Raw genomic sequence first — 72,089 nt, 5'->3', positions numbered from 1 at the left:
GCTACCAAAACGAAGGCGTGCGATGATCAACGGCCACCCTTCCATCCTATATGCAAATCCTAGCCGTCCAAGGTCGCCAAACAACACATGGTAACCTTTGGCCCAAAACCCTAGTTTTGGCCACGCCAAACCGCGCCAAGGCATGCCATGCCACATGTGCCAATGGCATGCCAACCACCTTTCCACGCCATACCATGCGGGCCTTCCCCATGCGGCTACAAAAATGGAGGCGTGTGACGATCAATGACCACCCTTCCACCCTGGATGCAAATCCCAGCCGTCCAAGGTCTCCAAACAACGCATGGCAACCTTTGGCCCAAAACCCTAGTTTTGGCCACGCCAAACCGCGCCAAGGTATGCCATGCCACATGTGCCAATGGAATGCCAACCACCTTGCCGCGCCATACCATGCCGGCCTTCCCTATGCGGCTACCAAAACGAAGACATGTAACAATCGACGACCACTTTTTCATCTAAGATGCAGATCTTAGACGTCCAAGGTTACCAGCTAACACATGGCACCTTTGGCCCTAGTTTGGTCGCGCCTAAACAAAGCCAAAACCCTAACTTTTGGCCGGGCCTAAACTGGGCCATATCAAATCCATACCGATCTTACTTTCATGCCACTGGCTACCAAACGAAAGGTTGCAATAATCAACAGCTACCTTCCTCTTAAGATGCAAAATCTCGACCGTTGAAGGTCACCACCGAGCCGGCAAGTCTCCCAAGCTCAACTTGTTAGACAACAACAACATGCTACATGTTTTCCACGAAAACACTCGAGACATCAACACATGTCACAAATTGGGGAATGCTCATTGGGTATTGGTTTGGCGGTTTACAGCGTGCGGCGTACACTACGCTCATTATAAGAAAGTGTCATAAGGATGAGGCGGTTAGTAAATACAGGAGTAATGGTGAAACGCTTTCTTTTATGGAACATCAATTCCAACCGTTACTGGTTACCACCTCCTCCCATTTACTCGCCCATTTTTCATTTCTTAATGAGACCAGAGTACGTTTCACTTCCACTTGCATAAATAGGCATTACCTATTTCCACCGAACGGCAAGTTCAGGTCAGGAGAATAGATTACTCAGAAAACATTTGCTAGCTTTCCATCTGTTAGCTTCCCACTTTCTGATACAAGTCGTGAAACAACTACTCTTCCAGAATCAACTATTCTGGTCTCAACACTTTCTTCGCTTCCCTCCCCAAAACCAACCCTTCTCCTTCACTTTGTGATCGAAGCAAGTCTGAAACGGCCATTTCTTGGTTTAGGCCGGATTTGTACAGATTGATCTCTCGATTCTAAAGTACTCCCTTGCATTATATTGTTTAGGGTTTAAATTCGTTCCTCACACACACCCGAAATTACCAAAATCAGCAGAAACCGTTTTGATCCTCAAACATTCGTCAAATTAATAATTTCTCTAAAATAATAAAATATTTTTGGTCCCAAGGCTATTTTTGATGGAAAATTTAATTAAATGGAAAGGCAATTAATTTAAGTTTTTCCTTATTTTCCAATCCCAAATTTCCTGTTTTTCATCCCCGTAAATTCTGCTGAATAATAATTAACATGATCTTGAAGATTTGAACTTCTCCAACATTATGATGACCATCACATTGGGTTTGTTCGCCGCTTCCGGTACCATTTTAATCGCCCTACCTACTTCTACGACTATTGATGAGTTTCCAAACTTGGGGAATAATGTATTTGCTCTGCAGCTAATAACGTTTCTAAATACCTGTTTGGTAATTATATCTTGGCTAAGTAGCCCTAATTTCGGTCAGCGTTTATGCAGAGATGTTGTACTACATGCAGTGCTTTCTATGATCAGCAGCGTCATAGTCTTAGTTATTATTGGATTCAAACGTTCTCAACAGCATCATCTTTGTACGACCTAAATTAATTCTTAGAGACCCTGAATACTACCTCTTGAAATTTTATTTACATCCATAAGCTAAAACCATCACAATAAATAAACACTAAAGAGCCCTAATTTCCAATTTACTTCTTCTTCTCCATCTCCATATCCACCCACCGATCACCACTGCTTCTACTCCATCTCAGTACATAAAATATTTCTATTTATAACTAGAGTACTAAGTATTATTCTTAATAAAAAAAATTGAACCTTGTTTATTAAATGGGTTTTTTAATTGAAATTAACGTAATCTTTTTAATGTTAGATTCATCTAAGGTTTCAAGATTTTTCCCTATATTTTTCATTAATGGAAACTTCCGTGGTTATTGATTAATCGGTGCTTGATTCGTCTTTGTATCAACGAATTAAAATATAAATGATAAAAAAAGGTCTACTATAAAAATATGTGAATAGAAGTCTGACCTTGAGTTTTCAATTAATGGTTTTTTCAACAGTTTTGTTTAACGAAAATGGAAGATAAATGGGGAAGAAGGTAAATGAAAATGATAATAATCATAGTCAAAATTAATTTGATTTTTATAGATGGTAAATAAGAAAAATAAGAATTGAAAATTAAATAAAGAAGTCATACTTTAGCTTGACAATTGTGAGTGATGTGAATATGTGTATGCCAAGTGAGTATTTACGTTTCAAAAAAAAAAAGGTGAGTTTTTACATTTTAATGGTCTTTTATGAAGTTAGGTTTATGATTTGGAAATGAGATGTTTCTACTTCAACTTGTGTAAAAAATATTTATTCTTTCTTCTTGTGTGTGAATAATGATACGATATTTTATTTCATTTAAAAGGTGATTACATAATTATTTACAAGAAAAAAAAGAACATTAAAATTCAAGAAAATCAAAATTAAAATACAAATAAAAGTACCAATTACTTGTAAACCAGGAAGAGAAAGAGAAAAATACCACAAAGATACTCAATTTTTGTATGAGAATTAGAGGGAAAAGATAGTATAACCCGGGATCAGATCCGACCATTTTGAACGTTTGTCTCTTCAATAAGAGATGCTCCAAAAAGAAAGGAGTGCTTAGCCCTTGATCTTGTATCTATGAACGAAAAACCCAAATGCCCTGAATACCTTTTTTTGAATGTGAACTCAAAGTAATGTCTTGTTGAATTGTCGATGTTCTTAAATCTATAAAAACAAATAATAAACCAACCAAAGGTAGAACGAATCACCATTAAAGTGAAGAAATAATCGTTTTATAAGCGAAGAAATAGTCATCATAAAAGAAAAATCGGTTGCACCAGAATTCAGTCTGGTACTTCAGCTATTCGTTTGTTGTAATTAATCCATCTCCTTGCACCAAAAATTGTAAAGGTAGGGTACTGCAATACATGACTGGATGGATTCAATCAGGTAGACAAGTTTTTAATCTTTTAGAGAATGCAAAACCTAAATCAAAGATGGAAACACCTCTGATTGAGGATGATGATGGTTTAAAAGACTTTGACCCCGACACGGACAATGATGAGCAAATTGATGCTGTCAAATGCTCGTTTCAAGATGAAAATTGGGATTTGAAGGTTGAATAGCTTTCAGTTTTCGTATCTTTAGGGTTTCTTGTTTGTGAAGGATCTTAGGTAGATTCTTGTTTGGGGCTTGTATTTGATGTTTCTCTTTGAGAGTGTGTTAAGTTGCTCCTTCGTGGGCATGCTGTGTTGTTTTTTTTTTTCTTTCTTCTTTCTTCTTTTTTGTAACTTTGGTGTCACTCTTGGTGAGAATTTTGTTTTTTAATTAAATCGGCCCTTTTCGCGTCAAAAAAAGTTTATAAATTGTTTGCCTGGTGAACACGATTTCATTATCAACTGGAACTAAAGGTCATCATTTATGAAAAACAGAACTCCGAACTCTATATAAAAATCATTCCTTCAACATTGTATACAATAATAAGTTCCATTTTGCAATCTTTGAACATATAGAGAATGTCTTGAAAACGAAAATAATATAGAATATTCACTTAAAATCTTTTACTACATCCGTTTCAGGAAAAGTGATATTTTTGTTTTTTCAATTTGCCTAAAAATATGTCAAATTTATCAAGTGAAAATGTCACTTTCTCTGAAAATTACATTACCAGGATAAGGCATCTTCAAAGACGATGTTAGATAGCCTTCCATTCTCAAAGATTTCTACAAACTTCATATCCTAGTCTTCATCAAGCTTAGCAAGAAACTCTGCAGCTTTGTTGTCGTCTGGGCCCTAGGGTATATGCTGGATGGACTAAAAAGTATTTCATACCACAAGGAAGAAGTAGTTTAAGATCATCGATAATAGATGAAATGAGACGATGAATATCTTCAATGTTTACCTTATCCTCAGGATGAAATAGCATCTTCAAATGCTTTCTAGGAGGACTCTCATATCTTAAGTAAGGATACCAAATACTCATAATAACATTGTAGAAATAAACAGAGTCGGGGACAAACAAATAAAAATCTAAGACCTGGTAATCAAGAGCAAGTTAGGCAGCTAGTGCCACGGCATTCAACGTGATATAAAGTTCGGAAACACTGTCCGATAGAGATCTAAAGCTAGCAGCGATTGGAACCATTTGGGAGTCCCGTAAAATAGCCCCATATCCTTCACCTTCGGAACCACAAACATAAATGCTTGACATCATCTCATGCTTCATACGGGACCTAATTTCATTATCATTATTAAGATCCCATAGTTTTTTATTCCTTAACCAATTTTGTTTTAATAATTCAGGTAGTTCAACAGGAGTAACATCATCGAAAATCTCCTGCATAATATATATATAGGAATAAGAAAAATAAGAGCATGCATAAATTTGGTGATCACACAACAAGCACTTTAGCATAATCTGCAAGAACCGAAGCTGCGTTTGTGTGAAATTGGAAATGAACTTGGAACAAGTTTTCACTAACTTCACATTCTGTATTCAATTGAACGATACATACATAACATATCAAGCAAAAACATCTTCTACAGAGGCTAAATATTAACATTGATAATGTCTTCAAAGAGAAAATGACATAGAATATTTTGTAAAAATTAAATTACATAACCTTAAATCAGGAAAAGGAATTTTCATAGAGGATGTCAGATAGTCTTTCGTTCTCAAAGATTTCTGCAAATTTCGTATCTCAGTCTTCGTCGAGCTTAGCAAGAAACTCTGCAGCTTTGTTGTCGTTTGGGGTAAATACTGGCTGAACTGTGAAGTTTTTAACACCTCGAAGATGAATTAGTCTGAGATCATGGATAATGGATGAAGTGAGACAATGAATATCTTCGACGTTTCATGGATAATGGACAATGGCACATTTATTCTATGATTGTTGGCGAATAAAAAGAATTTGGGACTATTTTGTCGAAGGATGCAACCTTAATTGGAATTACGATCGTAATATTTCCATGACCATAAAAACTTGGAGTCATGATTGGGGTGATGAAAGACTTGATCGTATATGGAACAACTTACCGGTTACAATATGATGGTGCATTTGGAAAGAAAGGAATTCTAGAACTTTCAATCACAAAAGGCGAAACTTGGAAAGTATAATTCGAGATATTAAGATTTAAGCTTACTTTTGGGCGGAGTCAAACACCAGCATGTTGGGTTTAACGGATAACATGGTGATAGCTTTATGGGATTCCTATTTTCATCGGCCGCTTTGATATGGATATGAGACGTTTGGTGTATGGTTTGTTTGTAAAATTCTTTTGGCTATTTATTTCTTTGTTCTCTTCTTTGGGTGATCGTTTCCAAACTCGATTTCCCTTTTTTGGGTCGGTTATTTTTATTGGGTTGAGGTACTCCCTTAAGTACCTCTTTTTCAATGAATTTTTTTCTTTTGACCGATTAAAAAAATAAATAAAAATATCGTTTCCCTTATCCTCATGACGCAGTAGTATCTCCAAATGTTCTATACTTCCTAAATCCTCGTCAAGCAGACTCTTATATCTTAAGTAAGGATTCCAAATACTTCTAACAAAATTGTAAAAATAATTAAAGGAAGGGACAAACAATATAAATTTCAAAACTTGATAATCAAGAGCGATTTTGGCAGCTAGTGCCACGACATTCAACCTAATATAAAATTCGGAAACACTGTCCGAATCTGGTAGAGATATAGAGTTAGCAGCAACTGGAACCAGTTGAAAATTCCGTAAAATATCCCCATATCCTTCACCGGCAAAACCATATACATGAATTTCTAAATACATCGTCTCATGCTTAACAAGGGACCTAATTTCATTATTATTCTTAAGATCCCGTACCTTTTGGGATCTCTCAATCCATTTTTGTTTTGATAGTTTAATTAGGTGGTACAACATAAGTATCATCATCAGTAAGCTCCGGCGTAACATATAATATAGGAATTAGAAAGAAAAAAAATGCACAAATTTGTTCTTTATTTCAAGATCCTCCTCGGTGTATCCATGCTTTGTTACTTTTCTGTTATCCGTGTCTAAAAACCCTATTTCAACTGCACCCGGATGATTAATAGGCAATAGATGATAAAAACAGAACCCAAATTAGGAAAAACACAAACAAAATTACAGGAACATGAGTAGTAAAAATTATCAAATAATCACTAGCTAGTATACAAAATATATGAGCACAGAAAGTGTTGGAAATATATATTTAAAACATAAATTTATTTCTCAATAAATATAAAGAAAGTTTTTAATAGCATTTAAGTTTCTTAAATACAAACTAATTTTGGTTATAAATGATTTTGACCATTTCATATTTTGCTTTATTAATAGTATTTAATACACCATAATAATTTCTCATTGAATGGCATTAAAAAAAAGTTTTGAGTACAAAATCAGAATTTGGTTGGAAGAAGAAAGGGAGTTTTTATCTTTTAAGAGTGAGTTTCTATTATGTATCTTGAGTTTAAAAATAAAAATGAAAATAGAAATGAAAAGATTTAGAGGAGTTGTTGAAGCCTTTTTTCTTATGGAGAGTTTTTCGTATATGTTTATTGAATTTAAAAGCAAAATGAATTATTGTGAGAAAGAAAAACAAGTGTGTGATCATCCTTGGTTTTTCTAAAGAGTTTCTGAGCAAGAATGAAGTGTAAAAGTTTCGCATCCTCTCATCGTGCAAGAGTGATTGTGTAAGAGATTGATCTCGGCTGTTTTATCCTGGGGACGACGCGACATTGAAGAAATGCTTGCACAATCTTGGGCAGAAACGCGAAACGTCTTAAAGAAAGCGACCTAGTCCGCAACTCCGCCATAACGTTATTTGTTTCATGTTTGATTTTATTTGTTGTACAGGCATAATTTGGCAATTTTTCCAACAATTTTAAGACGTTATATTCTGCCATGGATATCAAATGAAAAACAATTGCTCAAACACGATAAGTATCATTGTTTAATTTGTTTTATAGAATTATATGAATGATATAATTTTTATTTAACGATTTAGCATGATGCTTGGAATTAGGTTACTTGGTACCTAAAGTAAATTTATGACTGATGTTAATGGACTAGGAATTTCATGGTTAAATATTTTTCTTCATTAATATTTAGCATAGATAAAAAAAATAAACAAATGTTTTTAAGATGTTGTAGAGTTTTATTTTTATCTCCTAGAAGAAAATGAATTGGGTCTAGAAATTTTTACTAGATATATTAGACATCATGAGGATAATGCACGTTAAATTTTAGAATATTTGGATACCAAAAAGTATTTTTAAGATATTTTATAAAACCGCATAACGTTGCTGAAATTTTTGATGGGCAGAAATTTATCCCTAATTGAATTCGTATGTCCCAATCTTTGTATAACTATTTTGAATTTGTGGGCATGAAACTTTTAGATCGGGATTTTATTTTCAAAATCCATTTTGAAATTTCCCATTTATATTTTTGGTTTGAGAAATGTGGTGATTTTAAAATCGTTGTGTATGTCTATCCAAAATAAGGGATTTGACACTTGAGATTAGAGATTGGAGATATAAGAAATTACATTAAAAAATCATGTTTTGATTCTAGTACTTCATAGTCTAGTTTTTGTAATGTAAAAGAAGATCATTGTTAGAAATCAAACTAATGCACCGTATGTGTTTGATAATATGCTTAGTAGAAAGTTATAAATATATGTACGATTTTATAACTATATAACTTTGAATCTTCATTTGACACTCAAGAGAAACTTGGAGTACTATATTTTATTTGATTTTCAAGTAATTATGTAAATTCATACCTTACTTATTTTTAGTTACAAATGCTCACATCTAAATGATTGTGACAGGTGAAAATTCACTTACTTGAGCAAATTTTTATTTTGCAATGAAATAAAAATTGCGGGAGATTAATAGATGTGTGGATTAATGGGGTTGTTGATTTCTATGTTTGTGTTCAAAGAATGGACAATGATTTATAACCAATTGAGCTTTAACAACAATTGAGGTATGGTTTATGGACTATTTGTAGTTATTGTAGTGATCAAATAATGACATTCTAAATTGAATAAATTAATTGTTCAATCTTAGAAAAAATTTTAAGGAAACAATATATTGAGAATTATTGTGTATGACAATAAACATGTGACTCATATAAGTTTGGAACTTATGAGATAGAATTTGATATGAAACCAAAAACCGAAAGAATTAGAAACCTAGTCAAAACAAATGTGAATATCAACTCTCACTAAGAAATGAACATAATATTGATTATGAAATTATTTTCTATTCTTGCACGGCATTGCAAGGATATCAAATGTTATTAACAACGCTTTTCAAGCTTAGTTAATGTAATTGTGGATACGGTGAGAGGTTGGTATATATTGGTGTTTTACACCATGTTTGCTTTGATAGGTTATAGGTTCAAAAGTTGAATCGAATCGAATCTTTCGAAAGAAAGTGGTGTTGAGATACACTCACATCACTAGGATTTTCGGTATTGGTACGATCTCAAAGTTTACTTTGGGTAGAACAATCTTGTTAAAGATGTTCATACTTTTGAAATGAGCGAGAATCTAGTTTCCGCATATCTTGTTATAAACAAAATGGAGATTAAAATTTTGTTGAATTTGATCATTGCACTACTATAAATAATATGTTATGGATAAAATATTTGAATATAATATTACAATTTTATCATAACATGAATTGAATTTTGAATATTTGAAATATGAGTTTTTGTCATGCTTTTAAGAAATCAATGAGTTAGTGATGAATATGAGCATGTTATATTCTCTTATAAACTTGGTTAATTTTTTGAGTCATATGTATGTAATCTTACCTAACTCATAAAAGCATGTACATTTTCAAATATTACGCAACTTGCAATGATATTGGATGAAATAAAGTATTTGAGAATTTTATAAAGATGCTTCGAGTAACTTGTCTTGATATCAAATATGATTTTTGAGTAGTGAATTAGGCAATGTTGCTTTCAAGAAAATTGTTTGAATTTTTATCCTCTATATTGTGTAAAACGTTTCGGATTTAGATCATTGGTTTATTAGCTTTCATAATATTTAAATTTTGGATATTTTTTTGAAACTCTTGTTTGAGTCAAAAATTGGTGGGGGTTCCATACCTTGTGTTTTACCAACTTTGGTTTAAAATAGAGAAACTAGAAAAATGAAGGTGACAAGGTATTCATTAAGAATGAACCTAAAAAAGCATATTTATAATGAGACTAAAAATTTAGTCATGAATATTTGTTGCTTATAATTTGAAAGATAATTTCTAATAGAAATTAACTTTGTTCTTCAAAAATTTAATCTTTGAAGAAAGAAATTCGTGAGCCTATTGTTTTTAGACAGGCAAACAGAAAATCATTGATACTTGTATTCATGCCGCTAAAGTAACTCACATGCTTGTTTTGTTGATGTTGTTTCTACGATGTATGATTTGTTATAGTCATAAGTAGAAATATATACTTTGTGTAAGTCAAAGATGAGAATATATGTAAACCAAGCATGGAAAACTATGTAGTTTCTACCATAAAAGAAAGCATATAAGTTATATAATTTATCATTTATATTATGAAAACAACTTTAAAACAATTTAAAAGAAATAAATTGTTTACTTGATTCATTCGGATGATTTCAGAATTGATGAAAGTGAAATGCACAATACTCTTTGTTTTGAATGCATATGTGATGTGTTGAATTTTTATTCTAACTTATAGGATGAAAATGAAATTAATAACGTTCTTAGTTTACTATTTGACATGAAAGACTTGAATGAAGATGGTGCATGATGTTAATAATAAATTTTTCTTTGGATCTGTTTCATTTCAATGAAAATAGATTTTTAAAAGAGACAGAAATTTTTATAGTCTGATTGTAAACTAGTTTTCACTCATTTGGTTGCAATAGACATGAGTATGGTAGCTTAGTATGTTTCTTTGCTACGTGATTGACTATATATAAGTATTTTTTGTAGTGGGGGTATATTACCTCCATAGTGGGGGTTTTATATTTAGATTTACCAATCTTAGTATGGAAAATTGGTAAAATTTTGAGAAGGTTATGAGGTGTTTCAAACACACCTTACACCTAGAAATACACTATCTAAATGGTTACCGCAATCCTTTAAGGATGTTGCGAAGCTGATTGGACATCCTTTCTTGAATCCTTTAAGGGATGGGGTGATTCGATCCTCTATAGTGGATAGAGGAAAAGATATATTAATACAATGTGATAGTACCGCGGCTAATTCAAGAATTGAGAATGTTATGACAACTACAAGAGTTGATGTTATGAGAGTGGATTATATAGTGTCTGGAAAGAGCTTTCGTTAGTCCTTTGACGAAAGGATTGATAAGAAGATGTGAATACATCTTAGGGATGAGGTTGATGCCCATTAAGGTTGAGTCATCTATGATGGATACCCAACCTAGAAATAGATTCAAAGGGACTAGACGAAGTCATAAATGATATTGAGATGCGAGAATCATGCTTTGAAGAATTTATCCCACGACATGATATCCTGAAGCGAGTAGAGGGTGAGTTTAATTTTCATTTTTAATTTTAAACTCTTAATAATGTTTATATCTCTATTTAGACTGGGGTACTTTCAGGAGTACTCTTGATAAACTTACCTATGTGAATGTGAAAGTGTGGCCGCTTTCTATGAGAATATGGGTAGTTCTCTAGATCATTCATTGAACTGGGATACAAGCGCAGGGCCGTAATGCGCTGGCTTTATACTTTACACTAGTGTAGTCGTGTGTGTTAAGCAATCTTATTATCTCATAGAGTTCAAGACTTATGTTCACTCTATGGTCCGATTTTAAGGGAGCCTATTAACACTACGTAAAGGTTCAAGTAGCAGACACCTTTGCTTATGCATAACTCTATACGTTCTTGCTCAATGTTTTAAAAATATAAGTGGGTGATTGTTGGGAATATATATTTAAAACATAAATTTATTTCTCTTAAATGCAAACTAATTTTGGTTATAATTGATTTTGACCGTTTCATATTTTGCTTTATTAATAGTATTTAATACACCATAATAACTTCTCATTGAATGGCATTAAAAAAAGTTTTGAGTACAAAATCAGAATTTGGTTGGAAGAAGAAAGAGAGTTTTTATCTTTTAAGAGTGAGTTTCTATTATGTCTCTTGAGTTTAAAAATAAAAATGAAAATAGAAATGAAAAGATTTAGAGGAGTTGTTGAAGACTTTTTCTTATGGAGAGTTTTTCTTATATGTTTACTGAATTTAAAAGCAAAATGAATTATTGTGAGAAAGAAAAACAAGTGTGTGATCATCCTTGATTTTTCTAAAGAGTTTCTGAGCAATAATGAAGTGTAAAAGTTTCACATCCTCTCACCGTGCAAGGGTGATTGCGTAAGAGATTGATCTCGGCTGTTTTATTTTGGGGACGACGCGACATTGAAGAACTGCTTGCACAATCTTAGGCAGAGACGCGAAACGTCTTAAAGAAAGCTATCTAGTCCGCGACTCAGCCATAACGTTATTTGTTTCATGTTTGATTTTATTTGTTGTTCAGGCATAATTTGTCAATTATTCCAACAGAAAGAAAAGCAAGCGGCGAAAAATTGTATGTTCTGTTTCGGCTCTTCAACCAACTTTTTGTTAACTATAAGAGCTTGCATCATTTGGCACTCCGGTTGGTTCACCATGTATGGAATGCATATGGAGTGCCATTTTTAAGAATCTTATTAAGCAAAACAAGCCCAAAGTTCCAGATATTGTACCACAATAGATATTATCATTTGCACTGCATCTTAGAGCCCTTGGCAAACAGTTAAATAAGCTCCAAAAGTTAAAGCGAAGAAATATCGACAAAGATTCTAAACTTCAGAGTTTAGGCATTAACCGGTACCATTGGCATGGATAAACAAATCGGTGATTTCAGAAAAATCAAAATTGAACGTGCACAAATAAAACTAACGAAATAAATTAAAATATAATTATACTACAGTAAGCTCACCTTTGTTCTAATGATCACGGTCGGTCATGTGCTCATTGTCATCACCAATGCCGAAAAGACGTTCTAATCTCGCATCCTGTATAAAAACTCTTCCAAAAATATTACTGTTCAATCAAACTCTTTCGAGTAATAATGATGTGTATTGTATGAGGTCCAATGAATAACCTAGATCAATATATATATTTTATATATAAAAAAAAAAAATACAGATAACAGTGGATGGATTCATATTCTGACTCGATAACTATTGTGGAGTATTTTAGGGAGGTGTATCCCCGATTAGGCCATGAAAGCAACCGCCTTTTCAGGTGGTGGTAAGGGCGGATGTTAGAGAAGGGTGAAATTAGAGAAGTTCTGTTTTCGATGAACCATTGGGATCACTAAGACCAGATGGACACCCATTCGGGTTCTTTCAGTCATACTGGAATCTATTAGCACAAGAAGTTGTTGATTTAGTTACTGGGTTTTTTGAGTCAGGTAAATTACCAGAATCACTAAATGATAATTTCATCTCTCTAATTCCGAAAGTGGAAAACCCAGTTATTCTTGTTGATTTCAGACCCAGAAGTCTGAGTAATGCTTTATATAAGTTGATATTTAAAATTCTGGCCTCTAGACTCAAGCCTGTTTTAGATAAAATTATGCACCAAACCAATCAACTTTTATCCCAAAAAGACAAATTGTGGACAACATTGTTATAGCTCATGAGATTCTACATTCAATGCACACAAGTAAGTTAAAAAAGGGTCTCTTGGCGCTGAAATTGGACTTATCTAAAGCCTTCGATAAGATGAAGTGGCAGTTTATTGTGCATATTTTTAGGAATTTTGGATTCAGCGAAAAATGATGCAGTTTGATTTATGAGTGTATATCAACTGTGTTACTTAATGGAACTCCAGGTATTCCTTTTAATCCTTCCAGGGACTTGGGCAAGGAGATCCATTATCTCCTTACCTATTTATTACAACATTGGAGGGATTATCTAGACTTTTTGCTAATGTTGAACTGAACAAGACATTCTCTGGTATTAAACTGAACAAGAATTGTCCAGTTATATCACATCTGCTTTTCGCAGATGACTGTCTTATATCATGTAGAGCGGATATAACTGAAGTTAGAAATCTGATGAAAATATTAGATATTTTCTGTAAATCTTCTGGACAGAATATAAATTATCACAAATCAGGGGTGTTTTTTAGTAAAAAAGTGCACCTTAAACACATGAAGATATTAATTATCTAGAATGTTAAGAGTGCGGAGAATTTCTAAAGATGAAAAATACCTGGGAACACCACTATTTTTTAATAGGAAAAAGGCGTTAAATTTTGAACCATTGCTAGAAAAGGCTTATAAAACTCTGCATGGATGGGAAACATAGCTTTTATCTCAAGCTGGTCGCACAGTTCTGATTAATTCAACTATTTCAGCATTCCCCTGTTATCAGATGCAATGTTTTGAATTCCCATTAGTTGTGCTAGATAGGTTTGGTAAAATTCAACGGGATTTCTGGTGGAATAAAAATAATCCAAAAAAGGCTTATTACTCGAAGGCTTGGTGTTCAATTTTTACACCCAAAGCTTGCGGGGGATTAGGAATTTGAAATCCTCCTAGAATGAATGTATCATTATTGAGTAAGCTGGCTTGGAGGTTATTAAATAATCCTAATGATCTGTGGGTTAGACTGCTTAAAGGAAAATAATTCTTCTTGGATAATTAATAAAAAACAACAACATACGGGAAATTGGCAATGGGAGTAACATATAATTGCTAAGGATAATTGGACACCAGACACATGGATTCTAAGCAATTGGTAGAATGAGGATTTAGTCTGTGTCAGATCTTATTGACAGTGAAGGTCATTGGAATATTGATCTCATTGACTCTGTGTTCTGTATGGAGGTATCTACTAAAATTAAAACAACTAGTGTTGAGCCCGTGCGTTGCACGGGTTTAAATCTGTCATACCGAATTTGTTACTATGATATAAATGCATAAATTAAGTAATTCAATGTTTTTATATTCGGGGATTTTGCTTAAATTTTGTAATTTTTTCCCAGTTCTGAAATTGTACTAATCATCTTCAGTTACCAATTGACAAATATTTTCTCTTCTATCAGTTTCATCAAGATATGATTAGATTTTCGTAATAAAAAAAAGAAAATTATTACTTTTTTTTACAGATTCAACTTGGTTTGGAGAGATTATCAGTTTGGAATCTAATTAATGTTTCTATCGAGTTCTAATCTAAGGAAAAAATGCAACAGTAACAAATTGAAAGTTGCTATCATAAAAATTATAAAATAGTTAAATCCTTGATTCTTATTGGTCGGGGGCCAAGAGCATGATTCGGCGCTCATTTACCTATCCATTCTATTTTGCTACGTCAATCCTTGATTCTTATTGGTCGTGGCCCAGGAAAAGCATGATTCGGCGCTCATTTACCTATCCATTATAATTTGCTACGTCAATCCTTGATTCTTATTCGTCATCACTCTCATCACCTTCGTTTTTACCATTGCTATGGTCGATAAATATCGGAATTTCGCCATCATTATCTTCAACCAGCGGTGGCGTTTTGTCATCAGTCTCCTCTCCCTCGTCTTCGTTTTAACTTATGTCGAAAAATGTTAGCATTTCTTCGTTGCTCTTTTGATCCTCTCCATGTGACTGCCAACAGGTGTCTTTCCCTGCATCACATATATTTTTTGTTCTGCAAGGGGTAAATTGAGAGTGTAACCGTTATACAGATCAACTAAAAAAAACTAATCACATCTAGCACTATATTTATGTAAAGCTTCCCAGATTCATTAGCCTGAATGGTCTACAGCTCCAAGTAAATTACAATTTAGGTATCTGTTTATGGTTTATGGAGTAATCATCACCTTATGCAGTTAGGTATCTGTTAATGGCACTCACAATCCGTGGGAGTAATCATCACCTTATATGTAGCGTGAAAGGAAAATCGCCGAATACAATGGTAAATAGATGTGCGCCCGTCCGTTGCACGGGTTCAAATTGGTTGTCCCAAAGGTAATTAATCCATGTAAGCGTATAGGTTTTTATGTAAAAAATAGGTTATGTATATTGAAAGTGATTCGGCGCTCATTTACCTACTCATTCTATTTTGCTACGTCAATCCCTCGATTCTTATTGGTCGGGGGCCAAGAGCATGATTCGACGCTTATTTACCCACCCGTTCTAATGTGCTACGTCAATCCTTGATTCTTATTGGTCGGGGGCCAAGAGCATGATTCGACGCTCATTTACCCACCCATTCTACTGTGCTACGTCAATCCTTGATTCTTATTTGGGGGCCAAGAGCATGATTCGGCGCTCATTTACCTATCCATTCTATTTTGCTACGTCAATCCTTGATTCTTATTGGTCGGGGGCCAAGAGCATGATTCGGCGCTCATTTACCTATCCATTCTATTTTGCTACGTCAATCCTTGATTCTTATTGGTCGTGGCCCAGGAAAAGCATGATTCGGCGCTCATTTACCTATCCATTATAATTTGCTACGTCAATCCTTGATTCTTATTGGTCGTGGCCCAGGAGCTCTAGAATTCGAGCTTTTGGTCTAACTTTCAATGTGAGGCCAGCAATTTCCATTCAAATTATATATAAAATATACATAAATACTCAGAACCAAGATAGATTACGCTGGTTAGGTACAAAAGAGGAGAATCCACTACTAGGTCAGCTTATAGAGTTTTATCTCATGATGACAGTAATAATAGGGATAAAGTCTGGAACCATATATGGCACTTGAACACCATTCCTAGAGTTACTTTGTTTGTCTGGAAGATGTTGGCGGATGTTCATTGAATGCAAAAATGAATGCTCACCTAAAACATGTTGATTTTGTTTGTGTTGTGTAATTCTGCACAAAGAGAAACATATTCGCATCTTTTTACATCATGTAACTTTACCAGAACTGTATGGTTCGGGATCGGAATTCCTATGCCGAGATACAATTAGGATTTTTATAATTGAGTAAAATCTTGGTTCACAGCAGAATTTTGGGAGTGGAAGGAATTTTTTTAGCATTATCTGCTGGAAGATTTGGGATCATAAGAATGCGGTTAATTTCACTAGGGTTAAACCTAATCAGGTGGAATGCATAAAAGATATTCAGTTTTTTGTAGAGGAATGGAAAAAGTGTAAGATATAGCAGTTTCTAAAAGGAAAATTCATACAAAACAAGGACAGCAAATTAAGGAAAATAGTACAGAGTTAAAACATGAAATTTTCTTTGTAGATGTTTCTTATGATGAAAATGATGGTTCATATGGTATTGAGATAATCTTCTGGCCACAAAATTCAATTGCTGATATTTGTTTATTTTCAGGATACACAACAGGACCAGCAGCAGCAGAAGCCTTAGCAATTCAACACACAATCACGTGGGCGCACAAACTGAAGTTAAATAGCATAAGTGTAAGGATAGATTGTAAGGATGCGGTAAATTTTCTCAACGGCAGAGCATCAACATGTGACTGGAGAACAAAGTCTATTTTGAATGATGTGTTACATTTTTTGGGTAAACATAAGTCTGTTGTTAGTTTGAAGTATGTAAACAGGGAACATAATGGGGAAGCGGATCTGCTGGCGAAATGGAGTAGGATAAAACAAAAGTCTTTGGATGTAAATGAACCTAGTAGTATAGTTTTGAAAGATAAATTACTCCATGGTATTGTAAATCGGCTAAATATTTTGTTGTAAAGTTCTTAATTTCTTGGAATAAAACTTCAGTTCATTAAAAAAAATAATCTAATTTTAGCATTTAGCAGCTCATGCAAAATTGTGTGATGATGACATAAGCACTTAGCAGCTGCATGCAGAATTATAAAACTTTTCTCCAATTTGCAAAACTAATTTGCATCCATTCAAAACTTCTCTGCGAACTGTTTCCAACAACTGTCTGATGACACTTATAGTCGAAGAAGAGCTGGTGTATACGCTTGAGAACTTGAAGAATTGTTGCAAGTACACCATTGGAAAAGTAACGATATCTGCCCATGAGAATCATCACGACATGCTCGGTGTTGTGGAGGATTATTACAGCACTCTCTGCTCTCAGCACCACATCAAGACCTTTTTGATGATAAGGATTTACAGGAAAAGTTATTCTGACGGTATGTTGATGGATTGATGTTCTTGCTTCCATTGATGGAACATGAAGAAAAGAATGAAGAAATCTGTAACGATGGCTCCTGATTCTCCAATTTCCCAAATTAATTTGCATCCATTCAAAACTTATCTGCGAATAGTTTTCAACGCTTGTCTGACATCTCTCCTCATTAGTTCTGAAAGAGATTCGTGGTTCAATCCAAACGAGCGGCCGCTCGAAGAGAAGTAAAGATACCTATCCATGGAATAAGGTTTTCCTTATGCTGCTGCCAGACATGCTTGGTGTCGTCGAGAGATATTACAACACTCTCTTCTCTCATAACAGTATAACCGCTTTGGATCTACCGAGGATCCATTTTATTTTTAAATAATAATAACAAGATTAAATATATAAACCAAAGTAAACTTTTCTTTAAAAAATGATTTTTGTCAAGGGGATGAGATATATAAGAAAAAAATAAAGATTTTTATTAGGAGTAAATTTGTAATATCAAATATTTTATCAATGAAAAATTGAGAAAATAAAAAATATATCGGTTAAAAGAAGACTTTAACAGTCAACTATTAGTTCAGGTACCATCTATTAATATTTAAAAATTTGGGTACCAACTGTTTATGGGTAAAAATTGTTTCTACTGGTTTTGGTAAATTTGGGTGTGTGGATGAGAAATGAATCTATACTTAAAACAAATGCACAGCACGGGAGTACTTTAGATTCGAGAGATCAATATGTACAATCCTGGACTAAACCAAGAAATGTGAATGATTGAGTGATGGAGAAGTGGGGTAATGTGTAAATGCCAGAGACCACGTTCCCACTATGAAGGAAACAGGTTAGTTTATACCCACTACTTCTTGCCGCCACTAACTGCCCTTTCTTTCTGACACTTTCTTATAATGGGCGTGTTGCACGCCGCACGATGTAAATCGCCATACCAATACCCCGACGATCATCTACCAGTTTGTGACATGTTTGATGTCTCGACTGTTTTTATGGAAAACGTGTAGCAGATTGCTATGTGGAAAGTCAGATTCAGGAGACTTTCCGCAGGAGAATAGCATGTGATGCTATTAGGCTTGTCTTGGCTGGTCGGCTAAGACTTGCCACAGGCTTGTCAATTCTGTGGCGAATTTGGACGGCTAAGATTGTGACTCATGAGAAAGGGTGGTCGTTGATTATAGCCACATTCTGTTGGCGCCTGATAATGGCACAATGGCGTCATTGACACATGCCAATGGCGTAGTGACATATTTAGCGCATTCCACTGGCACAATGGCATGGTTAGCATAGTTAGCGCATGCCAGTGGCACGGTGGTGCAAGTAGCACATGGCGTAGCCATGGCCGCTAGATTTTGGCACATTGGTGTTAGACCCAAATATGGCTTGGCAACATTAGTTCTAGTTTCCACATCAATCCCAACGCTCTGGGTAGCATTACCTGATTTGGTTGACGCAGAAGCTTTACCTAAATTAGGGTTTGGCATGCCGAAACCCTAATTAGTGCGTGTGGCATGTGGCCGCGACACGGTGATGTTTTTGTGCAAACGGTGCCATAGCCATTCCAAAAGAACTATAGTAAGGCCATAATATGGAAACGACCACAGGAGCAAGGGTTTATATGAGTGGCTATGGTATGGCGCCATTCTTAGGGTTTTCTGGGTCCCGCATGGCTCGTGGCATGTTGTGGGGGCCCGAAGTGGCGTAATTTTGGGCCACGACTGGAAATTAGGGTTTCGACTAATGCCACTAAAGCAAGGTCGTGTTTCTTATTAGGATACCCTAATTGAAGTATGTTATGGCGTTGGCCACGAACAGAAGGTGGGTTAGCACGTAGGCGCGCTATTTACGGCACGTTCGACATGCTGCTGCGGCAAAGTGGTATGTTTGGCATGCACGTTTAGTGCATTGACGCGGCATGGAAGGTTTGGCATGCTATTAGCATGTGGAGCAGGATGGCATGCATGTTTGGCATACCATTGGCATGTTGGCGTGGTTTTGGAAAGCTAATTTGGAATTGTGAACATCTGGCGTAACTTTGCCTCTTTTAATACTATGGAAGGTTTAGAGCGACCTGATTGGTCAATAAAAGGAGGGGACGACGAAGCATGGGCATGACCACACTTCCAGTGCGCGTAAAGGATTTAAAGCGACCTGATTGGTCGATGGGAAATAGGGTCGACAAGTATGGGCCCAGCCACAACTCATGTGCGGCGAGTTTAAGGCGACCTGATTGGTCGACGGGAAACAGGGCCGGTCGGGCAACATGGGGTGTGGCCACTTGCAAGTGGCACCGGCTGTCCTATGGCATGGTCACACCTCCCTTTGTTGCTGCTCCTATTCCACAGCTCCTTTTATTCCTTGTTTTCTGATTTTGGGTAGGATTTTGCACCTACTAATCCATGACGGATTAATTGCCTATTTTTCCTAAGTTTAGTTTCAATCAACGGGGTCTAATATACTGCGCAGGGCGCAAAACCCTAATTTTTGCAAATCAGGTTAATATTTGAATCTTGTGAATTATCACAAAATTTATTTGAATTATGTGTGTTGACACATAATTCTTTAAGTTTATTGTCAGAGAGCAGTATGCTTTCCGATTGAGTACTTTTATGCAAGGACCTTAACCTTGATACTTGGAAATTCGTGCTACTCTGCTGTGAGTGAACAAAAATTGTCATGCCATATCAATATTAAGGGTTCGCCTGGGGAACATAGCACAAAAAGCATTCAAAGAAACTTATATTATTTGAATAATATAGTCCGGGTGCTAAAATTTACAGAATATTTGGGATTATTGCTACATTCACCATTCTGGATAAATTTCATGTGAATATATTGAATTGCTCAATAAATGCGCAAGTGAAGAGGTTGGAAACTCATCACTTTTCATGGCTCCGTTTCTTTGCAGAATGACGGCACGAGTTTTTACAATTTTAACCCTGAACTAAAAACCACCATCAACGCCAACCTAAGATGTTGGTCATTTTCCAGGTATCATCCATTATATAGATCTTTATTTTTACTTTTTGTATGCAACTTAGCATTACTCTTATGGTTAACCTTTTTTTTCTCTTTTCTTTTTTTCTTCTAGTTTCCAGAAATAAATAAGAGGAATGATTCGTTGACTGCCTCTTATTTAACCATATCTAACAAGGTATGTTGATCATCAGATCATGACCTACTGATGTTCTAGTTATTCTAAATATCGTACATACCATCCCGATAACTAGAGCAACACAAAATCCGGAATAGCATTTCAGCAAAAAAATATTTCTTTCTCGCAAATCTGTATGATAGGGTTCCATTACAAGTTGATGTGTTAGGAAGCTCTTGTTGTTGAGGAATGATGTGTTAGGAAACTCTTGGTGTTGAGGAATTAAAGTTTTGAGATTGTTGATCAAAATGAAATTATTAGAACTTCGATACGTTGTATTTCCACTAATATACCATCGCGAATAGCCTAAACTTCGGCCGTATTGCTTTAAAAATTCTGCTAGTCCAAATTTGTTATAATCGATTGCGATATTTTTTTTATTTTATCCCCCTCCTCTCCTTTTCTAGGTGATACATGTTTTTTTATCCAACCGGATTAAAGGGAATATTTAAGATTCTTCTTTTATCCTCTTTCGAGGTTTATGTTTAATTTACTTAATTTGTGTCTTCTTTTTTGTTTGGAGTCTTAGTTTCTCTAAGGTTAGTTGTTTTGCCGATTTTTGGTTCCTTCATGTTGTTTATCGACTCCATTTTATCTTCTTGCACCTTAGCGGTGTTTGTTTGCAAGGTTTGGTTGATTTTACAACTGGATTTGTTTTGAATGAAGGTTTCAAAGAACTAGGCTTTGGAAAATTGTTATCAATCACAAAAATTTGAACAAATTACTCGTTCACAGGAGCATATATTCTCTAAGAAAGAAAATTTATATAAATGGTTAGTGAAGAAAACATCGCACTGGCATGAAGTGCTATGGTGAAGCTAGACATTGCTTAACAATCCCTTCACTGGCTGATGCAACATGATGGTGCAATATTAGATTTTGGCCATTATAGCCTGCGTAACGCACCATGATGATGTGACATTTCACTTGGCCAGTCCCCAACTGGCTGATGCATCATAATGGTGCAACATTTAGATCTGAACCAAAATATCCTAAACAAATAACATGTGATTTTTGCAACATTTTGTCAATGATGACGCATCTTTGAACATACGCCATACGAGAAATACATATATTACATACTTTAGGAACGAACGAGATTTGATGTTTTTTTATCGAAAACAAACGATTAAAAAGAAAGAAAAAAAAGAATTACCATATTTACCTGGATAAATTGGGGCTTATAGGGATTGATTGGGGCCTATGGATTTCTTCATCCACCAAATGAAAAAGGATAAGGGATGTCTTAGTTTGATGAAACTACCAATTTACCCTCTATGAAATTTTAATACTACCAATTTATCCTCATTAAATCCTAATAACAAAAAAGGAAAAAAAATCTAAATCAAATCAAATCAAATCAAAATAATTTCCATTTCCATTTCCATCAAAATTAATAATTCAAAATCAAACGAAAACATTGTCGATAATCACCAAATTCACTAAAATAGGTAATTTTTTGTTTTAGCTCGAATCAAGTACTTTTGTAACAACCCAATTCCCTAGAGTAGGTTTCAATAACATGTAATCACTCAAACAATCCATTTTTTTTAAATCAAAGTTTTTACGGTTTATAACAATCGGTCTACGTCAATGCACTTGTAAACCGAATTCATTTAGAAACGGTTGTTGTTTATGCCCACAAAGACCGATTGTCCTAGATGGGTATTTTGAATGGAGGAAATTAAACCAGAATCGGTCTACGTTAATGCCCACATAGCCCGATTCTGGTATGGAAGAGATAATTGTTTTCCTGTATGTTTTTTTTGTTAGAATCGGATTACATGAGCACTTTAATAAACCGATTCCTGTTGTACAATGTCAGGAATCGGTTTTTATATGTATCATGTAAACCGATTCTGGTTAACTCATTTTTTTTCCAGTTAATACTCGATCATATAATTAGTATGAAATTATACTCGATTTCATTTCTATTACAAATGAAAATTAAAATAGTTACGTATGAATGAATTTTAATTTTGTTTGATGTTTAACAACACATAATTCACAGATAAAAAAGAAAAAATTTACCCACAATCGGTTTATGTTCATGCCCATATAAACCGATTCTGGATAATCGGTTGATTTTCATGTCCATATAAACCGATTCTGGGTAAAAGCAAGTTTCAAAAAATCTTTTTATGTTTCTGAGGTTACAATCGGTTGATACCAATGAAAACATATACCGATTCTGAGTTGGTGTTCTTCAAGAAATTTCAAATTTTTAGATTTTTTCAAGCTCAGATGATTCATTAGCACAAATTCATTTCACATCTAACACAATATTTTACCACTAATCACCCTGAATTAATACTAATTAATCAGGGAAAAATTAGCCATTAATCAGGGGTTTCTATGAATTACTTCTTAATGACCCTATTTTGTCATGTAGATATAGGCCCCAATTAAGCGGCATAGGTCCCAATTTAGCCAGGCATATTTAACATTAGGATAATTTATCAATCCTGTTAAAGGGGCGGCATGTTCCATTAGAGGAGCGGCAAGGGTGATAGAAATGTCCCTATTATTGGTTAGGGGGTGTCCTATAGGGGGTGTAAATTGACTAGATTACCCTTTTCACCTTAAATGGACTAATTTACTCTTCCTTTTTTGGTTGAAAAGATTGAATTGTCCTTCCCCATTATTAACCAAATTGAATTTGAAATCAAAACAGTTTCAAAACTCTTCCCTTTCTCTTCCTCCATTAAAATCGAAATTTTCATCGTCCCCGATTGATCGACGATTTGAAAAATTGATAATCGTTGATTGAAAACTATATTAGAGATGCCGAAGAAGAAGGTTGACGAACATTGTAGCCGTTCTAATGAACCAAATCCTCCATTATGTCAAGAACATCAATTTAAAACTCCTCAACCGTCAAAATCAAGTACAATAACTTTTTTGAGGTATGTTTCGAAAAACCCAGTTAGGGTTTAGTTTATTGTGTTGATTTAAGTTAGTTTTGTATCAAAAATTAGGGTTTTGGAACAAAATTGAAACTGAAATATCTTTGTTGAATGTGAGTTACGGTTGGTAATGACTCCAATTTCAACCGTAACTATGGTTTTGGTTGATGCTACGGTTCATTGTAACTGAAATACCAACCGTAAGTTATTGAATTGATGATGGTCTCATTTCTTCGGTTACGAACCGTAAATTGTCCTGTAACTTTCATTTGATTTTTACGGTTTGTAATTGCATCAGTGTTATCAACTGTATTTGAGTTACGACTTGTAACTCAAATAACCTTACCAACCGTAGAACATCCTGTATCTTAGTTTTTTCCCAAAGAAAACTTACGGTTGTTAAATAAGATCAAATACCAACCGTGGATTAGCTACTGTTGATCCCGATACATAAGTTACCAACCGTATGGTTGATACGGTTGATCTCGATTAAATATTTACCAACCGTATAAATTTTACGGTTGGTCTCTGTTCATTGGTTACAAATCGTAACTATGCATGCTCACCAATCGTAACTACTGTCTATATTATTTGTTTACCCTTAGTAAATCAATCAATTGTAATGCTTGTGTAGGAATAATAAGAGAGGAAATAACTTAACCCCGATTGATTGTACGCCCACCCCTCGCGGTGACAAGCATTTAGGGGTAGATAACACTACACCAAATTCTGAGATTAGTAACAGAAATTCATTACGGCTTAATGGCCGTTACAAAATTTCTTTTACAAAAGGTCGTTACGGAAGAGTTGTAACAGGTGAAAGCCGTTTCGAAATTTTCAATAATTCGTAACATAGGCCAGCAGTTACGAACTTTTTTTTCAGGCGTGCGAGTCACACGCTTGGTCACAATTGGCTCGTAAAACTTACGGGGGGTTAGTCGTGGGAGAGTTCGAGAGATTTTAATGTATTTGTGTTTTCTCCTGTTATTCGTGGGGGAGTTTGAGGGAGTCCCTCCAAATTCCCGTTAGTCGTGGGGGAGTTTAGAGGAGTCTCCTAAACTCCCTAGAAAACACCTATTAGTCGTTGGGGAGTTTAAAAAAATCTCTTGAACTCCCTGTTAGTCATAAAACCCTACAATACTAGGGAGTTGGTTTCTTTAGGGAGTTCGAAGGAGTTTTTAGTGTATTTTGGTCTCACAACAAATCTCTCAAAAGAGTAGAGATTTGGGAAGGAGTTTGGTGCGTAGAAAACCATAGGAGAAAGAAGAGGAAACGTTTTTTTCCCGGTATGTTTTTTTTTCTTCTTTGATCTCCATGATTGTTTATAGTTTGATTTGTGTATTATTTTGATTGTTTTTCATATCTTTGATCTCCATGATTGTTTATTTTTATTGTGTATAGTTTTTTTTGTGCGTACTCTCTCTCTCGGTCAAAACCCTAATAGTGTTTTTCGTATAGATTTTTCTGAAAAACATGTTCCTGCCCTGTTTGTCGAGACGATTCTGACATACCTATAAAACTCATTCCTTTGTGATATAATTTTTATGTTAAAGAGGAGTTTCTTAGCTTTGCAACCAGACCAAATTTGTTGAATTCCATCACACAATGATTTTTTTATGATTTTTTGAGTAAAGACCGTGAAATCTAAAAAATTTATGACGACGTATTCAAGTCCTGAAAACGTGATTCCTGTCCTGTTTGTCGAGACAATTCTGACATACCTATAAAACTCATTCCTTTGTGATATAATTTTTATGTTAAAGAGGAGTTTCTTAGCTTTGCAACCAGACCAAATTTGTTGAATTCCATCACACAATGATTTTTGTATGATTTTTGAGTAAAGACCGTGAAATCTAAAAAATTTCTGACGACGTATTCAAGTCCTGAAAACGTGATTTCTGCCCTGTTTGTCGAGATGATTCTGACATATCTATAAAACTCATTCCTTTGTGATATAATTTTTATGTTAAAGAGGAGTTTCTTATCTTTGCAAAAAGACCAAATTTGTTGAATTCCATCACACAATGATTTTTTTATGATTTTTTGAGTAAAGATTGTGAAATCTAAAATTTTCTGACGACGTATTCAAGTCCTGAAAACGTGATTTCTTCCCTGTTTGTCGAGATGATTCTGACATATCTATAAAACTCATTCCTTTGCGATATATTTTTATGTTAAATAGGAGTTTCTTATCTTTGCAACAAGACCAAATTTGTTGAATTCCATCACACAATGATTTTTTTATGATTTTTTGAGTAAAGATTGTGAAATCTAAAATTTTCTGACGACGTATTCAAGTCCTGAAAACGTGATTTCTGCCCTGTTTGTCGATATGATTCTGACATATCTATAAAACTCATTCCTTTACGATATAATTTTTATGTTGAAGAGGAGTTTCTTAGCTTTGCAACAAGACCAAATTTGTTGAATTTCATCACACAATGATTTTTGTATGGACAGTTAGTAAAAACTTCAACAGGATGTTGCGAGCTTTAAATGCTATAGCTCCGAGGATGATGGCTAAGCCAAAAAGTGCAACTCCATTTAAAATTCGTGAGAGTACACGATTTTATTCTTACTTTAAGGATTGCATTGTAGCTATGGACGGTACACATATCCCAGCAATGGTAGAGAAAAGAAATGCAGCCGTTTATCGGAATCGACATGGAATTACATCTCAAAATGTGTTAGCGGTTTGCAACTTCGACTTGGAGTTCATATACGTGCTCAGTGGATGGTAAGGGTCTGCTCATGATTCGAAAATACTTAACGACGCAATGACAAAAAGAAATGGACTGAAAATACCGCAAGGTAATTTTACTTTTATCTAATGTGAAGTTTTGAGTTTTTTGGTTAAGTTATTTTCGGGTTCTACTTGACGAAGTTTTCTTTTTGTGTTTTATTCAGGTAAATATTAATTGGGGGATGGTGGCTTTACAAACCGACGATATTGTTTAACACCATTTCGTGGCCAACGTTATCATTTGAAAGAATTTTCTGGTACGGGTAATCATGCGAAAAAGGCTGAAGAATTATTTAACATGCGTCATGCTTCTTTGAGGAATGTAGTTGAAAGATTGTTTGGTGTTGTGAAGTCTCGTTTCTTGATCTTTAAGTCTCAACCTCCATTTCCGTATCAGGTGCAAGCGGAGATAATGACAGCTTGTGCAGGCCTACACAACTTCTTACGAAAAGAATGCCGTTCAGATGAGTTTCCGGTCGAGGAAGAGGAAGATATCCATCCATCAACGCTTGTAAATGACGACGAAATTTTGACACAACAAACTCAAGAACAACAACGTCAAGAAGCTAATGCATGGAGAAAGAGTATAGCGGATGATATGTGGGAAAATGTTCGTGAACAAAGGGAGTTAGAATTGTACGGAGACCGTTAAATTGAAGGGAAAAAAATATCTCGTTACACAAAATAATATACTATTGTTACAGAGATATGATCATTTTCATTTATTTTTTTCTTTTGATTAAAGATCAATGTTATTTGCAAATGAGGGTTTATTGTTTCTTAAAAGAGAATGAGTTAGGAGTGAACTCTCTCAAACTCCCCCGAACTCCCTCTAATAAACTCTCTCAAAATCCCTACACTCCCCCAAACTCCCTGAACTCAAAAACACCAAACTCTCTCAAACTCCCTACACTCTCTCAAACTCTCTCAAACTCTCTGAGATTTAAAATACACTCAACTCCCCCGAAATCACTCGAGGACTAACCCCCTGTTAGAGTTTTTAGCTGTTCAAGTCACATGCGCGACAGTTTTTTCACCCCACCCCAAATCACTTGGAGGATGTTTCTCCCCTTATCTAAACAAATATATCTACCCTCCATTTTCTTTCTCGAGATGCATCTTAAAGACTCAAACATAATACCCTAGATTTTATTCCCTTTACATCTTTCATCTCCATCTCTTTTTCTCCGCCTCATCGTCCTAACCCTCTTCCTCTCTGTTGCACTCTTACAATCTCTCAACCAAAACACAAATTAACAGAGAGGACCGTTATTCGATTCACTTTCCTCTTCTTTTCTTGATTTCTCCTTGTAGATCTTTCTGTTCTTCAAACCCCAGAAGAGATCGGTTTTCATTCTCAACTCGCTTTTTGTTTTCTCTCTCTTTTTTTTTTCTATGTGATTTGAGAGGCAAGATTAAGGTTTTGTGATCGAGAGCAGAAGGGATTAATCAAAGAATAGTTGTTGGTAATAATGCCGATTTGAGTGGTGAATTCAAAATCAGCATAAAAGGTAACCTGGAGCTTTAATTAGGGTTTCTTTAATTTGATAATTGATTCGTAAATGCCTGTAAGTGTATGCTTAAGAGCTGATTATCTGTAGATCTAGTAGTGATTTTATATTCCTGGATGGTAAAAGCAGTGATTTGTAGATTGGATTTTGATGTGTGCTGCTTTTAACATAAACCCTAGATTTTTTTTTCTAGATTGGGTTGAATAGGTTTTCATCTGTGCTGTAATGATGTTCAGATTCTATGATTATTTATGTGGCTAAGTATGTATGCATTGATTTTTTAGATGAGAAAGGGTTGTATAGCATAAATATCTCTTTCGGTTTGCTGATATCTATTTCCGATTATTGCCTGGTTTTGGTTTGGCTGTATGGAATTGTAACTTTAACCATCTTTTTATTTTGTTCATTTTTCTTTTTTTGTTCACGAGAATTTGCACTTAATATAAATCAAATTGTTGTGTGTAGGCTTACTTCAAGAGGTTTCAAGTCAAATTCAAGCGAAGGAGAGGTATATGCTCATATGATTTCTGATGTAATTTCTTATATCTTTGGTTGGATGTATCTGATTGTATTGTGTCATTATAATGAATGTAAAGGGAAAGAACAATTATAGAGCCAGAATCCGTCTTATTAACTAGGACAAGCACTAGTACGTCCCCTTCACCAACAAATACATTATTTGCTCAGATCATAGTTGTTACTATTACCGGTGATCTGGTAATGTGTGGGTGCTACAGTTGGAACTATTATTTAGATTGAGTAGACTAGCTAAGGATGTATGTAGGTTCATTATAATGTTATTTCCTCTTACAACTTCTTCATTCACACTTTACAGGAAGAGCATCTGAATTGGACACCTATCTAGCAAATATTTATTTGGTTCCTAGAAGGCTAAAGGACCTGTGTGCAATGTTACTTGAAAGAGGATTCAAGGGGTAAGATTCTTTCACTTCTAACATATTGTGTCTAATCTTCTTGTATTTATCTTGATTTCAGTTGGTTTATTTCTGTATCTTATGTTACCCTTATATTGTGCATAGGATATGTATATTTCTAGGGTTTTCTATTTAAGTATGGATGGGTTAGGATTTAGGCAAGTAAGTTTTCTTCAGTATCTAATTGAAAAGCCCTTGGTCTATGTGTTTTGAATCTAGGTGTTTCCATTTCAATTAACTTTGACATTGTAGCCTGATGAGCAATGGACTGGATTTCACATTAGTGATCACACATTAGTATGATCATTGATCATGTTCTACTCAAACCAAGCATGATTTGTTGCTAAGCCATAAGAAAGCCAATATAAAATCTAGTCACACATTAACTAGTATTATCACTAATCATGTATTACTGAAAACCAAGAATGATTTGTTACTAAGCCATAGAAAAGGCATCACTTGTAGTAAATAAGAGGAAGGATCCGTTGATTGCCTCTTATTTAACAATATCTAACAAGGTATGTTGATCATCAAATCATGACCTACTGATGTTCCAGATATTCTAAATATCGTACGTGCCACTCCGATAACTAGCACAACCCAAAATCCGGAATAGCATTTCAGCATAATTTTTTTTTCTTTCGCGTGAATTTGTATGATAGGTTCCATTACCAGTTAATGTGTTAGGCAGCTCTTGGTGTTGAGGAATGATGTGTTAGGTAACTCTTGGTGTTGATGAATTAAAGTTTTGAGATTGGTGATGGACACTAGTACAAATCTTTACATTGGACACACTTAATCACCGTGTCCATAGGATTTTGGTCATGGATTTTTTTCACTCCAAAAATGTGGCATCAGGTGCCGAGACAAAAAGGTATCCCTATGGCTACATAAACTTTGAGTGGCTATAAAATATGATTTACCATGGCCATAACTCTAAAACCGTGTCTATATGGTACTCAATATTTTTTTTTGTAGTTAAGCATTTTCACTATCACCATGGCCATAGGATCCTTATAGACACACAATTTAATTATATGTGGCTAAAGTTTACCTTAAAGTCACGTGAATTTTATTATAGCCGTGGCCTTTGTCATCAATTGGACACGCAAAATTCATTTTATCATGGCCAATTCATGAGTTGTAGTCACACTAATTTTTCTCAACCATGGACATCTCTATCATTTGGACACACGGAAAATAATTTAACATGGCTAATACATGATTTGTAGTCACGTTTAATCTATGGTACCATGGACATCCATATTTTTTGACACATGATAAACATTTTACATGGCCAATTAATAAGTTATGGCCACTAAATATTTGTAGCATCGTGGCTAAATTTTTTCGAAAGACACATCAAGTGTTTTGAATGTAGCTATTGTTCACCTTTTGGACACATCAAGTGTTTTCAATGTAGCTATTGTTCACCTTTTGGACACATAGGATACCACAAACCATGGCGATAACCTTTATAAAATGACACAAAACGTATTCAACGTGGTAAATATTAGCTTTTAGTCACTCGAGAAAATTTCAATTTTATTGCTCAATTTATCTTCAGGGACCTATTGGCCCCTCTTTTAATGTAGTTAATGGTTAACTTTTACCTACCCTTATCTGAGAGAATATGTAGTCAGAATTATTAATATATCAAAATTGATATAAAATATCTTTTATTAATCACATGAGGGAAACATCACATATCTTTGATAAGTTTAGTAGTAAGCAGAACTCGGAAGAATCACCATTTCAGATGGAGATTCAATAATTAATAATTCACATAGTAAATCCATAGTACCACGACTATATATTTATCTGTAACTAGACTGTTGTACTCTTAATTTTCTTACTATTTCTCATATTCTTCAGTTCCCCATAATGCAGATCCGAAGCTTTAGCAATCTTCTTAATCTTCTTGGTCTTTGGGTATGTCATCATACTTATCTTCTTAGTGTTCTTAAGCTTTAGTCCACTCTCTTGACATCATCATGAAACTCAAATTATAACTCATTACTTTGGAACAGTTGTAGCTATCAAAGCCAGCACTTGTACCAGTCAAAGCTAACACTGATACCCCAGGAACATGGTTCCTTACAGACGAAAGGTTGGGATAGCTGGGCCTGAAGAAGTGCAGGGAAAAAATATTGAGAGTTTGAGACTACAGATAGAGTATGATGATAAACTACTGAAACTGATAGATTCGAATGTCATTCCCGCTGTTAAGCAAAACTAAGAACAAAAGTTCTTCATCCTGTTTGGTGCATTACCTTGTTATGTCGTCATCACATACTACTTAATAGCTCCGAGATGCGCATCTGATAAAAAAACACCATCCCCACATGGAAATGACAAACTCTACCATAAATGAAGTATCCATCTTGACAAACTGATTGAACATAATTACATGTATATGGGTAGACAGTCGAATATATACATACCTCACCTATGAAAAATAGATTCAGTAAACCTCTAGGATATAGCTTGGTCTGCTTTGACGATGAGATTCAATAAATTAACCTTGAGGTGTTGCAATAAGTTCTGGAAGTAACCTTAACACGGCTCTCGGAAGTTGAATCTAATGACAAAACCAGAATATACAAGTCAGAATATATATGTTCTAAGTTTACCTCCCTTTACAGTTTTATGTTTAAAAACATAAATATCCAACACCATGATCAAATTTAACCCCATCGTAGTTCTACTAAGCGTATATTCTTGGGTGTTTCACATACCAAAAAGGATAAAGAAGTTACCCTTTTCCCGATTTCTAATGTTTGAGTGGATGACATATATTCTACAATAATCCTTTTTTCTTTAGTGTCATAACTTGATTTTCCTGTTAAAGCATGACATCGATATGATTATATATAACCCTTCATAGCCGAAAGAGAACTTCAGATAAATAGATAGATTTGATATAAATAAGAGAGATTGCATGCATACTACCAAAGTTGTCAAAGGAATTCAAAAGAGCAACATAAACAGTTGGAGTGAACACAACATGAACTGACCTCTTCTGTAAGCTTGAAATTTTTAACCATCAGAAATGCATAAATATGGAAAAATGCTTTCGCCTAGTAGTGGAGAAAAAGCAAGACCAAAACCTATTTTTGCGAGGGACGGTATCTGGCAACACAGGGACTTCCCCCTCTATGACACAAAAAAATCCCTACATTAAAATGAGATAGAAAAAAGATCAAGTATAAATTTATAGAGAGACCAACTATCTATAGGATGCGTTATATACAGAGGCCTTTTTCTCAGAGTGAGATGTGCACACAAAGCGTAATGTATGTTTTAGACAACTATAGAAAGCCACAACGAATATCTTTACCTTTTTAACCTACAACACCAAGCCTGAACTTCAAAAATTCCCTACTCTTGGAGGATTTTTCCTTATATTGACGCTCATGTGATCAAGTTCATTGGTTTCTGGGTCCCCAATCTGATTTATAACTTGTGTCATATACCTATCCAATTTATGCCTAACCTAAGCTGAACCTTAAACAGCTAAAGAAAGAACCTTCGAATCACTTTTGCAGATACATTTAGTTTTATAACCTTTTGTCGGTCAATAGGTAGTTCAATAAATAGGGATGTAATCCCTCTTTCAAGCATAAAAAGACACTGTGTAGACGCGAATTTTGTGGCAGTTCAGCATTTAAAACAGCTGTTGATTCCAAACTGTGACAATACGTGATTGAGTCAATTATAACCGAAGAAGTGAAGAAAGCGTATCAACAAACAAGAAAAATTGCTTTTGGAGTAGATTTACACCTTACCTGTTCTAGAAAGAGCTTCAGAAACCCATATCAATAGTTCCAACTTCAAGAGTGACAGCATGTAGAGTTGCTTATCACGAGTACTGCATGAAATCTGCCAGCAAAAGATGCACAAGATGAGTTCTAAGATTTCATCTTCATGTGTGGCATACCCTTACTCTTTTAAAATAGAAATACTAATAAACTACTGGCTCACCCAGAACTGTTGAACGTTTTTTGGAATCATCTCATCCTTGACATCTCCAACTTCGAAAAGAGTCAAAATAACTGGACTGTGCAGCACAAGCTTTTCCAGCTTCTCAACATCAGCACTGCCAAAGTCACGTAAAACAAAATAAGAAAATTGCATTATAGCTAAATATGTATATTCATACCCGCTAAAAAGATGTTGTCAGTATAAGCAGTAGAAAAAACTGCAAAGATATAATTTATGCAAGTGGGCAAAAAATCACAAGAGATCAGTAGACTTTCCCCTTCTTAACATCCTTGTCTTTGGGTCTGTACTTCAGCAGCATCTTGAAAAGATGCGTGGCCACAGTAAATGTAAGACAACGTACTAAGAACGCAAAATGGATGGAAAAGTCTCAGGCCAGTCTGGTTTCTCAACATGCGTTCAGTATATTCTTCAAAAGCAAGATCTATATTTAAATACACATCAAATACTCTTGCTGAACAGTACAGATGCATCATTGGAGTCTGGAAAACAAATCCCCAGAACAATCAACCCATCATTCAAAAAAGAAAAATAATATAATTTAAAGTAAGAGATAAGAGAAATGTGAAACTGGGGATCAAAAAATTCTTCCAAACAAGAGACAAGTTCTGAGTTTCAAACTTGGATTTTACTGAAAGCAAGCACCGAGAACCTTATATCTTAATAACCTCTAGATGTTCTAAAATTTAGCTCACCAAATAGAAAAATAACAGACTCAGTAAAACTAAATACAGCAACATACCATACAGATTTTGAAACTCCTTGAATCAAGAGCTGTTATTGACTAATATTCCTCCCCCAATCAAGTATGAAACTGGGTTTCATGTAATTACAGATTCAAAAGCGAACACACTGGAACAAAATCACCTGCTCGGCTAAGAACCGCAGTTAGTTAACACAAAAATTTCCAGACTGAGCTGGATTTGGCACCTAAAAGTTCTCGAATATATACATCATCTGCAAAATGAGATCATCCTGCTAATTTTCTGAGTCTTTTCTATGCGACTTTTGCAACCTTGTTCTGTGAGATTCCAGAAAAAAACTGCTCATAACTGTCCAGAAAAGCATTGAACCCTTATTGAACTAGTTGAAGTTGAAATTGTTAAACCAATTGTAACATCTCTTCTTTCCCTTTCATCAACGAAGTGGGTCTGTGTTTTCTAGATTTACAAGGTTTTGTTGAGAAGAATTCGAAGGCCTGGTGATGGACAGAGTTGGGGTTCACTGATAGTGTTGCTGCTGGGAGGAGCTTGAGAAATCATCTGAGAATTATTCAAAGCGCTGAGTTGAATTGAATCCGGCGAAAAAGAACAAAATAGAAGAACGGGTTTGAGGCACAAACTTATTATATGGGTGGATTTCTGGTTTATAAAGACCAGATGTTGCTGGTGTTTGCACTCAAATCCAAATTCATCCACCACCCAACATTACTGATCTGATGTAATTTGAAATCCGCGTAAAACCCATCCCTCAAAGATTTATTTTTTCTTCGAAGATTTTGATTTTGAAATCTAGGGTTTGTTTTTTCAGCTCAACATTTTTTACTTTTGTTTTGGAATTTAGGGTTTGAAATCTACAACTTCCATACGTTTTTTACATAGAAATTGAGAGCGAAAAAGAGATTTGGCGGTAGTTAGAGATTTGTGGGTTAGGGTTTTCTTCTGTTAGGAGGCGGAAGACGACAGAAAGAGTAAGGGAGGAAGAGATGGGAGAAACATTAGAAAAACTGAGGGAACCGAGAGAAAAAAATATTGATCGTTTTGTATAAAGGAATTGGACGGTAAAGATTTGATGAAATGCATTCATACGGATTATGAAAAATCTATAGACGGTAAAGATTTGATTTAAGACTGTCATACGGATCAAGGCAAGTGTGTTTCTTTGTGCTTTCTCTTTGTGTTAATAAGAACTCATGTTTTCGGTTTAATTATCAACCTTCGACATGAAAAAAATTCAAAAAAAAAATTAATAAATTTAGGACATTGTTATCGACATTCAGATATAAAAAAATCCAAAAAATATATAAGAATGAATCGGGAAAATGAAAAATGAATTCGATAATTGGTGTGCTTCTTTGTGCTTTCTTTTTGTGTTTTTCTGCTTTCTCTTTGTGCTTCCGGTTTGAATTTCGACTAGTCGCATAGGTCATGAAGTAATTTTGACAAGTCATACAGGTCATGAAGTAGCTTTAAGTTCACACTGGTAAACTCAGGTTATAAGATTACTAGAGATGGACCACGAAATTCAGGATGGTTCTGACTTTAAACTTAGCTGGATACATCATCGAAATTGATATATATGAAGCTCAACGTTAATTCGAACTACAAATGTGGTATAACGACATACAAGTAATACCTACGAAGCTGTGGGAGAGTTCTAACTTCAAACTTAGTATGATACATCATTGAAATCGATAAATATGAAGCTCGATGTCGATTCGAACTTCAAATGTGGTATAACGACGCACAAACTATGAACCAAGAAGCTCTGAGAGGGTTCTGACTTCAAACTTAGCATGATACATATCGAAATCGATAAATATGAAGCTCGGTGTCTATTCGAACTTCAAATGTGGTACGACGACATATAAACTATGAACCAAGAAGCCCCGTGAGGGATCTGACTACAAACTTAGCAGGATACATCATCGAAATCGACAAATGTGAAGCTTAGTGTCGATTAGAACTTCAAATGTGGTATAACGACATACAAACTATGAACCAAGAAGCTCCAGGAGGGTTCAGACTTCAAACTTAGCAGGATACATCATCAAAATCGATAAATATGAAGCTCAATGTCGATTTAAACTTCAAATGTGGTATAACGACATACGAACTATGAACCAAGAAGATCCGGGAGGGTTCTGACTTCAAAAGTAGCAGGATACATCATCGAAATCGATAAATATGAAACTTAGGAGTTAAATCAAACCTGGCCGGGAGTTGACTGTTATAAGTCGGAAACTTAGTAAAAACGATGAATCCAACCATTCGTAGGTAAGATTCCATCGAGACATTTTTCAAAACCTTAAACAAACCCTTTTTTGGCGACTTTGATAAAAAAAGTTGCTCCGAGATCGAAACCTTAAACAAAACCTTTTTACAACTTGCATCCAATGTAGCTTGTGATCGGTTATACTTTGATTTTCAAAGTAGCTTGTAACCGGTTATACCACCTGCCATCTACTAATGACTACAACCATGGCTAGTATTTTAAAAGTTAAAATTCAATCTCATGTGTCCAATGGATCCGACGCTATGGTCACAATTTGTTTTTCATATAGCCATACCATAATCCTCCCAAAAAATAAAGAAATGGTGTAACCATATGTCAATGTTTTGTCATGTTTGATTAAATGTATCAATTCGTCAGTACATGTGTGTCTAATAAACCATATATTATGGACACATAAACAAACCAATGTGACTAAATAAATCCTTTTTCCGCCACGGATTAATAGGTGTGTCTATTGCCATCCTACAATTTCGACACATACATAATTATTTAATGTGGCCATATACGCATCTATAGCTACATATGATAGGATTAGACTGAAAACTATGACCAAACGATACCCTATGGATACAGTTGATGGGTTTAGGATTAAACCCATGACCAAATGGTGCACTATGGCTACATGGTAACACAAAACGTGGCTATAGTTATATTGATGACATGTAGTCACACAAATAACCTGAAACGTGGCTGGGCTGTAAACAAAAAAACGTGGCCTATGTGAAGATTTGTACTAGTGGGAAATGACATTACTAAAACTTCGATACGTTGTATTTCTACTAATATACAACACGAATAACCTAAGTTTCGACCATATTGTTTTAAAAAATTTAGTTAGTCTAAACTTGTTATCTTCGATTGCGATATTTGGCCTATTTTATCTCCCTCCTCTCCTTTTCCAGGTGATACATGTTTTTTTATCCAACCAGATTAAATGAAATATTTAAACTACTTCTTTTATCCTTTTTTCGAAGTTTATGTTTTATTTACTTAATTTGTTTCTTCTTTTTTATTTCGAGTCTTAGTTTCTCTAAGGTTAGTTATTTTACCGATTTTTGGTTCCTTCATGTTGTTTTATCAACCCCTTTTCGTCTTCTTACACTTTAGTGGTGTTTATTTTGACTTTACAAGTGGATTTGTCTTGATTGGAGGGTTTTCTCCAATGGACTTTAAAATACAAAGAATCAAGGTTTGAAATTTTTTTACCAATTATAAAAGTTTGAACAATTTACTCGTTCACAGGAGTATATGTTCTTTTAAGAAATTTCTTTTAACTAAATAGTTAGTGAAAAAAACGTCGTACCGACATGAAGCGCCATGATGGGACTACACGGCCCTTAGCATTCCTTTCATTGTCTAATGCAGTATGATGGTGCAATATTAGCTTTTGGTCAAACAAGGACTATGGGTTTGAGATGAAACTTCCTCTCGTACCAATAACAAACGCATCCAAACATGCTCTATGAACCAATTAGCTTTTGAGTTTTTTTTAGCAAAAAAAAAATAAAATAAAAATAAAATTGCCATATTTAACATGAGTTTGATCAAATTCCTCGTGACATTACACGTTACACCCACCCACCCGCATTACTTCCCTGCCTGCCCCACCGTAGAAATCCAGTCTAATCCAGTAAAATAAAAACTCGTGCCTGCCTCTATATATTCTCTCCATAAACACACTTCCTCTATAAATCCCCTATCTACTCTCCCTCAAAAGCCCATCCTAAAACTTAGTTCTTCTCCAATTTCAGTCCATGGCTGCGCTACATTCTTCTGCATTCCTCACTATCTCCATCCTCCTATTCATCTGTTTCCTATCATCAGCAGAGGCTCTCGGAGGAAAAAAAACAGGAGGAAAAACTGAAATAAAAAATGTGAAGTCAAACAAAGAAATACAAGATTTGGGGAAATTTTCAGTTGATGATTATAATCTGGCTTACAAGAAAGGAGACAAAGGACGTTTGATATTCAAACAAGTTGTTAAAGCCGAGAAACAAGTTGTTTCTGGGATTAAATACTTCTTGAAAGTTTCTCTAATTTGGGAGGGTAAACCTCATTTGTTTGATGCTACTGTTGTTGTAAAAGCTTGGGAAACACCTTCTAGATCTGTTGTTAGTTTTGGTCCTGTTGATTAATTTAGGGATTTTAGCAGGGTTTGGATTTCATGTAATTGTGTGTGTTTAATGCTTGAAACTATAAATTATGTTGAGTTATTAATAAAATTGGTGAGATTTGCTCTTCTCATCATCTTCTTGTGATTTTCATGCGGATTATGAATTTTTTATTTTTTTATTTTTTTTAATAGAAAAAGCTTAGGCCTATAAGGCACTGAGAAGCAAACACAACAGTAGGGATTGCATTGGTAGCAGATGTGCTACTTAACCTGCCATCATAGCTTTTACGAAATAAAGCTAAATTGAAATGAGCAAAACAAAAGATACATTTTCTAGTTTACACCTTCATGATAGAGGAGTTTGAACCGAACTAGTGTCTCCGTTACCTCAGATGATATAGTGACATTGGTGTGGGGTTTCCCGTGGTATGCGTACAGAATATATCCCCTTTTGTGAAAGCGTTAAAGTGCGATATTTTTCAAGTCAGCAGAATTCAAAGTAGATTCAACTGTGCATTGACTGGTGGGTGGATCATGGATGGATATCCATTATATGTGTCCTTGGAAATTTGTAGGCCAAACTTCCTTTTAGCCGGTATTCACCATTTGAACCGAAATAGGTTCGGCGTGTTCTGTAACGTTCTACTAACTTTTTTTTTTGATCGGCAAAACGCGTTTTCTAACATTATACCGAAGAAGATCCGTCCTCCGGAACAAAAGATACAAAAAGTCAGGCATATTTAGAAAGGTTTAAAAATACTGCACGCAGATTGCATTGAAAATGATAACCAAACTGTTTCTTTTATGATTTATAAAGGGGATACCAGTTCTACTAAGTGCTGATACCGTTTCATATAGGATAAAAAGATCCCACCAATTCTGACCGTTGGATCGATGAAATGGTATCAACATTTAGTAGGACTGGTATCCCCTTTATAAATCGTCGTTTTTTTTCGATGATAAGAAAACTACAATTAAGAACACTTCGTGGCACCCGCACGCTGTAACGCCTGAAAACACATCCATTTCCCCTACCTTGATAGTCCAGCAACAAATGTTGTTGTAAAGCTGGTATTTAAAATGCTTACCAAGTTAGTGCGAGACATTTTGGCCGGCAACCCTCAAGTTATTGAGTGTACTTGTGCATGCCAAGATTTGGTTGTCCTCTAGTTATTGCGTGTGCATAGCATTTCACCTCAGATGACCACAAATTTAGTAATCACCAGGTCACCAAATGTCAACACTAACGACCACGACCTTTAATCAAAACCCCGTGATAGAATTTTGAGCTAGCTGGATCCCATGAAACTGTGGCCCCAAGATAAAGGAGGAGTGGTATTAGTGAGTGCCGCACCAACTAGTAGAATCACCAATGATGAAAGTCTCTGTTGAAACTCACTCACTCGACTCTCGAGACCTCTTTAGTTTGGTAGTGTTGGCCCTAGTCCTGTCACTCAACCAGAAAATGTTGGGGATGAATGCGACATTCTCGCTACAACACCCTACCAGAAATGATATTCCATTGCGAGCCTTGATGCTCAATATGCAAACCCAAGTGGCTCAAATAGTCAAATTAAACTCCATAGTTGAAACTGTAGAAATAAAGTACACGATTTGCACCACGTGTAAGCACTTCCCTTTTGGCTAGTGCAGATATGCGGCAGCAACGAATGTAAAAGCCAACTACCCCTTTATAATAATTGTTGCTGGAATGATTTTTTTGTTCTATTTTACTTGTTCTCCGTGGAATTTGTACTCTAGGGTAGTGCAGTGGTAATATATCAGATGTACACGTGGTTATTTTTAACAAAGTGACACACTATAGTTGGCATGGTCAGCGAAGCACAAAGATTGCGCATTGGAGTATTACCGGCCAAGTCAGTGTTCAACCATGTTGGCGCTACACTGCATAGACCGTAAAGTGCTAAGGTAGTGGTAACCTGCAAGGCCAATGATGCGCAAAGTTAGCGCTATACTATAGAGTTAATGGCCAAGAAATGAAGCTTGTTGGCCGACACAATAAAGCTTCATTGAAGAAGACAAGACCAAGTTGACAAATCAACATGCGATGTTGGCATTGAGTCATATCCATGGAGTTGGCTCAAACTCAAGGAGGATGCAAGAGTGTAGACTGGGCCAAGAGTTGGCATATGCATTAGTCCAAGGCTGACCAAAGCTTGGACGGTGCAACCAAGCTAGTGATGCAAGAATATGCATCACTCTTGTCAAGCAATTGGCTAAGTAAAGAAAGAACAACGCATATGAGCATATGGCACATGGAATCAGTTGGAAATCATATTGGCGTGAATTTGGCTTAGCTAAAGAGTCCTAGAAAGTTCAGATCCAGGCCATACTGCAGTTATGGGCAAAAGTAGTGTATTATGGCTCAACTGGCGGTTATTGGATTTACAAGCATGCCAAAGGTGTGAGACAAAGGTGAACGGTTATAAAGTGTGTTTATAATCGTATTAGAGTGTCCACAACCGTTTGGGACAGGTGTGGCATGATTTGGCAAAATTTAAAAAAGCTAGTCAGTTATGCACACTTTAGGCGGTTATGAAAAACACCCCTTGGATACTTGGATGTCCAAGGCTTGTGCCAACAGTTGCAAACAAATTTTGGCTTGATCCTAGTAGTATAAATAGTCTAAGAATCAATAATGTTGGTGTTGTTCGTTTGAGAAAAGAACCACTGATGTAGAGAAAGTTAGGCGTTCACCAAAGAGGGTGAATGGCCCGTTTAGTCCATGAGTTAGACTATGTTATGTAATCTTCCTTTGATGTAATAAAATGAGCTAACTGTGTCATGTCTTTGTGTTCATTGTCTTAGTGATTTGTGTGACCTTATCACTTGGTTTGATGCATGGCAAAGATCTTATGCTTTTGAGGGGATAAAGAGTTAGAGAGAAAAGAAGATGAAGACTTTCGTTGCGTATAGCCTTAAGAGTGAAGGAATATGCATACTTTGATGCAAGTGTGCAATGTTGAGTACTTGTGAGTGAAGTTGATTTACTGAACCACTTAGTATTGACGGTCATGTCCCATGAAAAATTTTAGGTTGTTAAATGGCCATGTGATACACACCAAGGTATATGAAGAGGAAGAAGCACATAATCATTCCGGATTGGATAAGCACAACATCCTAGTATCTACTACCCAAAACACCGATCAAGGCAAATGGAAAGTTAGAATAAATCAATGGTCCTAAGTATGAGACAACCTCTAGTACAACACACGCGGGGATATCAGAATATCAGAGTGAGTGGCCCCCGATATCATAAGACTTGCAGGATACTCAAAGATCGTGTTGGGATTAAGAAGTAAGGAAGTCGCGACATCATACAAATCCTATAATGAAGTCGGGACTGATAGATCGGGAGGATCAAGTCTTCTAGCCCGATATGGGTACATCAACTTAGATACTCCTGTTAAACATTTTAAGCCAATATCGATCCCTGAAAGCAGAGACCAGAACACCATCGTACTCCGCTTGGCAATTGAGGATTCCGGGCCCTAATCCTGTACTAACCACTAGATCTCGAACCAAAGCACATTCTTTACTTAATGCCCAATGTTTAGCCCTTTGACGCTTGAGTAATTTTGTGCATCTTGCATGGTCCTAAAAACACAAATATACAAAAATATTAACACATATTGGTGAACTGAAATAAACAAACAAAATGGATCATAATCAGTTAAAAATTGAATGCTAAGAAAAACAAGAAAAATCCTACCCTTGTCTGATAGACTTTTGCGGCCCAGGAATCTTTATAACCAAATAAGATTGAAGACTTATCTGGAGCCTCTCCCCAAAGCATTTTGTTCTTCTTCGCTGGCAACGACAATTCTTTGTCTTTAGGAATATGCATTCCTTTCGGTGCGGGCTCCTTTATCGGCTTCTTTTCTTTCTTTTGTCTTGGAGGTGCATAAACAACTACCTCATTTCCTTTGGTATTTTCTCCCTCTTCATCATTTTCTTTCTCTTCCATTTCTTCCTCATTCTCTTCATCTTCCTCCTCATCATCATTTGCTTCCTCTTCCTCCTCTTAATCATTTGATTCCTCTTCCTCCTCTCCACCATCACCGGTTTCTTTAGATTCTTCTTCATCTTCATCATTATTAGTTCCTCCCTCTTCAATTTCATTTGCATTGCTTTCACGATTAGTTTCAACTCAAACCTCTTCTTGATCATTATGTTCAACTCCTTCTAACTCAGCTACAGATTGAGCCACAGGTTTCTCCCTCAACTTAATTTCAAACCTATTCTTCTTCTTCATCTCATCCTTGTGGATACCTCTATTTTGAAATCCTAAGTGTTTGTCACCACGAGGGGTGGGCGTATGATCAATCGGGGTTAAGTTATTTCCTCTCTTTTTCCTACACAAGCATTACAATTGATTGATTAACTAAGAGCATAACAAATAATATGGAAAACAAAACACAAAGATATTCCTGAGTAGGATAAAGTACGGTTGGTAACCTGCTTAATTTACAAACCGGACCAAGGTACGGTTCGTAACTTGGGTTTCCATACCAACCGCACCCAACTTCGGTTGGTAATTCAACAAATATTTGGACCCGAACATAAGAAAACATACACAGAAAAATATACGGTTGGTAATGTGTTTAAGTTACAAACCGGACCCAGGTACGGTTCGTAACTTGGGTTCCCATTCCAACCGTACCCAACTTCGGTTGGTAATACAACAAATATTTGGAACCGAACATAACAAAACATACACAGGAAAATATACGGTTGGCAATGTGCTTTAGGTTACCAACCGTACTTTCGGGACGATTGGTAACTAACGTTTTGCTACGAACCGTACCTAAACCTAATTCTCAATTTTTTCAAGGTACGGTTCGTATTTGGGTTGAAACCAACCGTATGTTCTTCAAATTTTGCAGGTACGGTTGGTATGTGGGTTATTTCCAACCGAACCCCACATGCAAGTTTCAATTTCCAGTTTCAATTTCGACCCAAAACCCTAATTTTTCATACAAAACTAACTTAAATCAAACACAATAGACTAAACACTAACTGGGTTTTTCGAAACATACCTTATATAAGTCATTGTGCATGATTTTGATGGTTGGGGAGTTTCAAATTGATGTTCTTGACCTAATGGAGGATTTGGTTTATTAGAACCGCTACAATCTTCAGCAACCTTCTTCTTCGACATCTCTAATATAGTTTCAAATCAACGATTATCAATTTTTCAACTCGCCGATTAATCGAAGAAGAACGATGAAAATAAGTTTTAACAGTGGTGGAGAAGTGGAGAAGAAGATGAAGTTTAAAAACAAAACTGTTTTGAAAATATGTTTTAATTGGGTTAATAATGGGGAAGGACAATTCAGTATTTTCAACCACAAAAACAAGGATAAATTAGTCCCTTTGAGGTGAAAAGGGTAATCTAGTCGATTGACAACCCCATAGGACACCCCCTAACCAATTAGAGGGACACTGCTATCACCCTTGCCGCCCCTCTACCATTCCTTGCCGCCCCTATACCAAGGTTGGAAAAAAAACGCCGAAGTTCTCGAAAGTGTTTTGAACACTGCTTATTATTGGAACAGCATTTCACGCCTGTGGTTGGCGACCACGATTGCTATATATTTAGTGGTTTTACCACTTAGCGTTGTGATGCTCTAACACTTTGATTTCCCTTTCTGACGTAGAGTTTTGCTACAAAGAAGAAATAAAAGCTCCAAACAAAGATTATTGTGATGAGAAGGACACCGAAAATCCATGTGTCCCTGGTAAAGAATACTACGGCCGAGGACCATTTCAAATTGCAGGAAACTACAATTACGGGCCTGCTGGTAGAAGCATTGGTTTTGACTGCCTCGGCGCACCAGAAACAGTTGCCAATGATCCTATCATCTCATTCAAGACGGCATTGCGGTATTGGATGACTAATGTCCATTTATTAATAATTTCCGATGATCAGGGATTTGGTGAAACAATCCGAGCGATCGATTCTTCGGAATGTAATGGGGGTAATCCGACAAAAGTCTAGGAAAGAGTCGATTATTATACAAGTTATTGTAGTCAACTTGGTGTTGCACCGGGGGTTAACCTAATGCTAATGCAACTTAACAATTAATGGGATTGCTCCAATATGTGGATCAATAATTTGGCCAATGTTATAAATGTCTACTTTGGGTGTTTACTGAATAAATGATTTTCTTTTTCTAATGAAATATTAAAAATGTGCCAAGGAGGCACAAAAAATATAAAAAGATTAAAAACGAGGTGATTGTCAGAAAACCAATCAAGATGCATAAATTACAGAATCATCTAGGAATGTTCATTGAACCTGTTGTAACTGTACCAAAACTATATTCTTCAGGATCAACAGCAGTGGCACAAGTGATTGTAAGGAATTCGTGTGTCTCAATCCCTCTCAGACTCTCAAGCTCTGTTGTTATTTGTCTCATTGTTGGCCTTTCAGCACCCTTCAACTTAAGGCATCTCCTGGCAAGCTCGGCAACTGCAACAATCTGTTCTAGTGGCCCTTCATTTACCACTCGATTCTCAACAAGTTCGAACAGATTGTCTTCTTCCATCAACGAAGTAAAATGTGCCGCAAGATTTCTATGTGGTCCAGATTCTTCAGACCCCTCTGAAAAAACGGGCTTTTTAGCTGTCAGGAGCTCTACTAGAACTACACCGAAGCTATATACATCACTCTTCTCTGTCAGTTGGCTCGTATTGAAATACTCCGGATCCAAATATCCTTTTGTCCCGAGCACTACTGTGGCTAATTCCTTCTTGTCCAAAGGAATCAACCTTGATGCACCAAAGTCTGCAATTTTTACAGTGTAGTTTTCATCTAAAAGTATGTTGGAAGACTTGACATCTCTGTGAATGATTGGTATAGAAGCTTCGGAGTGTAAATAAGCAATTCCACTTGCAATTTCCACCGCAATCCTCAACCGGTTTCCCCAAGAAATGGAAGGCGTTTGAGTGGATATGTTGGAAGAGGGTGCCATTGGATATGTATTCATAGCAAAGCAAGGGAACTTCGGTTTCCAAACAACATCCTAAGATCCTCACCACGTTGCGGTGGTGAATCTTAGTAAGAATAGCAACCTCATTTATAAATTGCTTATTTTGATCCGGATCAGCTATTTTTGACTTCTTAATGGCAACCATACGACCGTCAGATAAGGTTCCCTTGTAAACTGTTCCATATCCACCTCGACCAAGGACCAGACTCTCATCATAATTGTTAGTGGCTAATCTTAGCTCTTTTTCAGTAAAGATATTTGATGTCTCGACACCACCTTTATGTAACACTAATTGTTGTTGTAGTAATAAACCACCATTTTGCTGATAGAATTGTTTGCGTTGGTTGATTAATTTCTCTCTCTTCCAGAACAAGTAGTATAACCAATAGCTTACTAATAGAACCAAGAGCCCCAAACTGATACCTGCACAAAATTACTATATGAGTCGAGTTATATTATGCATTTCTCGGGGTTGAGCTATTATGCTTGTCGTGTAACTGTGTTTGAGAATGGAGACTGCTTTGAAGCAACAAAATAAGGGAATTTAGCTGTGTATAACTGATTGGGGCATTTTCTGGAATCTGAATAAACAGGGCACGTTTCCAAAGTGACTCTTTTATTTTACTCCCTCTGTCAATATATGATTTGTCCCCCATGTTCCGGTCAAAAAACGTCCCCATTCAATGAATCAATTTGCACTGAAGTAAGTGGAGTAATGTAATTAAGAAGGTGAAACATACCAAGAATAACTTGTAGTTTTGGAAATTGTTCAGCATTTTTCGTTTTTGGATAAGGTTGTTCAGCATTTTTAGGACTAGAGGCTTGTTTGTTGTTGTTGTAAGGTTGTTTGGCATTTTCTGGACTAGAAGCTCGGTTGTTGTTGTTGTAAGGTTGTTCAGCTTTTCTAGTGCAGCCTAGCCCATCGATTTGATGACTGCCCTTTGGACAAGAACAGGTCCCATATTTTTCATCCCCACACTCTGTTAAGTTGAATTAACAATGTTTCAGTTTTATCTATTCAGCAAAATTGGAAATCCAACTTCGTAGTGAAATCTAAGGACATCCAACAAATGACAGTAAGAAAACTAACGATTTTGTTTCATGACCCATTATTTGAAATCACATACCTATGCATCCAGGACTGACATAAGGGTCACCCCTGTAACCTTTGAAGCAAGTGCAGCGATATCCAGCATTATTGTTTAAATTGTTACAGTTAGTGTTTACCTGGCACGCAAATGTGGTCGGATCTTTCTGTGCTTTTTCACATGTGATATTGTGATTTGAATGTGAAGCACATGGACCCGACCGGCACCCCTGACCACAGTAATGATAATTCGTACCGCAGTAGCCGAACTGGCTGCAACACTGATCTGCTGCACAACCACAATTCTGTCCGACAATGGACTGTGTTAAGAAACCGACAAGAAATCCGATGACTGCAAAGAGTTCTAAGTACCCCATTTTTATCTGGAAATGAAGTAATAGAGAGTATCAGAGAAAGACAAGATGACATCTTAATTAGGCACCGCTGCATAAAATTTTCCTCAACTTTTTAATCAAAGTAATAAATGGTAAATTTTCTGTAACTTTATCTCACCTCTGTCCATTATGGTAAATTTGCTCTAGAAAATTGTAACTCTGTGATTCTTTTACATAAAATAATATCGTTTTATTGATAAAAAAAAAGAAGAAGAGAACGTTAACGTGCAAATTCAATTCGGATTTGAGGCAGTACTTTTAAATCAAATGCAAATGGATATTGTGAGTTCGAATTATATCACATTAATCAATCCCTGCTTTGACCACCAATTCTTCTATGTAGAGAAAATTTGTGGCCAAAACTAAACGAAATATGTTATTTCGATTATCAATTCCTAATTCAACTAAAACCATTCAAAATTAAAACAAATATACCGTACAAAGGTTTTGCTAGAGCAACTTACGTCCAGTTTTGTGGCAGCAATTTCTTGTTTTTGATAGATTCTGCCTTTCCCAAACTGAATCACGGCATCAAGAAAGGGGCCACGCGAATAGAAATCCTTCCCAAAGCAACTACTACTGGTTCTACTAAATATACCCCATTAAAATAATGCTGGGGTTACAGTACCGGAACGGAAAATTGTAGCTTGAGCGATCGCAGTACAAGGAAGAGTATTCAATAATTCACAAGTCGGTGAGATATTTATTGAGAAGTCCCACACTAGTCTATCAATTCAATTCACAGATACAGTAAGAAGAAACGACTTCTAATGTTGACTTTGACTATTACAAGAAATGAATTTTCTGATTCAGTAAGAGATGGATCGATAATCCTGTACTTTACATCCTAGTTTTCCTCCACACAAATTGAATGCCTTATCTTAATTAGAACTAGCAATAGTAATTTCAAACAACTACACAGAATACTGGCGATACTATTCAATTCCCTCTTTTCCACCCGTTATTAAGCTCCCTACAAAACTACTATATATATATATATATATATAATTTTGTGTTTTTTCTAGTCAAACTAGACTGCAAAAATAATTATTAACCACGCAAGTTAATGATCACGGGTTTGGTGGTGGGCACAGCATTGTGCAATGCATATAAATGAAAGGGTCTGAAGTAGCGGTACAAGGTTGAATTTCCGTAATTCAATCAAGATTCAATCTAGGCTTTATTAGTGGGACAAAGAAATAGACGTACCTAGCTTGGCATAGTTATAGATATTGTTTGACAGGGTATTGCAGAAGTGATGATAGAATTGAAAAGGAAACGATTTTGTACGTCTATTTGGGGATGAATTTTTATAGATATTGTTTGATATATTGATAGACGCAGTTATGTGTGTAATATATCTCAATTATATATGTTGTTAGTGCTTGATTTTGTACTTATTCGGTTATTTTATGTAATTGTAGGTGTTTTTGGAAAAATAAGCTTTTGCGGCGAAAATGGCTCAAAATGTGGCTTTTGAAACTCCGTAGATATCGTACCAGAAGCACCCCAGAAGTATGTTGGAGACACCCCAGAAATACCCCGGAGGAACCCCGAAAAATTACTACGCGCAAAAATTAATATTTCCACCGCAATTACTAAATGGACCCCCGGAATGGATAAGGGGGGGTCACCTTCTTCCCAAAATTAAAATAAAGAGTAATGCAGTTTTCTACATATTGAAAGAATTTGGATTCGACGTGACTGAATGAGATTCAATCACAAATTTTTGCTGGACTTGAACGGAGTTAACATGCTTGATATATCTCTCAGATTCAAAAGAGTTGGGCTGAATCTTCAGTGGACAGAAAACAAAGGTGTTGTTTTCACGGGTCTTTGTTGGGAATGTGTTCCAACAATTCAGGGAGATTAAAGGCCAGCAAAGCTTCCCCAATTTTTCATATTTACCTAAATAAAGAGTTTGGAAGGATTGGGAGAGGTCAAAGACGCGTGTAGAGAAGATTACCGAGATATTCTCGTCACTTGTCGTGGAGGATAAACCAAAATATTATCGAGATTTAATCGACCTGTGGTGTATAAATATAAGATGTTCGAGTCTGAGAAGGGTGGTCGAGAGTTTGGGGTCGAGAGGAGAGCTCAGGAGGCGTGAATCAAGAGTTGCAGGAAGTTTCGTCTCTGCCGCTGCTGCTGCTGAAGAACACGAAGAACATACGGCCTATAACAGTCGTTTTCCAATAGTGACAACGACAAGCATCCGACGGTCTTAGAGTTACAGTTACAGCAACATTACAGTTTTATCATTCTTTTGTGGACGCTTTCTGTGGGTCGTACATTCAATGTTTTACACATTTTCACTCTTTTAACCAACTTTTAAGAATCAATTATGTATTTTGAGAACATGGTTAATATGATGAGCTAAACCCAACACTGGGATGACGGAGGAATCTCTATTTCACGCATGTGGTAATTTTAATAATTCTTTTTATGACTTTTGCACTAATTAAAATTGAATTACGATTTTGATTAATTAGTTGTTATTTGATTTGATGTGTCATGCTTGCTTAAATGTTTTGATGTCCCATGCTTAGGATTTACAACTAATATTTTGAGAATCTACCTTGGCAAAAATAAGAATCCATGTTTTTATTTACTGAGCTATAATTGATTGGAATTATTATTTGAATCACATGAATGGAATTTGGTGGAATTCTGAGTCTCGGTACTTTTCGATACTGTGACAACCTTTTGTAGATATATATTTTCTATTTTTATTATAAGTCTAAAAATTTTTCTTCACAAGTCCGAGTTTGAACGATACTCTACTTACCATTGAAAAACTACATCAATTTTTGGCACCGCCGAAACGGACTTGTTTTTAGATTTAGGTTTTGTTTTGTTTTTTTAGTTTTTTTTTGTTGTTGTTCTATTTTACGTTTCTATGGTATTTGTCTATTTATTGCAGGTTTTGAATCAAAAATAAATTTGAAACGAAAGACCTTGGGAATTAAAACAAACGACAAAGCGAAAAGAACATAAAAGAAGACAATTTTTAATTTTATTTTTAGAATTTTATTTATTTTGTAATTTTTCTTAGAAAACTGTTTAAGGTTTGTTAATATTTTGAAATTTTTCTTTACTCTTTGGACATCATTATTTTTCAAACCCTACGGAAGGGTAACATGAAATAATAAAAAAATAAAATAAAAGTTGTTTACAGGAAAGTACCACGATTACGATATCGTCTCGGCCCCTCGGGTTCGCACACTGACATTGGAGTCGGTGGCTTTAGTCGACTTCAACGGTTCATCGCCCGTCTGGTACGAGAAGTATGACTATATCCACCCACCAATCCCCTGTGAGTGGGTTTTATTTAACACAACAAACACCCGTGCAAATAGACTGTCGAACTGGTATTACAATAATCAATACAACGAATATCCGAACGAGTTTCCAAATGGACATTATTCACATTACGACCATAGTGTAAATAGTAATTGGGAACACCAATCTTTTCAAGGTTATGGACCATACCATGGTGAGCCTAATTACTATCCACACACACACACCAGTCATACGAGCAAGAAAATAAGGAATATTATAGTACTAGTTCCTCGACTTTGGACAATATAATGAAAATGTTGAAAACTAGTCTTTATCATGATCCTTCTGAACCTGTTTTTCCTCTAGAAGAGTCTCTTAAGCAGTTAACCGAGAACACAAATAGGCTTGTGTTAGAAGTGAATAGACAAGCTGCACTCATGAGTGAGCCTTCGTTACAAGATACTATAAGGAATTCATGTGAATCGACTCAAAAGCTTTTGTTAGAGGCCCAAAAAAGAACTGCTCAAAATAATCTTAATTTCCAATACAGTATTTCCGATATAACCTTTGAATATAAAGATAGTTATTTCCATAATCAAGATGACGAGGTTAGAATTGGAGACACTACTTTAGATGAGGTTCAACCATTTTCATGTTATTATAATGATAACTATGATGAGGATAGTGTTGAAGAAATTGAAACATGTAGGCATAGTGATCATGAATTTGTTACCCCAATATAGCTTTATAATGATCATGTTATTTATATTAAAAATCCAAATAATTATAATAATTATTCACCTATTCAAAAGGACGAGGATTTGACTAGGGATACCCCCGTTTTAGACGATGTAGTATGTCCTGTTTACGAAGCCAATAAAAGTTTAAAGGAACAAGTTTATCTTGAGAATATTGTTTTCGAGTCGTACGATTTAGAGACTGTAATCGATGATGGTTTAGAGGAACGGGTTTATCCTGAGAATATTGTTTTAGAGTCGTACGATTTAGAAACAATAGTCTTAGATGAACTCGTAGAGATGAGTGAGGATGCACCGCAAGATTATAACTTACAAGAATCAATTGCCCATTTTCAAGAATCTGATGACCTAGAAATTAGGGAGATTGTGTCTAGTCTAACTAGAGACACTGAAAACTCTAAGTTTGGGGGCAATAATAATTCTCCATGTGCTTTAACTCTTATCAATATCCCTCACATGGGACATGCCTCAACCATTTTAAAAGATTATCTCCATACCCGTTTTCCTAAACCTAGTGATGTCCATAAGGAAGTTCAGTTGTTAGAAACCCATCCTCTGGTTGATGTGGTTTACCCAGGCTATGATACCCAGATCGATTTTGTTTTCCCACCAAAACCTTTTCTACCAATTTTGGGAACGTATGAGTTTAAAATGTGTCGGTTATTTAGTTTTGAGACTATGCCTAAGTACTTTAGGAGATTAGAATTGACACATTTGATTAAGAATGACCATCACTTTAATTGTGATCAACTTTGTAAGTCAAATATGATTGATTATTAGGATCCTTAGTTATTCAGTTTATTATTATGTGCTTCTAAGTTCTTATTTGAGTTTTTACAAACTTTACAACCTGATAATTCAGATGCTACATATGAGGAGGTACAACCCATGAAAATATTTTATTTAGACCCCTTTATAGAACACGAACCTGAACCAAAACTAGATGTAGTTGTCTTAAACAGGAAACTAGGAAAGGGTGTGCTATGTGTATTCTTGGTTTGTTGCAATGTCCTTTTTTCTTTGTTAACACTTTTTAATGCAGACGACCCACAGTTGTTTCGGTTATTACTTTATCGTTCGAGTGAATAATCATTTCTTAGTCTGGCTGAAAACTTTAAACTTAGCACTTCTTGGGGGGTAACCGATTCTCATGCAACTAGGTAATATCTTTCCTTAACTCTTTTGCTTCAAATGGTAACACTTTCTCCTTGTTCATGCTTTTAATTTTATCTTTAGAACATTGAGGACAATGTTAGATTTAAGTTTGGGGGTATAGGAGAAACTTTTTAGTTGCATTATGATAAACTCCAGAGCCTAGAAATTTATGCCTATTAAGGATGGAATTAACCAATCTAAGTGGATGGAAGAATTTTGGTTTTAGGAGTTGAGGAACCATCTGACTAGATGGAAACATCTAAAGAGTCTATTCATAAAAGCACAAAGCTCAGGTGTTAAAAATAACATAATAGTTTCGCCATATCTCGTTGAGTCATTTTCACTTCTGTTTTTATTTTGTTTTCTTTTTAAAATATGTTTCTCTAAGTGATTAGGTGGGGCTCATAATTCAAGTGGTTACCACTACTATGGTGAAATAGAGTGATTGAGATACCAATATATATATATATATATATATATATATTATGAAAAGAAAAAGAAGAAAAACAAAGTTATTATTATGAAAAATAAATAAAAAAACTGAGACCAGACCATCAAACCAACCGGAATAAATTCAATAAAGTCGACCACTGGTACCTTTGTATATGCCAGTTGTGTTGACCTAGAGTTAGGATTATTGACCACTGGTTCCCTTATATATGCCAGTTGTGTTGATATTGGTCAGACCATCATTTCAGTCCATTTAGAATAGGTTCATTTTGGCAGTGGTCTTTAGACAAATATGAGAAACATCGTTCACCTAGTAAACATCAAAACCATCTACATTTTCCTATATCCATTTCTTAATCTATCCATATGATTTGTTGACTCCGGATATTGATGTCCATAGCGCGACTATATGAGTAGAGATTTGTTACTTATATATGACTTTTAGTATGCTTGAGTGCAAACTCGTGTACATAATTTAGAATTTTGCATCAGGGTACTTCCTCCCGTAATCAATAAGTATGCCAACCAAGGAGGTTCTTTAGTGCCATTCCAAGGTTCTGCGTAGATAGATAGGGTCTGGAGTAAAGGTTTTTTGGGTATATCTCTGGTAAGCCCTCCCGAGACTATGAATCGGCCACTAGGGTCACTCAGGGGTTTAAAGTCTTATTGCATATGCTAAATGCAATCGACAATGCCTGCGACAGTGAGTTAGGATTTTATTTTGTAGTTTTGATCTGCTCGGGACTAGCAAATAATAAGTTTGGGGGTATTTGATAGACGCATTTATGTGTGTAATATATCTCAATTGTATATGTTGTTAGTGCTCGATTTTGTACTTATTCGGTTACTTTATGTAATTGTAGGTGTTTTTGGAAAAATAAGCTTTTGCGGCGAAATTGGCTCAAAATGTGGCATTTGGACCTCCGTAGATATCGTACCAGAAGCACCCCAGAAATAACCCGGAGGAACCCGAAAAATTACTGTTTACGCCCAGAAATTACTATTACTACCCCAATTGCTAAAGGGACCCCCGGAATGGATAAGGGGGATGTCACCTTCTTCCCAAAATTCAAATAAAGAAAAAAGGCGGGAAACTAATGCAGTTTTCTACAGATTGAAAGAATTTGGATTCGACGTGACTGAATGAGATTCAAACGCAAATCTTTGCTGGACCTGAACGGAGTTAACATGCTTGATATATCTCTCAGATTCAAAAGAGTTGGGCTGAATCGTCAGTGGACAGAAAACAAAGGTGTTGTTTTTAACCGGTCTTTGTTGGGAATGTGTTTCGAAAATTCAGGGAGATTAAAGGCCAGCAAAGCTTCCCCAATTTTCATATTTACCTAAATAAAGAGTTTGGAAGGATTGGGAGAGGTCAAATACGCGTGTAGCGAAGATTACAGAGATATTCTCGTCACTTGTCGTGGAGGATAATCCAAAATATTGTCGAGATTTAATCGACCTCTGGTGTATAAATATGAGATGTTCGAGTCTGAGAAGGGTGGTCGAGAGTTTGGGGTCGAGAGGAGAGCTCAGGAGGCGTGAATCAATAGTTGCAGGAAGTTTCGTCCCTGCTGCTGAAGAAAACGAAGAACATACGGCCTAAGACAGTCGTTTTTCGTCTCTGTGGGTCGTACATTCACTGTTTTACATATTTTCACTCTTTTAACCAACTTTTAAGCATCAATTATGTATTTTGAGAACATGGTTAATATGATGAGCTAAACCCAAACACTAGGATGATGGAGGAAGCCCTATTTCACGCATGTGGTAATTTTAATAATTCTTTTCATGACTTTTGCACTAATTAAAATTGAATTACAATTTAGATTAATTAGTTGTTATTTGATTTGATGGGTCATGCTTGCTTAAATGTTTTGATGTCCCATGCTTAGGATTTAAAACTAATATTTTGAGAATCTACCTTGGCAAAAATAAGAATCCATGTTTTTATTTACTATGCTATAATTGATTGGAATTATTATTTGAATCACATGAATGGAACTTGGTGGAACTTGGTGACAACCTTTTGTAGATGTATATTTTCTATTTTTATTATAAGTCTAAAAATTATTCTTCACAAGTTCGAGTTTAAACGATACTCTACTTTCCATTGAAGAACCATACATAATTCAGAACGACATACGTACATTTATAAAAAATTTAGGAATACAAATTCACACACTAATTTCGGTATGCACAAATGCGTAAAAAAATCAATTTTTTCTATGATTTTGTGATTTAAAGGAACTATAATAAGATATATTCAATATAATCAACAAATATTATGTACATCGGTGATGTAGGCTAATATTTTAAAAGTGAAAAAGGTGATACAAAATGCTAATATAGTGATGACGCTACTTATAGACACATTTATGAGTCTAATATGTCTCAGTTGTATGTATTGTTAGTGCTCGATTTTGTATTTATTTTATTATTTTATGTCTTTGTAGGTATTTTTAGAGAAATAAGCTCTTGCGGTAAAAGTTGGCTCGAAAAATACTGTTTTACACCCAATATTTTCAGTGTTAGCTAAGCTTCGAGGTGCGCATATTCTCATTATAACTAGCAAAAAAAAAAAAATACTTTGGTTATTGTAATCCATTGTAAAAACAAAAAAATGTTTATACTCAACCTACCAAGATTCAACAAAACCATATAAATGAGGTGGCATTTCTTAACGAAACCATAAGAGGAGAAATCCTTGTTCTTTGGAATCTCAAGGATGATAGATCTGACTCTCCTCTCCTGTGACCTAACTCTCCAGTTAAAACCTCGCCCCAACCAAATTTAGACCCATTAACCCGAGTAAGAAGAATTTGACTATCCTCTCCTTTCTTTATTTTTTTTTATCTCAATTTTCCACCAACTTGTGTAACAGAAAGTAGTTGAGCTTGACAAACTGATTTTTATAACCACCTGAGCTAACCGTGGCTGTTTCTTGTCCATCATATTCAATAATGAATGATAGAGTTTTAGGCTTTGATCAGTTTGTATTGACATAATCAATAAGTCATAGTGGTCAAATGCCATTGATTTAGTCTTATATTCAGAAAATGTCTTGTATTCAGACAATGACTATAAATGTGTCCGAAAATATTATATTTGTAACTTGTTTTTTTTGTAATAATAATAAAAACTTCTTCTTATTATTATTCTCTCTATATTAGTCTTCTTATTGATTACTTAATAACAATTCTCATGGTATCAGATAGGTAATGATTCATAGGGTTTTCTCAAAAGCTTAAACAATTTTATGAACAATTTATACAACTTCAATTGGGTATTATCAAAGTCAGAAAAATTTTCCTCAAAACAATTTTTAGGGTTCTTGGAAGATTTTATAGGAACAACATGCACATCTTCATACAACAACAATTTCAAAAATCAAAGTAACAACTTCAGCAACAATATAAATTATAATATTGGCAGTACATCAATTCTCAGGAATCAACAATTTCGAGAATCAATTTCAGACTTGGAAATTGTGAAGAATACTAAAGATTGTTTCTCAATGTCCTCCGCTGATAATTTTCATACTCTTCCTTTCATAAATATATCAAATTTTGTATCAATTAAGTTGGATTCATCAAATTATCTACTTTGGAAAGATCAATTTGAGGGTGTTTTGTTTTCTTTTGATCTATATGGATATGTTAATGGCGATATAGTTGAACCACCACAGAAAGTTATAATTGATGATGTTGAGATTATTAATCCGGAGTGGGTTTCTTGGAAAAGATTAGATAGATTTGTTTCTACCTGTCTTAAGGCTACTTTCACATCTATTTTTAGTGGTGATGTTCTTGGTTTATCAACTGCAAAACATATTTGGGATTTTCTTGAGCTGAGTTTTAGAACCCAATTTATTGCTAGGAAGAGTATTTTAAGAAATCAATTACATAGTATTAAAAAGGGTAATATGTATATTATTCAGTATCCAAAAAGTTAAAACTATAGCAGATTCATTAGCTGCTATTGGAGAGAAGGTCAGTGATACAAATTCGTTGATGTTTGTTATGAATGGCTTAGGAAGTGAATATGGTATTTTTTCCATATCTTCACAGAGTAGAGAGACACCATATACTTTGGGAGAAGTGAAATCAAAGTTAATTTCTCATGAAAAACTTCTATCTGAGAGACAATCTCAAAGTGCAAATATATTTAATGATCAAAATTGAACAACTTTTTATGCAAGAAATGGTTCTAATGGTTCCAATTATAACATAAGAGGTGGTGGAGATCATAGGAATTTCAATAATGGGAATTACAAAAACAGTAAATATCAACATGGATCTACTTCTAATAATTCAACTGGTAATTATCAAAATGGGTCTAGTTCAACTAATGACAGAAGGTCTTATATTCATTATTCAAAATTATTCTGTCATATTTGTAAGAAGAATGTGCATCTTGCAACAAGATGTTTCTTTAGATATCATCCTCCAATTGGTACTTCAACTGGTCAGAGACCTCAAGCTAATTTTGTCACTTCTGATGCTCAAGTGGATCGTTTGAAAAATTCAGATCATTCTGCTGGTACTTCACAACATGCTTTCACAAGTTTAAATATCAATGATGATGCTTTTAATGATGATCTTTCTTCATCCAATACAGTGTGGATTTTTGATAGTGGTGCTTCTACTCACATGACTGGAGACAAGTCTTTCCTCAACAATACTTTTAACTACAAGGGAAAGGATAATTTTATGCTTGGGAATGCTAAGACCTTATCTATTTCCTTTACTGGTAGTGCAAATCTTGTTACACCAAAAACCAATTTTAGGTTAGATAATATCTTACATGTTCCAGATGTGAAACACAATTTATTGTCAGTGGCTAGATTTACAAAAGAAAATTCATGCTATATCAATTATGATCCTTATGGGTATGAAATAAGCATCTTACATGATCATATTTTGCTTGCGCATGGTAAAATGATAAATAACTTGTATCCTATTACTTCTACTGAGCAACAATTTGCTTTTTCATCTCTTGTTGCTTCCTTTAATATTTGGCATAATAGGTTAGGTCATCCTTCTCATAGTTAAATCTTGTTCAACAGTTACACAATGACAACAATATTATAGTTAAGTCTATCAATTCTCATACTATGTTTCATCCCTGTCAACTGGAAAAAAAGTAAGAGACTTTCATTTCATATTTCTCCTTGTCATGCAACATCTCCACTTGCACTAATTCATTGTGATGAGTGGGGTCTTTTTCCTGTTCATTCCATAGCAGGACATAGATATTATATTCTTTTTATTGATGATTTCAGTAGATTTCATTGGATTTATCCAATGCAAGTTAACACAAAAGCTTTACAATATTTTTAACATTTTAAAAGTTTAACTAAAAACTTATTTCATACTAAAATTCTTGCTTTACAAACAGATGGTGCTAGGGATCTAGTCAAAGGTGTTTTTAAAATTTTTATAGACAATTCTGGTATTCTTTTAAGAATTTCTTGTCCTAAAACACCAGAGCAAAATGGTCTTTCTGAAAGAAAGCATAGACACATTACTGAAATAGGTAATACATTTCTTTTTAATGCATATTGTCCAAAAGAATACTGGTATGATGCTTTTTTGGCAGCTACTTATCTTATTAATAGAATTCTCACTCCTATTCTTCATGATAAATCTCCTTTTCAAGTTCTTTACAATGAGTTACCTGATTATTCCCTTTTTAAGAGTCTTTGGGTGTATATGTTATTCTTTCTTAGGGCATTCCAGAGTTGACAAACTATCTCCCAAAACTCTTAAATGTGTTTTTGTTGGATATATCACCTTACATAAGGGTTATAAGTGTTATAATCCTGTAAATAAGAGGCTTTATATATCCAGACATGTGATTTTCTCAGAAATGAGTTTTGTTTTTCGACTTCTTCCTTATTTACTCCTGTTATATAGGATAAATAACTTATTCAAACTTTTTCTTCTTCAACTATTGTCACAAGATCCCAAAGAGGTATTACTAAACCAAAATCTTTTCCTGATCATGCTTTAAATAATTCAATTAAGCATCATGTTTCTTCTGCTCTTAGTTCTATTATTAATACTCCTTCTGAGCCAAAAAGTTTCAAAATGCATATGCAAGATCCCCAATGGATGGATTTTATGAATGATAAAAATACTGCATTACAAAATAATGAAACTTGGGAGTTAGTTGATCATGAGCCTCATAGGAACATATTAGGTAGTAAATGGGTGAGAGAGTTAAACTGAAGTCAGATGGGACCGTGGAGAAATTGAAGTCAAGACTAGTTTCTCAAGGATATAATCAGAAGGATGGTATTGATTATGGGGAAACTTTTAGCCCAGTGGTCAAATCTACTACACTAAGAGTAGTTTTATGCATAGTTGTTACTAGAAATTGGCCTATTAGGCAATTAGATGTCTCAAATGCTTTTTTGCATGGTGACTTAACATAAAATGTCCAGTGAAGCGGCCACCAGGGTTTGTAAGTTCAGAATTCCCAAAGAAAGTTTGTCATTTTAAGAAAAGTTTGTATGGTTTAAAACAAGCACCAAGGGCTTGGTTTCAAAAGTTCAGCTCAGCTTTAATTTCATATGGTTTTGTTAGATTAATTTCATATTTTCAATGTTTGTATATGTGGTTGGTTGAGATATTATGGTGTTATTATTATATGTAGATGACATTATACGAACTGGTAATTCAAATTCTTTGCTTGATCATCTTGTGAAATATCTGAGTTTTGTGTTTGCAATGAAGCAATTGGCTGATTTGCAGTATTTCTTAGGAATTTAGGCTACAAGAGAAGAAGGTAATATCAATGGAGAAGATATATTTCTACTACGTCACTCCTGAGATATGCGATGATATCATGGAGGTTCGCGTGGCGCCGCAATAATAACGGAGGCAACCTAGCGTATACTACCATGTCTAAATTAGCTTAATTTATAAGCAAAAGTTATAATTGGAATTTCTACTTCATTATCCTAGTATATAAAAAAAGGGATAAGGAGAGAAATATGATACACACATAGTAAAAGAGAGGCATACTATCACCTTCTTCCTCCATCATCAAGATCTAGAGCTCCACAAAAACTCATTAATGGAGTCTTATGTGACACCAAATATATTATAGTGAAGAACCATGGATATAGATCCCATTATGGATCAAACCATGTAAAAATATTTGTGTCTCATTTACATTTTAGGACTTTTATCTTCATTTTGATTGTAAAATATGTTTAGATCTAGAAATTATTAAGGGGTGTAGTTTGTGGGATTTTCTGCAACTACATTTTGGCGCTAGAAGGAGGGGGATTAAACGATTAAAGGATTAACGCTACCTCTTGTATTGTTCGTGTAAGAAGAAATTTCAAGTGACGATTAGCTATTGTGTACATATTTCTAGATCTATAAAATTCAGGGGCAAAAATGAAAGTTTCAGTGGAAGACTTTCATCTTAAGAACATAAAGGATACTAAAAATATGAAAGTCTTGGGAGAAAATTTATACTCTACTGACAAACGTCACCAGTAGTTCACAAAATCAAAATAGGTGTTAAAGATGCATCAAGACCAGGGAACAAACAAAGAGCAACATAAATGAAATTAAATGAAGCTATATTACTAATCATTCCTAAAAGGATGAATTACCTTTCTATCTCTCTAATTTTCTCTTCTAAAAATCAGATATGGTGGTTTTTAAAGAAAGTTTTGAAAAAGCTTTAACGTTCTTGACCAATACCCGATTTGTATTTTTTTTCTCGACCAATGACGAGCATTAACGCTGAACGATTTATGAATTTGTTTGACCTCAAAGAACTTGGTTTCACTTATTAAAGAAAGTTGATTATGCTTTGGGATTAAACTTATACGAGTTGGCACTACTTGTGGAATTAAAACTTAATATACAAATTTCCTCTGGTTGGCTCCAGATTGCTCTCATACTTGGAAGCAGCTTGAAGCATATTGATCTAGTTGGTATCCATATTTATGGATAACTTGTGCTAGTTTCTCTCTCACTTAGAAGAAACTTGATCTAGTTGGCTCCAGTGGGGGAAATTTGTGTAAGTTTCTTTCGCACTTCGAAGCAACTTGAGCTAGTTGGCTCCAGATTTGGGAACAACTTGTGCTAGTTTCTCTCGCAATTGGAAAGCAACTTAACCTGGTTGGCTCTAGACTTGAAAACAACTGGATCACGTTAGTTCCATCTTTGGATACAACTCGAGCAAGCTTCCTCCACTTTCAGATCTTAGACTGGCTAGTTTACTACACTTTTGGAAACAACTTAAGCAACTTGTGAAAGTAAAACAATTCAACAAAAGTACTAAACATACCAAACTCTTGTTGCCACCGCCCTATCGAGAACCAAAGTTTGATGCTCAACAAAACAAAACAAAAATATGTAAATGAAAACAACTACAAGTGGAACACCGGATAACCAAACAACTAGAGTTCAAGGACCAATATCATGAATTTATCAATAAGAGAGGTATAAATACATCAACATGAGAAGTAATACCATACATTGGAAATAACAGCAAGTGACCCATATAAGTCAAAGATGTCAAATGAAACTTAATCTTAACACATCCAGCATGGTTCATCCCTCCAACCTCGCTTATATACGGCTAAAGGACTGTAGCATCCTCCCAACTAACTTTTTTTTCTTCATATTCCTCACCTGGCAGTAGATTTCAACCTGCGTGAGATGAGAAACAAAATCCCTGAAATGGATATCAACCACATTCTTCATTTATTTTTTGTGCTCCTCATTTGACCGGTCCTTGCTTCAGTCTCGCCACTGTCAATGCTGCTAGAATAGTAAAGAGTTTGACACCAAGTGGGCAATGGATAGTACATAAATGAATGGATAATAAATAAACTAGTCTAGATAAACAACATGTGAGTACAGAATTTTTTATTATCGGATATAAATTCCACATATTCATATTTCAAATGGGTCGGGGGATGGTTCGCCTATGTCTTTCCATTCATGACCTGGCTGGTACTTGTAAGAGCTGCTAGCGAGACCAATGCGACTTGGAGAAGGAACTCCTGATGTGCTCTATCTGGATTGTTATCTAACGCTGCACCAAGATCCATTTGGGAAGATTGATCAATACTGAGTCTAGACTTTACATAAATCCCATTATGGACGACATTCGAGACTTCCTGTTCCAATTTCCTGAAGCAGTAACTTCATACTCGCATACTGACAGGGTCGTCTCGCTGGTTGGTCTTGTTTTTCTGAGGAACAAGTGATGCAGGTATTTATATTGGAAGTTTATTGAGCGTTCAATCCTAATTATTTCCCCTAAAGTTAGCAGTTAAGAGAAGATATTTAATATTTCAAATACTTAACTAAGCGTTCCCATGTAAAACGGGGATGCATTTCTATATGGAGATGTATTTATAGGTTTTACCTCATCAACCAACTTCTGCAGGCTCCTAAAAAACTCCGCTAGATGCATTTTCCTAACATACAATTCTCATCTTTTTGAGAAATCTCCTATAAAGAGCTGTAGCACTATCCGCATTCACAATGACAAACCTGTGCTCCCAAAAGAATTCGATCAAGATATATAAGTCAGTCATTTTAAACCATCCAGAGATAACCAAAATAAAATTATAGGCACCATTAAATGAATAAAGTATCAATTAATACAAAATTGTAAGATACTAAACTTACTAGGTTTTTCTTATCTAATGGCATAATATTACAAGATGATTAGTTTGTATCAAAAAACTTGGTTTAACTTATGTCTTATATACTTTTAAAACAACACAATACAAAACAATAAGGAAGTTGAACCAGATTTCTGGTTAAAAAGCATGTTACATATATGTTGTTTTACTCATATAGTATGCACAACAGTTCAACATTCATGTTAAATACTACAATACATATACAATCAAATTAATTATATTGCAATTTAAATTTCTTACCTTTCTTCCGCTTTCTTGCAAAATTCTAAGGAGTTGTTTTTGTTCATCGTCGCCTAATCCCTAGTTGCAACCTAACTACCCGAAAACCTTTAGTATCTTCAGTTGTATTACAGTTGAACAATAAACTTCAAACTACAGTACCAATTCAATATTAAATTAATCAAAACCAGTAAATTAAAAAAAATACTATGAAATTGAACAAAAACAGGTAAACTAGTAAGCTAGTAATACTACGAAATTGAATAAAAGCAGTTGATTTTGTTGTTTCCTAACACATACAACATTAAATCAAAAAAAGTTAGTATGAATTCAGTGGAAATCAGTAATAGTATGAAAAACCTAAATCTAATTGAAACCTAAATCTATTTGAAGATAAATCACGTACGAAGCCCTAAAAATAAAGACCAAATGAAAAATAAACTGAATTGAGAAACAAAATCGTTGTTTACCTTCAATTTGATCTTTTCAAAATGTTGTTTGTTGAAGATCCACTGTAAATTGATTTCTGAAACCTGATTTTTTCGTTTTTTTTTGTGTGTTCCAGTCAAATTTGATCTTCTAGATCACGTAATAGTCTTTTAGATCACGTAATAGTATTAATCTAATGATTTTTTATTAATTTGGTGTCTGATTTCGAAGCTTTAGTTAGTTCTGTTTCGGTTTTTTTCTGTTGTTTCCATTTGTTTCGGGTTTCGTTTGGGAGAGAGAAGGACATGAGACAGATGGGAGAAGAGAAATGAAAATAACAGATAAAGAAAAAGTATATGTCTTTTTAATTGAGGTTATTTTTGTAATTTAATAATTTGGGTTTTGGGCTTCTAAAAGGTTAGGGGTATATCTTAAGTTTGAAAAGGTATTTTCCAATGGGACTCATGATAGGGGTAAATAGATAATGTTCCTTTATAGAGCTGGCAATCCGAGCCAAAACCCGCGGGTTGGCCCGTCCCGTCCCGTGAAAACCCGTACCCGTCCCGGATGGTAAGTAAACAAGACGGGCGCGGGTTGTACAATTAGTGGCTTGTGAAGAAACGGGTTAACCCGGCCCGTACCGTGAAACCCGCGGTCTGACCCGTAACCCGTAGATTTATACCCTGCTGAAACTGAAACACGTATCTAGTTACGTGTCACCCAAATCTCCATCGTATAAAACGGGGAAACCCTAAGCTTTCCTATCATTCTTCTTCGACTTCGGTTGTTCTTCCTCTTTTTTTCTTCTTCCCTGACTCAGAGAGAGTCTCCTGAGTCTTGAGGCTGCATCTCATATCTTTCCATCATCGACAAATATCTCAAAGTAAGTTCCAACTTCGCTATCTTATTTCATCAAATCTTATGCATTCTCGGTCATCATTGATTTGTAATTTTGTATCAATAGATTGATAACAAAATTTAGATCTTTACGTTATTCTTTCAGTCTTAGTATTTGTATGACAACTTATAACCCAATTGATAACTCTTAGTATTCTTTCAGTCTCCTGACGCAGACGCACAGAACAACTGAACAACAAATTGAAGAACTATTAGATCTAGATCAAAGGCAGTTAATTTGATCTAAAGATTCAAGGCTAGCAGGTAATCAGATTTTAATTTGTTTTCTTCTTTATTTTCTTCTTCTAGGAATCTAGGATTTTACATAGGAATCCCAACAAATCTTTAATATTCTTAGTATTGTTGTGTTGTGAACTTGTGATTGTGATTCTGTGAAGATAGGTAATCTTTAATTTTCTTAATTTCACGATGTTTCAGTTCTTACCAGTTACCACAAAAAAGGGTTTTTTCTTAATCTTTAATTTTTTATTACTCATTAGTTTTGCTTGGTTTAAAGGCTTTAGTTGATTTGGTGATTTGATTTCTGTGAGCCAATCAATGGGTATTCACAATTTTGTCTAATTTGTGGATAGTAAGTTTTTAGTTGAAATCCTTAAGAATATTAACAATTGGGAATTTGGGATCAATTAGTTTTGGTTTATTATTCACAAATTTCGTCTAATTTGTGGTTTGGTAACTTTGGTTTATTGGTTAAGTTTTTAGTTGATCAATTAGTTTTTAGTATTTTTACCATCTTATGTTACATTTAATCATGTATTGGGAATTGGGATCATTATCAAAACTAAAGTGTTATTTGGAATTGCAGACCAGATGTTGAAATGGAATTGCAGACAGATGTTGTTTCATATAATGCAATTCTTGATTTAAGTCAGGGTCTTAGACTCTTAGTCTTACAATGTTACTGCAATACTGCTTATTGGTGTCTCCATCTTTTTTTTTATCACATGAATTCTTGTTGAAACATGGAATGACAGTTTTAACTGAATTAAATTTCTTACTGTTGTGGCATGTGGGTCTTGAGATTTTTTATGTTCTTTACAGAGATTTAGGGGATTTGTTTGATTTGTTTGTTTTGTTAGATGTTATTGTTTTGGGTGACTTGAAAATGCATGTACTATAATAGTTTTGTTGGATGTCATTGTCTATGTATTTTTTCAATTTCTGTTTATGTAATTTTCATGTTTCTGAATGACTCTTTGACTTGTTCTTTGTGGCCGCTCCATCCATTTCAGGATGTCAAGTGTATAAGAGCAAGAGTTACCAGAACCAGACCATTTCAAGGATGTTATGAGTGCTGATGATGAAGATGATGATGTTGAGATGTTATGAGTGTATGATACTATGATAGTATCTGTGTGACTGTGTCTGTGTTTCTTTAAGAAGACTAATTTGTTTAGTTTTGCAATTTTGAGTTTTTGAATTGATATACCAAATGAATTGGATGAATGTTAGATACTTAGGTTGTAGCTTGTAGGAAAGGAACTTTAGATGCCCTGAATGTGGAAGGAAATAGCCCAGAAATCGATTTCTGGCGAGTTGACTCAACAAAAACCAGGTAACCCGTGAGCACCCGTAAACCCGCGAGCTTTACCTGGGACGGGCACGGGTGGGATAAATGACCACCCGTGAAGAATTTCAACCCGCGAGCTCAGGCTTGTATTAACCCGTAACCCGCGGGTTGGTCACAAGCCAGACCCGTCCCGCCCGTTTGCCAGCTCTATTCCTTTAGTAGTAAGTTTCCCGTTCAAGTTTTCCATCTTTAAAATTTAAATTCAGAGAAAAAGTCTGTTAGATATGTATGTAAATGATCTCAGACTTTGAAATAGTTGTTTAGTTGCCGCGAGTTAATATCCTAATTATGGTAACTATTGATCAATTTTGTAACGCTTTATAATCAATTTGAGTTACAAATATAATAATCAGTTAGGAAACCTATTGTTACAAAAACCTAGATCTGGTGTAGTACTAGGCTGTGACAACAATAGCTCCGTTTCCCTTGCTTCTATTGCGTACGTTAGTTCGTGGGTGCCGACCTGTATGTTGTACGGCTTTGTCTTCCGTCTGTATACATAGTGATTGCATGTATCATCATCACTTTCATCTTTGATCCTTCCAATCAAGATTTGTTATTCATTTCATTCACCACTTGTCTAGATTGGATTAGACCACTTAACAAATTAACAAAAATTAGTTCCAGACAACCAAATTAATTGCAGCCAAGTTATACAGAAATTTAACCTTCCCTCTGATAAGCATAAAATAAAACAAAACCAGTGGGCGCTTGAGGACGTTATACATCACCAGTCTAATGTTTCTTCAATCTCAAGACGCTGTACAGGTTCCAACTAGTTATATATAATATATTTTTTGTAGAAGAATTCACACATAATCTAGTTAATCCTATTTTTGAATAGCAAGTACAGAGCAAATAAATGCTTCAAAAAAAAAGTACAGAGTAAATTAATAATATTGGTCGTTAAGTCAGGCAGGATTCGTGGATCTTCTTCTTAATGAGTCATTATAGTTGATTCAATAAATAAACAATAAGGATCAACCGGAACATGATATTTAAGGAGGTAGCATCCTTGAGAAAGAAAAACAAAAACAACAAAGAAAGCAAACAAGAAAGAAATCTATATTCATCTTGGAAACGAAGCCCCTATCTATCCATCCATCTGTCATGGCACAACGACTTCCCAAGTTTATCATAATCCAATCCAACTTCAACCACAAATACCTGCACTTAGAAAAGGTTAATCCAACTGCAGCTGATTCCCTCCGATTTGATGGAGATTACAGTTTCGGGCTTGAGACCAGATTTGAGGTAGTGCCAGCTACCACTGAAAATGGACTGGTACACATCCGATCCAAACTAAATGACCGCTTCTGGGCAAACATGGGGGGCCCCAACGGATGGATCACTGCCACGTCCGTCAAACCTGACGAGAATCGATCTAGCCAGTCTTGCACGCTCTTCCAGCCGGTTTACTTGAATTCCAACAGCAACAAGATCGTCCGGGTCCTCCATGTCCACACCAGCTACTATGTTTCCTTCTTTATGGGCACCAACCAGACCAATGGTTGCTTAAATTTAATTAGCAACTCGCAACTCACTGACCAGCGCGATCTGTTTACCATCATTGACTGGCAATCAATCGTGATGTTTCCCGACATTATCAGAATCAAGGGCGACAATGGAATGCACCTCAAGGCCTTTTCAGACGGGTTTATGGATTATAATTATGAAGTCGCTAATTCTCCAGATTTTGAATTTGAGGTGTTTCCAAGTCGTGACGGAGGCATCTGCCTGAAAAGTGTCCAATATGGCAAATATTGGAAGCTTGACAATAATTCGTCGTGGGTATGGGCATATGAGAATCCCACGATGGACCACCACATCAACACTGTATTTATACCTACCAAACTTGACAACAAAACTATTGCTCTGCGAAGTTTGGCAAACAATACTTTCTGTGCAAGACGAACGGCGAATAGCAAGACCAACTGCCTCGCCACTCTCTTTACCTATGTCGACGCGTATGCCCCCATTGTCATTGAGGAGCCTGTTTTATCAAGAACTATCGACAACGTCATTTATGACCTTACTGATGCAAGGATTTACGACGAGCATGTTATTGCACTTGCGAATGAAGAGGCTAGGAACAAAAAGGGAGAAGGTTCCGACACGGTTAAATTAAATCTCAAACATACAGAAAGGTATACTCGGGAATGGACCGCAAGCGTATCGTTCACACTGGGTGTCAAGGTGAGTTTAAGCGTAGGTGTCCCAGAAATAGCGGAGGGCAAGGTTGAGACATCCTACGAGTTTAAAAGTTCGTATGAATGGGGAGAAAGAAATGAAGATGAACTTGAAATGGGGTCTGAGTATACAGTTACTGTGCCTCCTATGAGTAGCGTGAAGGTGAGTCTGATGGCGACACGGGCTTCATGCGACATACCCTTTTCGTACACTCAGCGTGACGTCTTAACAAATGGAACAGTAAAAGTATACTACAAGAATGATGGCATATTTAAGGGCCGCAATGCCTACAACTACAGGTACGAGAGTTCCCAGCATGCTCTTGAATAAAGCTTGTTTGTTTGTTTGTTCGTTTGGTTTTAAGTTGTGTGACGTCGCATATCTGTTACGTTATTGAATAAGGTTGTTCCTACTCTGTGGCAGACTGGCAGTGGCATTGGCAGTTATGTAAAGTGGGAATGCCAACTAGTGTTTGCTTGTTTGTTTTTAACTAGGAATGCCAACTAGTGTTTGCTTTGTTTGTTTTAAGTGGGAATGCCAACAAGTGTTTGCTTTGTTTATTTTAAGTGGGAATGCCAACTAGTATTTGTTTGTTTCTGAGCTATTTGTACTTTGGCACCCAGTTAAGGCCCTATATCGAAATTCTATTTTTAAATATTTCTTAGAACAGTCTGTATTGTAACAAAACTGTGACTGTAGCCAACTGTCGCGTAGTTTAAAAAACTGACTGGTTCATGAACATTTAGTAACATTGTTCTAATATATGACTGTGTCACTCGCTGTTACCGACAGTCAAGTACTCTTTTAAACATTTATAAATAGCCATCTTGTTGAGAAGGACGGACGGACACGCACATAGAAAGGGATAGAAAACAGATTAGAAAGTCCTTTTGGGAGTATTTAGTACCTAATAAAAGACACTAGTGCTACGCCATATGTTGGGAAAGGCGCCCTAGGCGCACGAGTGGCCCAAGGGGCGCCTAGCCTCCAGGGCAATAAAACGACCTAGGCACAAGGATTGCACAATTTTTCTTTTTCTAATTTATCCACCGGCATTGTAGACTAGGAAAAGGGCTTGGTACCTGGCCTCGCCTAGCACCTAACACAACAAAGCCTACGTCATTTGCGTTCGTTTTTAGTGATCATCAAAGTTTTGTAAAAGATTATCTAATGTATTGTATTGTTCAATGCTGAAAACCTATACCAAGGAATTATATGTCTGTGAATAAAGAAACTATTCATCTCAATTCACCCAAGTAAGTTTATTGCTCTTCTCCTCCTTGTATTGTTTTTATTTTGTTGTTTCTGCTTTATTAACCAAGTATTACAAGATTTATATTATGAAGACCAATTTTACAAAGTTGTAACAGATAGGAGAAATTAATACTATTAGAGTGATATTAGCCGATCAAAGAAAAAAAGAAAAAAAGTGGTATTAGTGTAAGGGTGTCGAAGTTGGCAACGAAGATTTTCTGACACATTTTTCTACGAAGTTATAGAGACACTAAAATGGAAATGATACCAAATATTATATGGAATATCTTGGAGGACATCCGTTAGATTTAGGATTAGTATTTTTTATTATTTTTAATTAATTTAGATTAGGTATTTGTTATTTTTAGAATTTATTTATTTAAAGAACTTATTTAATTCTAAAACATTATTTATTTTAGGGATTTCATATTTTACAAGTTTGAGTCATAAAAAACAATGTTATTATCAATCAATATTGAGATTTCTTAACTATTCATCTATTTTTACTATCAAATTCCTTATTCACGCTTCCGTTTTGCGTTAAGTGCCGTCTAGAGATTCGGCTTCCGATCTTCTTATTCTTTTCATCTAAAACTTCTCTACACTTTCATCATCTTCACTTATTGAGATCTCCGCATCTCTTCGTCCGAAAACACCTATCAACTATCATTTTATTTCAGAAAAAGAAAAAAGACGTCATGAGTAGTTTTTTACGTCCCCATCTCCAATCACGTCCATTACCAACATCCTCTTTTCACGTCTGCTTAGTCACGAGCATATAATTTCTCACCACTGTTATAAGCTCAATAGTCCATAATCAGACTAACCCCAACAGCCCATTAAATCCATATCCCACTGCAAAGTCCAACTGTATTCTTATCCCAAACTCCACCCATATTTATATATTACACGTCCGTTACCAAAACCAGCCTTATAGTCGGTGCTTACTCATTATCGGTAAAGGACAGGATAAGCATTCTAATTTTGAAGATATGACGTGTTCTCTTGTAGAGTTCCAAAGTAAATTCGCGGGATCACAAAACAAAAGTATTCAACATCTCGCAAAAGCAAAGCTTATATTGGATCAACTAGAGGAATCTCAAGTCACGTTTCAAGCAGAGATTCAACATAAACTAGAACTAAATGAATCAATGTTATCCAATCGGACCGCATATACGGAGAGTCACAATGATGCTCCTCAATCTTGTGATGATGAAGAAAATCCAAGTTGTCATGCCGCTTATAATCAACAAATTATTCGTTCGGATAGTGTTGAAGAAGTTTCGCCAAAATCAACACATGAGTCATTATTATCTTCTTGTGACTAGTTTAGTGTCCCTGTTCTTGAAGATCGACCACTATGTAAGAATATTTTTCTTGGTCAAAAATACTATTATATAATTACCTATATCGACATCAACTTTTGTGCTCAAAGATTTATTATATGGTGTTATACATTACGTTCATTTACCTACTCTAATATATTGTTTGTTGGACGGGTCGTTTACAATATTTCGTGAACTCGAAGATGACTTTTTTTCAAGATGGTGGGCATGATGTAATACAAGTTTTGAAGTACTTTGTCAATTCGAGAAGAATTCTTTTCAAGATGGCGGGCCTGATGTAGGACATCCATGAGATGTAAGATTAGGTATTTCTTATTTTTAGAATTTATTTATTCTAAGAAGTTATTTAATTCTAAAACATTGTTTATTTTAGGGATTTATTATTTTCCAAGTTTGAGTCTTAGAGTTATTTAAATAGGAGATAAGTCATATGTATCAAAATAATATTATTATCAATCAAAATTGAGATTTCTCAAGAATTCTCCTAATTTATTATCAAATTTCCTAATTCGTGTTTCCGTTATGCGTTAGAATAACAACATATTTGCATGGTTTTAGTGACCATGGTGAGTTTTGGAAGCTAGAGGAAGTTTCATCCCGCCACACAGAGGTGTCAATGTTATTTTATTTGTGTAAACAACAATTGATGGATGATTAAACCAACTATCTTGATAAACAACATGTTTAATATGAAACTCAAATACAAGGAAATGGAAAAGGAAAGGAACGAAAAATACCGTCGCTGCTTTTTCTGTGGCTGTTTTTTCTGTGGCTGTTGTGGTTATGAGATTCGTGCGCTCCTCCTCGTACTTGCATTCCAAGTTGTGGGAAACATTGACAGACGCCTCCATCCATCGAATTATATAAACATGTTGAAGTAGTTGATAGGCCACAAATAGCATTGCACCTACCACAGGACGATACACATGCATGTATATTGAAACATTTAAACCTCAAATCCTTAACATTATAGATTCCCAGAGAACCTGCAACATTGACCTATTTGCATTCCAAGATTATTATTTTATGTTATAAAATATTCTTTTAGTTTTGAGGGAATAAAATGATTTGGATAAAAAGTTATAAAAACATCGGAAGAGATACAAAAATATATTGTACGTCTTTAATAAGTTTTCATATGATATTAGCACCTGCAATATCTAAAAGACAACTAGAGAAAGAAAGCAATAAAAGATTGGACAACAATACAAAGAATTGTATTCACTTAATCTATAGATATGAGTTCACAATAAACCAACATGAATCCCATTTATACAAGCTAAAACTAGTCAGTAACTATATAGTAGAGAGTGAAACGATCTCCTAAATTTTTGGCACTTCTTATTCAATAAAAACTAATCAAAGGCTACATGAAAATATTTACTCAACGAAAAATTAAAAACGTGTTTTAGTTTAAAGTTCAAACTCCAACATCTTCCCTTAAACTCAAACACATAACTACTCACAACTGCAAACACCTAACAACTGCTTGAGCTTGTAAAATAAAATTGCAACCGATGGATATATCTGCAAGCTTCTCTTTTGAATTACAACACTCAATAGTAAATTCCCCTTTCATGGAAACATCGCAAAGATGATGAAACCTAATATAAATATGCTTAGCCCTTCCATGAAACACTGGATTTTTGGTTAAAGCAATCGTTGAATTGTTGTCGTAATAAATCTTATATCCAGATACTTGATTGACATTAAAGGTTGATGAATTATTTAAAGAAAATAATAATTTTTTATCACACACTACAAAAGAGAGTACAAGGTATTAATAGTCAACAGTCACAAGCCGAATATGACATACACCAACAAAACAAAATTGAGTTACAGGTAAGTAACTTGTACGGACACAAAATACTCATTTACAGTTTTCATAATTGAATACTATATATACACTCAAGTATAAAATCAGGGAACTCCTAGAACAGGTTCTTTATTTCTATCATCCCCTCTCAAACTAAGTTGTGAATGATCAAGAACACTCAGTTTGTTCCTCAGAAAATCATACCTAGAGGTTGTCAATCCTTTGGTGAAAATTCACCAACTTGTTGGTCTGTGGAGATATAAAACACCTGTAAAATATTGGACCAAAGGAGTTCTCAAATAAAATGGAAGTCTATAACAACATGTTTCATCCGGCTATGAAGAACAGGATTAGAAGCTAAGGCTAGGAACCTTATTTTCAAAACCAAGGGAAGGATAAGTGTAAAAAAAAACTCTCAAATATTTCAGTTCTGACATACCCAAAGAACCTCAGAAGCAGTATGACCCAAATATATGTATTCAGCCTCAGTAGAGCTTCTAGCTATTATAGGTTGTTTCTTGGAAGACCAATAGATTCGATTGGTGCCAAAAAAGATACGGTAACCACTAGTTGACCTTTTATCATTTGGATTACCTGCACATTCTGAAACAGATTAAGATGATAAAGCTTGTAAGCATTTTTAAAGAACAAT

At 35.3% G+C, this 72,089-nt stretch overlaps 3 protein-coding genes, 1 long non-coding RNA gene and 1 pseudogene across 6 annotated transcripts; 4 read left to right on the top strand and 1 right to left on the bottom strand.

Annotated features, from left to right (window-relative positions):
• The first annotated feature begins 27,440 nt into the window (after positions 1–27,440).
• Positions 27,441–31,048, top strand: LOC113282836. The gene is made up of 5 exons (XR_003327185.1): positions 27,441–27,799; positions 28,265–28,307; positions 28,635–28,734; positions 30,625–30,666; positions 30,765–31,048. It is a non-coding gene; the product is annotated as an uncharacterized LOC113282836 (long non-coding RNA).
• A 6,384-nt stretch (positions 31,049–37,432) lies between these two features.
• On the top strand, positions 37,433–38,015 carry LOC113277845 (cysteine proteinase inhibitor B-like). The gene has a single exon (XM_026526823.1). It carries the CDS (start codon positions 37,506–37,508, stop codon positions 37,884–37,886), a length of 381 nt encoding a protein of 126 aa, XP_026382608.1. The 5' UTR covers positions 37,433–37,505; the 3' UTR covers positions 37,887–38,015.
• Positions 38,016–43,111: 5,096 nt separating this feature from the next.
• LOC113279663 (chitinase 6-like) lies at positions 43,112–43,886 on the top strand. The gene is made up of 2 exons (XM_026528336.1): positions 43,112–43,223; positions 43,546–43,886. The coding sequence occupies exons 1-2, from the start codon at positions 43,112–43,114 to the stop codon at positions 43,884–43,886; spliced, it is 453 nt and encodes a 150-aa protein (XP_026384121.1).
• Positions 43,887–44,019: 133 nt separating this feature from the next.
• Positions 44,020–47,099, bottom strand: LOC113282835 (annotated as a pseudogene).
• An 18,752-nt stretch (positions 47,100–65,851) lies between these two features.
• LOC113282834 lies at positions 65,852–69,314 on the top strand. 3 transcript variants are annotated; one of them, XM_026531943.1, is made up of 2 exons: positions 65,852–67,320; positions 69,287–69,314. In XM_026531943.1, the coding sequence occupies exons 1-2, from the start codon at positions 65,942–65,944 to the stop codon at positions 69,297–69,299; spliced, it is 1,392 nt and encodes a 463-aa protein (XP_026387728.1). In that variant the 5' UTR covers positions 65,852–65,941; the 3' UTR covers positions 69,300–69,314. The 3 variants fall into 3 exon arrangements, with proteins under 3 accessions (XP_026387728.1, XP_026387726.1, XP_026387727.1); XM_026531941.1 differs by lacking the exon at positions 69,287–69,314 and adding an exon at positions 68,230–68,296; XM_026531942.1 differs by lacking the exon at positions 69,287–69,314 and adding an exon at positions 67,445–67,625.
• The last annotated feature ends 2,775 nt before the right edge of the window (positions 69,315–72,089 follow it).

Source organism: Papaver somniferum, chromosome 5, assembly GCF_003573695.1.
Source record: "Papaver somniferum cultivar HN1 chromosome 5, ASM357369v1, whole genome shotgun sequence".
Taxonomy (NCBI): domain Eukaryota; kingdom Viridiplantae; phylum Streptophyta; class Magnoliopsida; order Ranunculales; family Papaveraceae; genus Papaver; species Papaver somniferum.
This window is presented reverse-complemented; position numbering and strand designations above follow the sequence as displayed.

What these genes read in the sequence shown, in the direction of transcription:
- LOC113277845 (XM_026526823.1), top strand. Translation starts at nt 37,506, where the DNA reads ATGGCTGCGCTACATTCTTCTGCATTCCTCACTATCTCCATCCTCCTA.
- LOC113279663 (XM_026528336.1), top strand. Translation starts at nt 43,112, where the DNA reads ATGAAAATAAGTTTTAACAGTGGTGGAGAAGTGGAGAAGAAGATGAAG. An exon ending in TAATGGGGAAGGACAATTCA is followed by an intron (nt 43,224 to 43,545) that starts GTATTTTCAACC and finishes TTTCTGACGTAG; the next exon opens with AGTTTTGCTACAAAGAAGAA.
- LOC113282834 (XM_026531941.1), top strand. Translation starts at nt 65,942, where the DNA reads ATGGCACAACGACTTCCCAAGTTTATCATAATCCAATCCAACTTCAAC. An exon ending in CGCAATGCCTACAACTACAG is followed by an intron (nt 67,321 to 68,229) that starts GTACGAGAGTTC and finishes ACCTATACCAAG; the next exon opens with GAATTATATGTCTGTGAATA.